We start from the raw sequence: 72,089 nt of genomic DNA on the forward strand, positions 1-72,089 counted from the left end.
CATCATCTGCTGAGTGACTTCTGTATGCCAGAATTGTGCCAGATATGGAAAATACAAAGACAAATAAGCCCCAGTTCCTGCCATCCAGAGGCCTCCAATAAAGTATGAAATTCAATAAAGTATGAAAAATTATCCTAGAAGGAAAATCCATAGATGTACAGTGGAACAAAAAGGATGAAATAATTGATTCTTTTCAGAAGAAAGAGTCAAAATATTTCATTGATAGATGATACTTGAAAAATAAATAATTATTTCTCAGGTTGGATGTGGGAGAACTGAAGGGAAGAAGATTACTTTTAGATAAGAGGAGTTAGTGAACTGTTAGTGCAGTTAGTGCACATGGTTGTGAGACTGTCATGAGAAATGTAGTCAACAGCATAGATAGAGTCCTCGATATCAATGCAAAACACTTTTGAGAGCCTACTGTATGGTCTACGTACACTGTACAATATGGTAGTCAGTGGGCATTTGTGGCTATGGCACACTTGAAATGTGACTTTTGGATAAGTAACTGAATTTTTAATTTTATTTAAATTTCTTTTTTTAAATGTGTTTATTACTTTACTTATAATAACCATAATAAACCCATTATATATTCACAAACTACATATCTGTTATAAAAATAGCAGTATTTTCCAAACTACTTTGGGATATCCCACCCTGAGATCATTTTTACTATGCTAGTAGACCCATTTCCTGGTTGAAAAAAAAAAAAAAAGTGGAGGGCATCTGATGGTGGGCCTGAAGTCATTTCAGTTCAACAAGGATGGTAGTTAGAAAGAAAACTGGACACATAGCTTAGAAAATTTAGGACACCTGGAACACATGATGACAATTAAACCTGACAAAGACAAACTACATACCGTAACTATCTCTCACCATATCTAATCCCAAGCTGAAGGAGGAGCTCCAGCGCATCCTCGTCGAAGAGATGAACCAGCCTTTGTGAGTTTCAGTAGCACATGGAACCTTGCACCTACCTGGAGAGACATGATCAGCCAATTTCTTTTTTTAATTTATGAAATATCTATTAATAGGTACAGAATTGATAGGCCATAAGGCAAAAACATTTTAGACTTTGCAGGTCATGTGGTTTGTAGTCACCTAGCTCTGTCATTGTAGCATGAAAATAGCAGAAGACAATATATAAACAAGTGTGTCTGGGTTCTAATACAACTTTATTTACCAAAACAGTTGGCATACTGAATCTGGCCTGTGGGCCACAATATGCCAACCATGCTTTGGAGTATAATCATAACTATTTTACATTCATATTCCAAATCCCACACAGATTCATCTAGTGGTCAGCACTAAACTTAAAACATACAGAGAAAAGATGTCTAGGATATAGAGTTCCACATTAGGTATGTTGACAGTACAAAATCACCAACCCATGTTCTCAAACTGTCTGCAATTATCCTGAGTTACTCATATAATTGGGGGGGGGGGACCAATAACTCATCAACACTATAAAAATATACCTGTGGTATATAGATAGACACTATTCATGTCTTTACGGCCCAGGGGAGTTTGGTAAATGCAAAGGAGAGGGCATGTGCCTGGCAGCATCACGGAACTTTTCATAAGGAATGTCATAAGAGTGATGAACTCTTCAAAGGACTCTGCCTTTCACAGGATAATTCCCATTGGGATAAATAATTCAAATGGGAATCCTTAACTCAAAGGTTTTTGGAGAATGATATTTTACCTCATTCTGTCCCATATAATGTGTATAGTTCAGTGTTTTTAAAAAATAATTTTTTAGTAGCACAACACTTTCTTCAGATGAAATCTTAATCAGAGGTGGGAATTAATAAAACATAAAGGGGGGCTTCTATGGGGAACTATAAAGAAATAAAGAGATTAAAGTTGAACACCACCAGTTGAAACCATGCTAGAGATGGGGGAGTATTTGCATTACAAAGGTGGCTATTCACTACAGGCCTTACCGATTTTCTTTTTTATATAAGTAGAATTTTAATACATTAAGGTACATCTATGTGTTATTATGAGCACTCCTCTCAGCCTATCCTGTATACTGGCTGTATACTTGTATATGTGAAGCTCAAACTCATGACCCTGAGATCAAGAGCCACACACTCTTCCAAATGAGTCCGCCAGGTGCCCCCATAGTTATTCTTAACCCTAATATTATCCTTTGGTCTGATAACTCAGGCTACCTTAATATCCTGGGACATCAAGATAAAGATATTCCCACAGCCAGATTTTCATTAATACTCTCCAAAATGGGGACAATTTTAATGATATGTCTAAAAACTATTATTTCCTATAATCTCTGGGCATGAGGGGTACATCAACAACACTGCTGAAGGAAGAACCATCCTTAAAAAACAAATTCAGATATTGCTACAGAACACAGATCACCTTCTGAAAAAGCACCTAAAGATCTGAAAATTCTCTCTCTGTATCCTCTAAACACCCAGTAGATCTGCAAGACAATTTGTTTGATTGACAAGAGAGAACTATTTCAAATGCCAGTGGGTAGCCTTCCAGCAAACAAGACTACAACAAGAATGTTTTCCCCCTACTGCTAATGGCTAATCCTGGCACTGAGCCTTTGGCTGCTGCTTCCCAACATGGGTATCCTTTTAGTAAATGTGCCTGCCACAGCTTGCCTCAAACAGATATGGCGTCAAAATGCAGAGAAAAGAAATGAGTTTAAGAAAGAGAAAACTGGGGGCGCCTGGGTGGCTCAGTGGGTTAAAGCCTCTGCCTTCGGCTCAGGTCATGATCCCAGGGTCCTGGGATCGAGCCCCACATCGGGCTCTCTGCTCAGCAGAGAGCCTGCTTCCTCCTCTCTCTCTCTCTCTCTCTGCCTGCCTCTCTGCCTACTTGTGATCTCTGTCTGTCAAATAAATAAATAAAATCTTTAAAAAAAAAAAAAAAAAGAAAGAGAAAACTGGTCTCTATTAGCCTCATATCCATTAGGGTGCAGGGTAGAGTCAGCTGGAAGGGCAAACAGGCATTTGCCCAGACAGAAAGTCCGTTTGTTCACTATGATAACATACAAGCTTCTGAAGACGAGATACCCTAATGCTCTAAGCCCCATCCATGTTTAAGTATAGAGTGCAATTCTCTTTTATTAGTACTTTTTTCTTTGTGGGCTTTTGATCTTAAGAATGGAAATACTCAGAAATCAAGGGCAACAAAAGAGCCTAACCAACATGGAGCCTATATAGCAGTCCATACCCTAAGATGAGAGCACAGTTGACAACAGAGATCCACATGAGTAAGCAGAGCTTGGAGAAAAATGCCCTGCATCGTGATTCCACAGCATTTGGACAAAGATTGCCTTTGGTCTCATGATCATAGCTGCTATTTGAAAACCCTGGTGCAGTTCTTGACTGTGCCTTTTAAGCTTAGAGTCATCTCAAAGCCTTTCCTCAAAGATAAATATAAAGCGTTATTAACCACCATCCAGAATGATAGTGTAAGGCAACCAAAAACATGATAAGGACTACCTAAGTCCCCGGTCTCAAAAGGCCAGTGTTCTAAAAGAGGCTTTGCAATATTTTCTGCATAAATTAGTGACACAATGAGTATAAGATTAAAATTGGGTCAAATCTAACCAATACTAATCAGGTAAAACTAATACATGGTCATAAAAATTGGAAAAATAAATATGCTTCTTTATGATTTCAAATGTCTGCAAGAAATGGTTAAATGATCTCGGGAAGGAATATTAACTTTTAAAAATAATATATGTCAGATGTTTTCAAAGGTTAGAAAATTGGTACTTGTCATACCAGAACAGGTAGGAAAATCAGAAATATGCACACCATCCAAAAGCACTATATTATGTGACTCTGGCATTCTTCCACCTAATGTATAATTAAATTACATTAGGCATTTATTGAAGCCCACTATGTACCCAGCATTGAACTAGATGCTAGAAATAGAAATACAAGTGACATTTATTTCTTGCTTTCAAAGTGGAGCTCATAATTTAATGGAGGAGATAGAACTCATTGAAGATTGAATACAAAGATGAAATTCCTGTTCGGTTGGGCTCACTTGACCCTACTATGGAAAACCCATCTTCCTTATTAGGCCACTTTGGTACTAAAGTGTTAAAAACATCATGTGATGAGTTATAAACAAAACAGTATGAACCAAATACTCTGGAAATGTTCCAAATGACATGGAAAGGTTTCACCAAGGTCAGAACAACTGAGCAGGGCCTCAGTCAGTGAAGAGCATTTACTCGGCTAAGAAGGAAAAAAGGAAAGGGGAGATTGGGTCAGCATGATCTATGGAGATTTGAGAGTATGTCACATCTGAAGAAAGATAGCCCATTGTGAACAACAGCTGGGGATATATAATAGGGATGGGGAAGTGGGAAGTAAATAAAGAATTGCAATTAGAGAATAAAGTAGCTAAATAATCTTTGGCCTAATAGGTTTCAGTGATATAATAAATCTATCTTCTGAACTTTATGTTTTTAAATTTGACAATGACAGAGCTCTTGGTTTTATTTAGAGTCCTTGTTTTCCTAAATGCCTCCATGTTATATCCATTTCACAATAAAACAAACCATAAAGGATAAATTCATAGCTACTCATCCTGACCAATGCATCAATAATTCTTTAACATAGAGTTCAGTAATTATATGTTTAAAAAAAAATAGTAAGAATTTGAAGATAAAAGTTCATGGACCTTTGCAGTGTATTTCTATCTGGAAGGTTAAAACAAGGCAAGTGTTAGGTGGAAGGGACTTAGAGTAAGAGAACGATAGTGAGGGGTGCCTGGGTGGCTCAGGTGGTTGAGCTGCTGACTCGTGATTTCAGATCACGTCAAGATCTCTGGGTCCTGGGATGTAGCCCCATGCCTGGCTCCATGCTCTGCTCTCTCTCTTTTTGTCCCTCTCCCTGCTCACTCACACACACTCTCTCTCTAATAATAAATAAATAAATAAATCTTTAAAAAAAATACTGAAAATGGAGAAAAAGAGATGACTCAGAGCGGTGCTTTAAAGTAAGAATCAAAATTAGTATAAAGAGAAGTAGATGCCCTACACTACAAATTCTGGGAGAACAGAACTCCCTCCTGCTACTGGGCAAGGTAAGACAAAGTGAGACAGTCGTTTGCATGAGCAGTCCTCACCTCCTTTGCCACCCTTCTGTGTTTGACTCTGTTGGCACATGACAACCTCTCTCTGGCTGGCTTCTTGTTAGATTCTGACACTCTGAGGTACTGGTGGATATTGGAAGATGAAAAAGAGGGGAAATAAATCTTTTTTTTCTTTCAAGCCTTCCTTTCAAGAGCAACTTCTGGCACCCACAGAGTAGAGTCTCTTCCTCGGTCCTGGTTCCAGTGTTCACATCCTCTCAGCAGTCCTAAAACCTGGCTGCCCAGAACACCCTTAGCATCACTGGTCCTGGCTTCTCAACAATTGCTCCATGGTTCAAGCACTGACTAGGTTCAAGCACTTTCTTGGGTGCCAGGCCTGTTTCATACACCAAGTCATAAGGTAGAGAAGTGTCCCTGACCTCTAAGAACATACCCCTTCTTCTCCTTTGTTTCCCAGACTTAAGGACATAAGCTTCATTCTGCATTCATCTCTGGATTACATCAGCTTCCGTTTTTTGTTCTCTTAACTCCTCAACACATTTGTAACCAGTCACCTAAGTCACCTCTGTTTGAAAAACAAAGCACTTTACTGACTAGACCCTAAATTATTCAATCCTTGTTAGCAAAAGTCAGCCCACAAAACAGATTCACCAAGATTAAATTCTTAGAGTGAGTTCCTGAGCTTTGTGACTTTAAATGCAGAGATGTCATAAATCCCACAGGAAAACAGGATACTTATAATCTATGGCATGCTTTGGATTCATGATTTCTTAAATTAACAACTGAGATTATTTGAGATCAATTGCCTATAGAAGGCAATAATTTGGGAGAACAGTTGGGTGTTACATTGAGTGCTTATGGTAGAAATGATTTTACGTACTATGGGGTGAAGTGTCTGCTTTTGGAGAGTTTACAGAAATAAAATCATAATCACAGGGCTTTAAACTCCTAGAACAAGACATCATCAAAAAGTATCCCTGAAAAAAATCACTTATTTTTTTCAGTGCCAGGCAGATATTGGATTATTTATTATTATTATTATTATTATTATTATTATTATTAAAACCACTAATCTCTTGCTGAAGATAGGGTAACAAATTTACCCAGGCAGTTGCCTTGTAAGAGGGTAACTGTTCTCCTTAAGATAAGGAGAACACCCATCATTATATCCCTAACTGGAATCTTTTTGCATATACCCCAATGGGAGCAAATACAAAACCTAACCCAGGAAAAAAGAAACACCAAAATAGTTACAACATTTCTCTAATTCTTATCAGCAGATACCTGGAGAATATGGAGGAAATAAATTCCAAGGGTGGTAAGCCAAGGAGAATAGAATATAATAATGCATGGAACCAGATTTTTTACTCTGGATACACTTATCTGAGATACTGAAATTAATGGGTTAACTTGAACAACTAGAAATGTTCTGATAGTTGGCTTTGTTAGTTTACTAAACCAGGACTCAGTGGGTAACCTGTATTCAATATTTAGATGAAAAAATTTCCCTAGCATAGAGAAAAGAATCCATAAACCTAGACAGATGGAAATGTTAGCATGGATTTACTATATATGATCCATCACATTTCCTCCCTATTTCTCAAGGGGTCCCAAAAGACATTCATTTTCCTAAGCATTAAAAAAAATGCTTTATTTTGGAGAGAACCAAATCATGTAAAAGCTCTGTGTGTCTGTCCTCTGAAGACTAAAGATGATAATGTTGAGAGATACCCCACTGACCCAAGTTTCCTGATTTCAATGGGAAACAAGAACTAAAGAGACAGAGGCCAAATAACAGAGAAAAGATGAGTTTACTTTAATGAAACGGGCAGAAGGAAACAATGACAATCAGACAGAAATCCCTGTTTGGATAGAAATATTTGATGGTAGTTAAAGAACTATGGTGTTCTTAGGAATGAAATAAGTAGATTTATTAACTAATCTATATATCTAAAAACAACTCTAGGAATCCAAAATGCCACTGTGGTACCATTTGTCAAAGTAGGAATTTATGAAGCTAGATAATATACAGAATTTGGACCTAGATTTGCGTTATAATATGTTCAGATACTCATGGTTATTTCTTCAGCTCTAGAATATATAACTGAAATAGATCAGTAGAATTTTCACATTGACTCCCTGACCCCTGGAGCGAGACACCCCAGAATATTAAAACAAAAGCAATACCTTATATTCATGGAAATTGACAAAATTATTGTTATCATTGAAACCTTAAAAACATTTTTTTCCTTTTTTCCTCCGTCCTGCTGTGTGTGGCTGACTGTTTCTGGCCATGTCTTCTCACAAGACTTTCAGAATCAAGTGATTCCTGGCCAAGAAACAAAAGCAGAATCATCCCATTCCCCAGTGGATCTGGATGAAAACTGGTAGTAAAATCAGGTACAACTCCAAGAGGAGGCACTGGAGAAGAACGAAGCAGGGCCTATAAGGCATCACATGTCATGAAATGACATACCTAACTGGCATCACGTATTTAATTAAACTGTGTGAAGATCATGGGTTCTATTCTATCACTCTGTAAATATCCTTCCTACCTGGCCAACAGACATGTTTTATTAGGGAAATGATTTTTCTGCTACTATGCCTTTGCACCAATAGGTTGGTTTGGTATTAAATTTGAGAAATTTTAGTGCTAAAAAAACAAACAAACAAAACGAACAAAATAAAAAACCTTGAAAAATATTACAGTGAGGGACGCCTGGGTGGCTCAGTTGGTTAAGCAGCTGCCTTCAGCTCAGGTCACGATCCCAGCATCCTGGGATCGAGTCTCACATCGGACTCCTTGCTCGGCGGGGAGCCCGCTTCTCCCTCTGCCTCCATCTGCCAGTGCGCTCTCTCTTTCTCTCTCTCTCTGACAAATAAATAAATAAATAAATAAAATCTTTAAAAAAAAAATATTACAGTGATGATATCTACCAACTCCCAGTATTCACATATGTACAAGAGACAGGTGGATGTTGAAGAATAACTATAGATTATGATAGATTTGATTATGTGCTGGTTCTAAGTGCATCTGATGATCTATATGTAGGATCTTCAGATATGGTCTAGATGTGAAGCAAATCAATTCAGAAATTAACTGTGTTATTTCCTCTATACCAATTATAAAGAATTGGAATATAAAGAACCAGAGCAATTTTCTATTACCAGGAAGGGTCAGCAACATACCTTCATTTTGGAGTTATATCAACTCTCTTGCTCTTTGTAAGCTAGTCTTCAAAGACCTTGATCATCTTGACATCCCACAGATATGTTAGTGAACTAAATGATATCTAAATAACTTTTATTTTTTAATTTCTTTAAAGATCTTATTTATTTATTTGAGAGAGAGCATGTGTGCATGCAGGAGCGAGGCTGGGGGAAGCAAAGGGGCAGGGAGAATGACAGACAGACTCTGTGCTGAGCTCAGAGCCTGACGTGGGGCTAGATCCCAGGATCCTGAGATCAAGACCTGAATCTGGAGCTTAAACAACTGAGCCACCCAGGTGAACCTCTGACTAACTTTTAAAATGCAATTGCACATATATTGTATTCTTTGGAGCTGTTGAAATAGCATTCATAATCTATTCTTCAAAGGTATGGTAGAAAGAAAAGCTACACAAGGTAATAAACTGACAACGTTCACTATTTCCTCCATGAAAATTAATCTAATTTTTTATATCTCTTTACTGGTTACTTTTTGTAAATTATACTTTCTTATAAAATTATTATTTCATCCATTTGTATCTTTTTCTTTTTTAACCACTAGCATGGACTAAGAGGTAAGTTTAGCCATCTATTACATGTTTATTTCTCTATCTTATAGTTTTTGTTTTATGAAGTTGAGACATTTGGCTCATAGATATTCAACACTATTATATTTTCATTGTGAATGACTCTTTTTAACATTACAGAGTGTTCTTTGTCACAGCTAATGCTTTTTGGCCAGAATTCTGCCTTGACTAATATCTTATGACTCCAGCTTTGCTTTTGTCTTGTATAATTTGCTTTCCTTTTATTTTCAGTCCTTCTAAATTACTTCTTTTAGTTATTTATCATGTATACTATGATACTGTGATTTATAAGAAATATATATTTGGTCTTGGTCCACGGTTTCCGGTATCTGACTCAAAGCTCTTAAAAGGCCTAGAATTTCCTGTGATAAGAGCAATAAAGGTGTCTTTTGTTTTGTTAATGAGGTGACTTGGAAAGCCCTTAGGTAACTTAAGAATGGGGAGCTGGCTGCCAGGAGAATCATTCATGTGATCAGAGGGTTGGAACTTTCAGTACCACCGCCCACCCCCCCCACACACATCTCTGGGGAGGAGAGAGGGGCTGGAGATTGAGTTCATTCACCAATGGCCAATGACTTAATCAATCATGCCTATGTTATGAAGCCTCAGTAAAAAATCAGAAGGAGAGCATTCAGAGAGCTTCCAGGTTGGTAAACACATGGAGATCTGGGAAGAGTGGCACACCTGGAGAGGGCATAGAAACTCTGAATTCTTTTTCCATATCTTGCCTTTGCAACTCTTTCATCTGCCTATTCCTGGGTTATATCCTTTTATAATAAACCAGTGATCTAGTAAACAAAATGTTTCTCTTTATTTTGTGCGTTGCTCTAGCAAAGTAATCAAACCCAAGGAGGGGGTTCTTTAAAACCTTCAATCTGTAGCTAATTGGTCAGAAACACAGGTGGCAACCTGGACTTGCAATTGGCATCTGGCAGGGGTGGATGGGGCAGCCTTGTAGGATGACCCCTTAACCTTTGGGATCTAATGCTATCTTTGAGTAGATAGTGTTGAAATTGAGTTAAATTGTATGACACTCAGCTGGCATTGGAAAATTGCTTGTTCGTGTGGGGAAAGTACACACACACACACACCCCTATACAAACACACATGTTGGAATTGGTGACCAGAATCTTTAATGTATAGAGAGTGTGTGTTTATATATATTTGTATAAAGTATTCTGCTTTCTTGAAAAATTTTTCTGAAACTATGTGAGTTATGTTCATTTATATTTATTGATAGTTCTGATCTTATTTCTATTATATAATTTAATGTTGTTGATCTTTTATAGATTTTTAAATACACTTAATATCCTGGTCTCCTTTCTTATTTTTTATGTGTAGTTCTTCTGGTAGTGAAGGAGGTTTGCCCTTTCGTTTTAATCATTGTTTCATAATTATGACTTTATATCATGTCATTACTTATCTATGTCTTTTGACATAATTATCCCTACTTTGAATAATGATAAAATAGTGTTCCATTTTATTTCTTCTTCTCTACTTCCTAATTTAAGTTGATAATATTAACTGTAACAATATTTATGTTTATATTTTTAAATACGTCTATAATTACATTACTGGTTTTTCAGCTCTGAAGGATTTAACTCCTATCTAACAGAGCACCTTTGTTTTTTGTTTTGTTTTTAAAGATTTTATTTATTTAACAGACAGAGATCACAGGTAGGCAGAGAGGCAGGCAGAGAGAGAAGAGGAAGCAGGCTCCCTGCGGAGCAGAGAGCCCAATGCGGGGCTTGATCCCAGGACCCTGGGATCACGACCTGAGCCGAAGGCAGAGGCTTTAACCCACTGAGCCACCCAGGTGCCCCTAACAGAGCACCTTTGTAATCAGTGATCTTATCTTTCATGTTGTTTCCTCCTCCTTTCCAATTTTAGTTAGCTGTCTCATTTCTACATATATAGGCATATAACTTTCACATTCTGTTCTGTCACCATAAGCCCCACATTTGTTTGAGTCCTGGTTTTATAGTTACATATGTTCAATACTCAACAAAATAATGTCATGAATTCTTTTGCCACAATTTCCCCAGCTCATCTCTTGGTTTAAATTAATTTTCCAGTGGTTGTTCTCAAGAAAGGCTCATGGGAAAATATTCCTTGGTTTTTTACATATTCAAACTTGTTTATCTGAGGTCTTTATACTTGAAGAACATCTTGGTTGAATAAAAAAAAATCCTTGGCTCACGATTTCTTCCCCTGAGTATTTTGTAGCTCTTCCCCTCTGTCTGTTGCTGTGGAGAAATCTATGGATGGCTAGATTCTTTTCCCCCTTACAAGTCTCTTGTTCTTTTTATACCACTACCCAAAAGATTCCTTCCTTATCTTTAGAGTCCAAGTAATTTACTTAGCCATGTCCTAATATTGAGTTTTCTGGTCAGGGTTTTTTTCCCCATAAAATATGCCTTTGCAATGTACAGATTCCAGTGTTGCTTCATCTTGTTTTTTAAATCTCAAGAAAGCTTTTTTGAATAATATCTTGAACTTAATTTCTGTTCCTTTGTTTTGACTTTATTTTTCAGATACTGCAGCTATGCATCATTTAAATATCTATTTCTTGCCTTCTAGAATGTCTTTGGTCCTCTTTGCTCAGTAATTTTGAGAAGATTTTATGTGTATTTTCATGTTTATGAATTATATGTGTCCCCTAATTTTAATGAAGATAGAGAATGTGGGTCTTTTTTTTTTCCATTTAAAAAAATTGCTGTTAATTTTGAGCAATTTCCAAAGAGAGATGGTGTCTTATGAAACCACGTTTATAAAAGAAGGCCCTCCAAGTATTTAAATTAAAATCAGTAACAATCTATAACCACTGCTATTTAAAGTTTTACCTGCAGATCCCGGTACACAGTAAGGAATAAGAAAAAATGTCACAAAGATTGAAAAGGAAAAAATAAATGGTCATTACTCACAAATGTATGACTTTTTACATAGAAAACACAAGATAATTTGCTTATAAATTATTAAAATTAATAAAAGTTTAAAGGGAGCTAGAGAAAATACAAATAAATATTCAATTTCATGTCTGTGCCACAAAAACAAACAGTACAAAAATGCAATTCAAAAAATTTACAATAGCAACAAAATATGTAAGGTACCTACAAACAAGTCTTAAAAAATGTAAAGAAGGCAAAGACCTATATGGAGAAAATTACAAAACTCTATAGAACAACAGTAAAGAGACCTAAGTAAAAGAGAGTCATCTAATCTTAATGGTTAAGACTACTCAATATAAAGAGGTCAAACCTGCCCACATTGAGCCAAAGATTTAATAATTTTAAAATCATAGGCATGGCTGGATCTTATAAGGAGATCAATAAATTAATACTAAAATGCATATGGAGTTCTAAAGAAGAAGAAAAAGTGGAAGAGCCTCGCCCTACAAATTATCAAGACATTAGGAATTTACAGTAACAGTACAGTATGATATTGGCATAGGGATAGACAAATATCCAACAGAGAGCCTGGAAACATGCCTATGTATGTAAATTTGTTATATGACAGAGGTTGCATTGCAAAGCTGTGAGAAAATGAGGAACTGTTTAATGAATGGTGCTGATATAATTAATTGCCCATATGGAAAACAAGTCTATTGTACTCCGACTTCAATTCCAGAGAGATTAAGATTTACATGTGAAAGTACACCTCTTTCAAAACTCAAAAGATAATATAGAAGATTATCTATATGACTTTAGAATAAGGAATGATGTCCTAAATAAGACACCAAAACTATTAACTGGAAAAGAAAAGATAATAAATATAACCACATTATAATTTCAAAACCCCCATTCATCAAATGACATCATTCAAAGAGCAAAACAATAAGCCACAAAACAGGAGAAGATACTACAACACATTTAGCCAATAAGGGAGTTTTTCCATTAAATTGATAGAAAGAAAAATCCATGTAACAACATGGAAAAAACAAATCACAGAAGACTACACACAGTGTATAAGCATTTTTGATAAAGCTCTAAAACAAGCAAAAGAAAACAAATCCTGTTTAAGGTTACATAGGTTTGGGATGCAACTTTTTTTTTTTTTCAAGAAAAGGAAAATAAATAAAAAATGCAAATCAGTATATCAGTTACCTCTAAGATGAGGAGATAGAAATGGATAAAAGTGGAAGCATATAGATAATAAATTCAATGGTATTGATCATTTTTAAGTTCTTTATTTGGATAATGCTTCCTGGTACTTCTAAGTATTTAAAGAAATCCCTAAAGATTTTTTTGTATGTTTTATATCTTAAATATATATTACTTATATTCTTCTTAAAATCAAATATATTTTTGAATTATAATATATGCACAGAAATATGCATAAATCATTAAGTATATAGGTCATTTATCACATTTATCACAAATTGGTCGCATCCATGTAACTACCACCTAGATTAAGAAATAGCACCTTATTATCACAAACCAAAAGCCTCTCCCTTCTCATTACCTTTAACTTCCTCCCGCAATAACCAATCTCAAATATTCTTTTGTTTGTATGTAAATGTATATAAAAATATCATGAAGAATGTTAAGCAAGGAGAGCATGTTTCTGCTGAAATCAATTATTTCCAGGAAAATTTTCATTTTCAACCAGGCAATAAATTTTATATAAAAAAGAAGGAAGAGGACACCTACCCTGCACACAGATCAAATTACTATACCCTATTAGTCAAAGGGATGATAAAAGATAATAGTTAAAGCCCCCTAATACTTCCTGAGAAACTACTATCATAGTTTGGTCTCAATTAAATTCTGAGATTAGGTCTAAAGCCTTTCTGCTTGAGAGCTCATCAATGTTTGAACACAACTATACTATGTCTCCAAATCTTTTCTTTTCTGAGAAATCTATGCTCTAGTTTCTTTAGCCAGTCTTTATGCAAGTTCCATTTTTATAGAACCTTACCATATGGGTGTTTTCCTTTGGGCATATGGCAATTTGAAAATGCCTGTCTTAAAAACATGATGCCAAGAACTAAATCCAATATATCAGCTGTGCCTATTGCAGAATCCACTGGGACTAATACCTTCTTGGTATTACATAGTATTAATTAAACTTATATTAACCATATTTTTTATACCAGCCTTTCTTATATCCATGCTTGGTCTTGTCTTGTCCATCTTTGATTGTCATGTCCTAGTGTTATTGTTTAGGAGACTAACTGACATTGAATCCTAAATATATATGGTGACCACATTCCAATTATAAAAAAAAACACACATATTATTTTGTTTTCACAAAGTCACCTGAGAAAGGATGAGGACTATTATTTCCTTTCAAAAATTAGAGAAACTAAAAATCAGAAACATAGAAACAATTTGCCCCAAATGAGTTTTATTAAGTGGTAGATCCCACTCTTGAGCCAACATATTTTGGCTAGGGTTCTTTTCTAGGGTTCTTTTCATGAAAGACACCATCTTTCTTATGCTAGATTGTTTTAGACTAATAAACTTATCTTTTAGAAACCCATTAACTATAAAAGACCTAGAGTGGAAAAATGTGTCCAGAGAAGAATACCAAGATCAATCACTTTCATAAGTAAGTGCTAACAATATTAGTAATCCCCAGAACCACGCAGAAAGAATTACAATAGACATTTTGATAGCATAAGTCACATAACACACATGTTATGGCAAATAATTAGATCATCTTGGCTTCAATTTAGGAAATTGTCAAAGTTTTCACAACCCTCTTAACTTGTAGTGCAACTCACATGTTGATGTTTCTGTCCATTGCAAGAAATACAGCAGGCTGAGATTGGGCAATCTAGGTCAGATTTACTGGCAGAAAGCCTGAAAAGTCATGCAACAGATTCCTCAGAGGCAGTTTTACAAGGAAATTCGGGACGGAAGCAGCGCTCTGAAGCATGTGTAAAGGGCAAGTCTGTGTACATGAAATGTAACAAAGTAGATGTTTCATATATCTCGACTTGGCACCTTTCCCATAGATATACAATGAAAGATGGCAATGATCTGTGTGACTTTACCAGTCATCATGGAACTCAAAGTGATTGGTGGTTCTTCAAATTAAAGGAATTTAACTTGAAAGCTAAATATACTAATTGAAAAGAAGAATCAAGAGCTAGGATGAAACAAACCGCAAGTGACTCTTAATCTCATAAAACAAACTAAGGGTTGCTGGGGGGAGGGGGGTTGGGAGAAGGGGGGTGGGGTTATGGACATTGGGGAGGGTATGTGCTATGGTGTGCTGTGAAGTGTGTAAACCTGGCAATTTACAGACCTGTACCCCTGGGGATAAAAATATATTATATGTTTATAAAAAATAAAATAAAAAAATAAAATAAATTATTAAAAAAAAAAAGCTAGGATGAAAAATGAACAGAAACTAGTGTGTGCCCTTGGTGAAGTCATTTCCCTATTCTAGAACTTTATTTAGCATCTGTAAATTAAAGTATAAAAAAACTCAGCAGAACTTTTTTCAAAGTAAAACCTCAAAGAATGTGCCAATATACCAGATAAAACTGATGTAAAGAGAGAATGGAAAACCAATGGAATCCTAAGGTCCAGGAAACAAACAAACAAACAAACAAACAAAAAAACGAAAATACACTGGAATAGTTCCATATAGAGCTAAGCTCTAAGTTCCAGTAGCACTAATACATCACACTGTCCTCATGAATTGAAAATGAGTCTGCATAGTCAATACTATAGGCATGATATAATTGGGCAAGAAATGGCATAAATAGTCATGGGTAATATCAGATTTGTACTGAGAAGTGACTTCTGGCCACTGTATATGGTGAAAGAACAAACAACTGGAGACCATTTGCAAAATTCAATCTCAGCGAGATTGACCAGAACCTGACCAGCTAAGTAGCCCATCCTGGGAGACCGTCTTCCTTTCCCAGTAGAACTCGTATTTTGCAAAAAAAAAAAAAAAAAAAAAAAAGAACTCGTATTTTGCAATTCTCGTCTTCCAATTTTTTTTCCTAGTATTATCAGCAAGTCTATAAGCCAGATTTACAAGTTCATAATTCTTTTCTAAAAACCTCAAAAAAGCTAAATAGAGATAAAAACCTACTAGAGGGAGGACAGTCAAGATAGTGGAGGAGTAACAGACCGAGATGACCTCAGGTCGAAGGAGGTCAGTTAGTTAGGAAAACATTCCAAACACTGACAAACCCAAAAGGAGATTGAAGAGAAGAGCAGCAATTCTAGAAATAGAAAATCGACCACTTTCTGAAAGGTAAAACATGTGGAGAAGTGAATCCGAAACAAGGGGAAGATAGAACGCTGGGAGAGGGTCCAGCTCCTGGCAAGCAGTGGAGGCAACGGAGCACAAAATCCAATATTTCAGAAGTCTGCTCCACTGAGGAACATTTCTCTCTATATATATATATTAGACTAGTGAATAGAACAGAGCCACCCACCTGATTTGGGGTATATTTTGGTCTCTTAGAAGAAACTACCCCCCAAAATTTTAAAGGCAGAAAAACTTTTATATATACACAAAGAAAGGAAGAAAAACTTTTATATATACACAAAAATAAGGTAAACACAGTAAAGGGATGGAATATGACTGTAAATTTGAAAATTTAAAAAAGCATTTCTTGAAAAGGAATTGATAAGATAAGTTAGTTGGAAAATGAAAGAAAAAGACCATGGAGAGAATTTGCTCTGGCTGGACACTAGAACAAAGCCCTGTGCTACATTTAGGGTGTATTTTGATCTATGGAAGATATTAAAGAAACCCTGTCTGGAGAAATAAAAGCTCTTTCTGAGATATAAAAAAAACTAAAATCTAACCAAGCTGAAATTAAAAAAAGTTACTAAAGAGGTGCAATTAAAAATGGAGGCTCTTAGTGCTAAAATAAATGAGGCAGAAGAGAGTTAGTGATATAGAAGACCAAATGATGCAGAATAAAGACGCTAAAAAGAAGAGAAACAAATGATTACTCGACCACAGGTGGAGAATTTGAGAGATAAGTGATACCATAAGATGAAAAAATATTAGAATAATTGAGATTCCAGAAGAAGAAGGCAGAGAGAGGGGAGCAGAAGGTATATTGGAGTGAATTATGGTAAAGAATTCCCCAAATATGGCAAAGGGAACAAGCATTAAAATCCAGGAAGCACAGAGAACCCACCTCAAAATCAATAAAAATAGGTCCACATCTTGTCATCTAATAGTAAGACAAAGTGAAACTTTGTCTTAGTGACAAAGAGAAAATCCTGAAAGCAGCTCAGGACAAGAAGTCTGTAACATACAAACCAGGACTACAGGAAATATTGAAAGGGGTCCTCTAAGCAAAGAAAGAGCCTAAAAGTAGTAGATGAGAAAGGAACAGAGACAATATACAGTAAGAGGCACCTTACAGGCAATATAATGGTACTTAATTCATATCTTTCAATAGTTACCCTAAATGTAAATGGGCTAAATGCCCCAATCAAAAAAACGCAGGGTATCAGAATGGATTAAAAAAAAAAATCAATATGCTGTCTACAAGAAACTCATTTTAGTCCCAAAGACACCTCCAGATTTAAAGTGAGGGGGTGGAAAACAATTTACCATGCTAATGGACATCAAAAGAAAACTGGAGTGGCAATCCTTATATCAGATAAATTAGATTTTAAGCAAAAGACTACAATAAGAGATGAGAAAGGACACTATATCATACTCAAAGGGTCTCTCCAACAAGAAGATCTAACAATTTTAAGTATCTATGCCCCTAACATGGGAGCAGCTAACTATACAAACCAATTAAAAACAAAATCAAAGAAACACATCAACAATAATAGAATAATAGTAGGAGACTTTAACACCTCACTCTCTGAAATGGACAAATCATCCAAACAAAAGATCAACAAGGATATAAAGGCCTTAAATGACACAATGGACCAGATGGACATCATAGATAGAGTCACAAAATTCCATCCCAGAGCAACAGAATGCACATTCTTCTGTAACGCACATGGAACATTCTCCAGAATAGATCACATCATGAGTCTTAAATCAGGTCTCAACTGGTACCAAAAGTTTAAGGCCATTCCCTGCATATTTTCAGACCAACAATGCTCTGAAGCTAGAATTCAATCACAAGAGGAAAGTTGGAAAGAACCGAAATACATGGAGGCTAAAGAGCATCCTACGAAAGAATGAATGAGTCAAACAGGAAATTAAAGAAGAATTGAAAAAAATTCATGGAAACAAATGATAATGAAAACACAACTGTTCAAAATCTGTGGGACACAGCAAAGGCAGTTCTGAGAGGAAAATATATAGCGATACAAAACTTTCTCAAAAAATAAGAAAGGTCCCAAATACCTCAACCTAACCCTACACCTAAAGGAGCTGGAGAAAGAACAACAAAGAAAGCCTAAATCCAGCAGGAGGAGAGAAATCATAAATGTCAGAGCAGAAATCAATGAAATAGAAACAAACAAACAAACAAAAAATCCAAAAAACAGTAGAACAAATCATCAAAACTGGGAACTTGTTCTTTGGAAGAATTAATAAGATTGATAAACCCATGGCCAGACTTATAAAAAAGAAAAGAGAAAAGGCCCAAATAAATAAAACCATGAATGAAAGAGAAGAGATCAAAACCAACACCAAAGAAATACAAACAATAACAAGAACATGTTAGGAGCAACCAAATGCCAGCAAATTTGACAATCTGAAAGAAATAGATGCATTCCTGGAGACATATGAACTACCACAACTGAACCAGGAAGAAATAGAAAACCTGAACAGACCCATAACCAGTAAGGAGATTGAAACAGTCATCAAAAATCTCCCAACAAACAAGAGCCCAGGGCCAGACGGTTTTCCAGGGGAATGGTACCAAATATTTAAAGAAGAATACCTATTCTCCTGAAACTGCTTCAAAAAATAGAAATGGAAGGAAAACTTCCACACTCATTTTATGAGGCCAGCATTAGCTGGATCCCAAAACCAGCCAAAGACCCTATCAAAAAAGAGAATTACAGACCAATATCCCTCATGAACACAGATGTGAAAATTCACACCAAAATACTAGCCATTAGGATCCAACAGTACATTAAAAGGATTATTCACCACAACCAAGTGGGATTTATTCCAGGGCTGCAAGTTTGGTTCAACATCTGCAAATGAATCAACGTGATACAATGCATTCATAAAAGAAAGAACAAGAACCATATGATACTCTTAATACATGCTAAAAAAGCATTTCATAAAGTTCAGCATCCTTTCTTGATCAAAACTCTTCAAAGTGTAGGGATAGAGAGAACATACCTCAATATCATCAAAGCCATCTATGAAAAGCCCACAGCAAATATCACTCTCAATGGAAAAAAACTGAGAGAGCTTTTCCGCTAAGGTCAGGAACATGGCAGGGCTGTCCATTGTCTCCACTGCTATTCGACATAGTACTAGAAGTCCTAGACTCAGAAATCAAACAAAAAGAAATTAAAGGCATCCAAATTGGCAAAGAAGAAGTCAAACTCTTATGCTTTGCGGATGATATGATACTTTATGTGAAAAACCCGAAAGACTCCACTCCAAATCTGCTAGAATCAAGAGATGAAAGGAATTCAGTAAAGTGTCAGGATATAAAATCAATGCACAGAAATCAGTTGCATTTCTTTACACCAACAGCAAGACAGAAAAAAGAGAAATTAAGGAGTCGATCCCATTTACAGCAGCACCCAAAACCATAAGATACCTAGGAATAAACCTAACCAAGGAGGCAAAGAATCTATACTCAGAAAACTATAAAGTACTCATGAAAGAAATTGAGAAAAACACAATAAAATGAAAAAATGTTCCATGCTCATGGATTGGAAGAACAAATATGGTGAAATGTCTATGCTACCTAAAGCAATCAACACATTTAGTGCAATCCCTATCAAAATGCCATCCATTTTTTTTCAAAGAAATGGAACCAGTAATCCTAAAATTTATGTGGAACCAGAAAAGACCTCAAATAGCCAGAGGAATGTTGAAAAAGAAAGCCAAAGTTGGTGACCTCACAATTCCAGACTTCAAGCTCTATTACAAAGCTGTCATCATCAAGACAATGTGGTACTGCACAGAAACAGACATATGGATCAGTGGAACAGACTAGAGAGTCCAGAAATAGACCCTCACCTCTATGGTCAACTAATCTTTGACAAAGCAGGAAAGAATGTCCAATGGAAAAAAGACAGTCTCTTCAACAAATGGTGCTGGGAAAATTAGACAGCCACATGCAGAGCAATGAAACTGGACCATTTACTTACACCACACACAAAAATAGACTCAAAATGGATGAAGGACCTCAATCTGAGAAAGGAATCCATCAAAATCCTTGAGGAGAAAACAGGCAGCAACCTCTTCGACCACAGCCACAGCCACTCCTTTCTAGAAACATAACCAAAGACAAGGGAAGCAAGGGCAAAAATGAACTATTGGGACTTCATCAAGATCAAAAGCTTTTGCACAGCAAAGGAAACAGTCAACAAAAACAAAAGACAACTGATAGAATGGGAGAAGATATTTACAAATGACACATCAGATAAAGGGTTAATATCCAAATTCTATAAAAAAAACTTCTCAAACTCAGCACCCAAAGAACAAAGAATCCAATCAAGAAATGGGCAAAGGACATGAACAGACATTTCTGCAAAAAAGACATCCAGATGGCTAACAGACACTTGAAAAAGTGCTCCACATCACTCGGCATCAGGGAAATACAAATCAAAACCACAATGAGAAACCACCTCACACCAGTCAGAATGGCTAAAATTAACAAGTCTGGAAACCACAGATGCTGATAAGGATGTGGAGAAAGGGGAACCCTCCTATACTGTTGGTGGGGATGCAAGCTGGTGTAGCCACTCTGGAAAACAGCATGGAGGTTCCTCAAAAAGTTAAAAATAGAGTCACCCAATGACCCAGCAATCACACTACTGGGTATTTACCCTAAAGATAGAAATATAGTGATCTGAAGGGGCACATGCACCCGAATGTTTATAGCAGCAATGTCCACAATAGCCAAACTATGAATGGAACCTAAGTGGCCATCAAGAGATGAAAGGATAAAGAAGTGGTATATATATATACACACACATATACACACACACACAATGGAATACTATGCAGCCATCAAAAGAAATGAAATCTTGCCATTGCAATGACAGGGATGGAAGTAGAGGGTCTTATGCTGGGCAAAATAAGTCAATCAGAGAAAGGCAATTATCATATGATCTCCCTGATATGAGGAATTTGAGAGGCAATGTGGGGTCCTGCGGGATAGGGAAGGAAACAATGAAAGAAAATGGGATCAGGAGGGAGACAAACCATAAGAGACTCTTAATCTTACAAAACAAACTAGGGGTAGTGGGGTGGGGGGTAGAGGGTGGTTGAGTTATGGACATTGGGGAGGTATGTGTGATGGTGAGTGCTGTGACGATTCACAGACCTGTATCCCTGGGGCAAATAATACATTATGTGTTCATTTTTTAAAAATAAGTAAAAAAACTATGTTATCTTAACCCGAACCTCCTCCAGTAAACACAATTGCTAAATAAAAAATTAGACTTCAGACTCAATCAACTCTAACTTCAGCAAACATATCTGACATTTTGCTCCTCAGAAAATAGATTATTTCATTTTTATTTTACATTTTTAAAATTATCATAAAAATGCAGAACCAGAAATACTTTGACTAGCTCCCTGAAAACCAGAATTTTCAGTTAATGAAAATATTCTCATTCTAATGGCTAGAAAGAGTGATAAAAGAGAGAGAGAGAACACAAGTTTGGATGTGCCAGCTCCATTCACTTTGAGTGTCCTACTTGGTTTGAAACATGAATACACTCCAACTTATTAACTCAAACCCTCCCTGTATGTGCTTTCCTATGCCTAGAGGAAGCAAGCAGAGCCAGGATTCAGCCAGGACTTACATCTGTGAGGTCTAACCAATTCACGTACACCAAGCATTCAGAAAAGGCCGGGGGATCTGTTTCCCCATCAATGCCAGGGGTATTGGCAGATTCTGCTTAGCACAGGTAGGACCACCCAGACCCCTGAGAAGTCCCACTTAATTAAAACATTAGGTCCTAACAAACCGAAGAAAGCATCCTGAATTCGTATGTGTTGAAAGTGAAATGAGGATTTCCTCCTGGAGACTGCTGAAATCCCCTTTCAACTCCCTTTTGTGTATAGCAACCTGCACTGCGTCAAATGTCAGCCCAGTCTCGCTAACTCAGTTAGAGGGAGGGCCAATAACAACACTCAGCTGATTATAAAAGAAAGGGAAAAGACTGAACGATTATAGAATTCTTATAATGTGCATAGTGTTATTATGGCACTCTGCCCAGGGCTCATCAAAGATAAATGAGGTTTGAAGAGTGGGTTTTTTTATGTTAAACTTAATAGACGTTCCCTTTTCTTTCTTTCTTTCTTTCTTTCTTTCTTTTTTTTTAAACTGGCAGGGGAATGGAAAAGACATCAAAGCAGTTTTCCTATAAATCTATACGAAAATGAATTTCAGAGTCAACTTTTCTGCTTTTATTACTTATGGTGTTTTTATTTTTTTGGAAGCTGAAAGGGAACATAATTCAGTGCTTTTCAAATTGCTTTGGAGAAATATAATAAATCCAATATATATGGAAAAGTTTCTAGGGTTGAGTTTTTATTTTTTTGCTAAATATATACAACTCTGAGATCTTTCTCTGATATTAAGATTGTTTCAAAAAATTTTTCTTCTGAGTTTTTTCATATATATTTCACTAGATTTCCTAGACGTTTAGTCATTTATAATTCTGAAGCCCAATGACAGGAGACAAGGTTTAATATTTTGACTACGTGAAGCTGTTGTCTTTTCTAAGCTGCTACTCCTAAAATCCTCATCCAGCCTTCAAAATACAATAGCAATCTCTCATTTTAGTCTCTATGGCTAAGAATTTTGATGGAAATAGGAAGGGGGAGAGTGTCCATTAATATTGCAGCATCAGCCTCTGAATGTGCTCCTTGTGTGTGAAATTATATTTTTATGACACTTCTCTGGTTTTGTTTGAATCAGCTCGATTGAAAATCATCTTGAACCCAATTTTTATCCAGTAACTGCCTCTCAATACACATTACTCTTGTAACTGTTAAAGATTTGTTGGTTCAGCTTTTTAGGCAAGGCTATTTGAATGCACAAGGGGTTGCTAGAGTGTTCTTACTGCTATGTCAAAGTTAAACAAATCCAAAGTCACAGAGTTAGATCAGTGGCAAAATCTCCATTACAAAACCAGTACTTTAAGAGGAAGTTCAAAGTTCACCATCCAAAAAAGGAACTTAACACTTGTAACATAGTGTTAAATTCAAATTAATAAATTGTAGTGCCCCTGAATTTGAAGAAAAGTTTCCTTGAGTGGAGGGTAGCTTCAGAGCCTAGATAAATCCTTCTGAATCCCAGGTTAGGATCCTAATTTTTCCTCTTACTGTCTGAACACTGGGTTCATCATTTTATAAGTGGCCCACCATGTATAAAAATAAATACCAATTACCAGACACATACAATTAATACCAGAAACCATCAGCTTTCCTTTATCTAGTGGACCCAAGAAGATGTTGTCTGTACTGCTTGGAAGAACTATGGGTCAGAGATAAACATTTCCCCAAGTCATCTTCATTCACCTAAATTGCACTTGCCTTTTGAGCAGGAGGTAGGACTTAATAGATACGGGTAAGAACATGGTAAAGAACTCCAGTGCTTTCTATCAGACTCCAAATCATTAGCACAGCAAAGAAAACTTTAAATAGATGTTAAAGGATGGAAAAACATTTACTCTTTTGAAAGTCTACCTTTCTTAAGTGTGCAGAACAAAGTTGGCAGCCATTCAGCGTGCTAATGGTCGTGCAACTCTCCCAGATTCAGAACAGTGCTGCGCAGGTGGCTCACAGGATCCTTCCTAGGGGACCCGACCAGAGTTTCTCAACACTGCCTAAACATTACTATGGCCTAGGGACCCTGTAACTCAAAGCGTTCAGACTTGGAGAGGGGTGTGTTTTTAAAACTCTCATGTATGAAGAACCAAACAGATTGCAGATAGTGGAGAAGAATTTCAAACTTTCGTCATTCAGAATAAAATGTATGCAGGTTCCCACCATCCCACCACACAGAATAACATCCCTCTCAATGAAGGACTAGCTTTCCAAAATGCATGGAAAGAAAATGATTGCAGTCATATTCTGGTAAAGAATAGGAGAATTTCTCCTTTTCATTTAATCTCCACTGCATATAGCACTGTTATAAAATTTATTATACTGTGTTAGATATGCACAGAAGATATATTGCCTTGATTGTGTTTATAGCTCCCTTCAGGACAACATCCTCTGGTTAATAGGCAAAACTATGTATTTAGTAGAAGTTTAGGCTTAGTTTGATTCAGTAATCAAAGAAGTCCTGTCAGATAGTATTGTCTTTCTTGAACAAAAACAAAAGAAAAAAGCTTAATGTCACAGGTGACCTCCTCATTCCCTACTTCCTTTCCCAAGATGATAGCAGAACATATCTGGTGTCAGCTGGTATCTTACGGACATGAGACAAAGGTGGAGGGAAACTCTAGTATCACACAGGTCCCAAAAGTACATGGATAGCATCATCAGGCCTCTGGCAGGATGGCTCAGGTCTATTGTTCATTAGATTCCATACTTGCCTTGTGCTCACCGCTGAGAGTGAACAGTTCGATGGGTTTTGGTCAACTCCCTCAGGCTGACTTGGCTTTTTTCCATCCTTGACTTCTGCAGGTTCTTGGGCGTCTGCAGCATGACCCATCCAACCTTCCAACTTCATAATCCAACCCTATCCTCTCCTGCAGTTTCAACTCTCCCTGCCTTACTTGTTAGAAGGCGGCATCGCTTCCATCTCTTCATTTTCTCCCTGGAAATTATGATGATTTGATATTAAAGAGATGTTGGAATAAAACAGAATAACATTCAAATATACTTGACACTTGGAAGACTCCAATTTCATTACTTCAAACTTCCGTCACTCATTGCTCATGCTTTCCTGTCTTACCTTTTTTTTTTTTTTTTTTTTTAAGTGCTATTCTTTCTTTTCTTTTCCTGGAAATTTGAGGATATAAAACCTATTATTACCTATTGTTTAGGTAAAGAGGCAAAAACAGATTGCATCAGTTCTTGTTTTCCCTGCTTCTAGGGTCAAATCACCATGTCAGGATAAACCCAAAAGAGATTTGCCTGCTTGAGTTCTCAGTCTACAATAAGAGGAGAGAGAGCTTTTTGAAGGAAAGTGTATGAAGATAGAGATACAGAAGTTTACCATGTAGTTGACACATGTGGATATTTAAAATTATCTATTTAGACATGGGGTCGGGGTTGATACTTATTTTCTAAAAATACTATTTTGGAGGGAAGCAGAATTTGTAAAATTGCAACCTAAAATCAAATGGCTATTAGAATTTTAAAGGCTATATTTCCTAAATGCTAAAGAGCAGGGGAAAAAAAAAAACCTATATTCCTATGATTATTTATTTATATAATTTAAAATTTAATATTTATAATTAATATAATTAGTATTTATAGTTTAAAATTGCAGTTTCCTAAAAATATCATAATCTTTCATAGAATATAACACTTTTGGCAGAAATGCATTTAAAAATTTTAGTAAGATAAGTGTATAATTGTGTGTGTGTGTATGTATGTGTGTGTGGTGTTTGTAAAGAAAGAGAAGGAATTAATCCTGGCTGAAAATAAGGAAGTTAGACTACAAAATCACTCAATGAGTCAACATCACCATGCAAATGAAAACTCTTTGCGTATTTGCTTATTTAAAATCACCCCAGGGTGCAGACTCAAGCAGTAAGAATTAATTAGACTACACAAAATAGAACACCAATGACCAAGAACAATTCAAATCAACTAAAGATGAATTTTTAAATATCTCTTACTTGTTATCCTAAAATTTTGTATACAATACATATATCCGACCAGCAAAAGCAACTAATGTCTTTCATTATACAAGTTCTATAGCCCATTTTTTGTGGCTCTGGTCTATACTTCAATTTCCCCAACTATAATTTAGAAATCTTAAGAAATCCTTTCTCCCTCGCTCCCTCATTGAACCCACAGTATGGAATTATAAAGATAAGGTTAATATATAATTTGCCTTTGCTCTTTTGCTGATTATATATAGGAGTGCCTAGGTGGCTCAATTGGTTAAATGTCTGCCTTCAGCTCGGGTCATGATCCCAGAGTCCTGAGGTTGGGCTCTCTATCAGTGAAAAGTCTGCTTCTCTGTCTCCTTCTGCTGCTCCTCCTGCTTATTCTCTATCAAATTGATAAATAAAATTTTTAAAAAATCATTTTATATAAAAGCATTACATAATCATTATATATGATATATAGAATGTTTTATATATGTTCTATATATGTCTTATATTTATTTATATACATTATATATATATAATTTATGTATATTTTATATATACAATGTCCACATATTTTTTAATGGCCTGAGTTTGTGAACCTCTTTTTTTTTTTAAGATTTTTTATTTTATTTATTTGACAGAGAGCGACCACAAGTAGTTAGAGAGGCAGACAGAGAGAGAGAGGAGGAAGCAGGCTCCCTGCCAAGCAGAGAGCCCAATGTGGAACTCAATTCCAAGACCCTGAGATCATGACCTGAGCCGAAGGCAGAGGCTTAACCCACTGAGCCACCCAGGCACCCGTTTGTGAACCTCTTAAAGTGGTTCCTAAGTGCCAAAAGTTTGCTTAGCTACATGACATTCTGGTTTAGGTATAGTTCTATGCTAAAAATATATTTTTAAAAATACATAACTGGCTAAAAAAATCTCATGAAGCTACCAAATGTCTCTGTTTATCACTGATAGTGACTTGTATGAAGAATAAGTTGTATTCATTGTAAGACTGTCTTTTGATGTATCCAGCTTCTCTATCATTCACCAGAAACCAACCTTAAGGAAAAGGAGTCTGAGGAAAAAAACAAACAAAAAAACAAGAACACACAACTGCAAGATGTACTATTTCCAAATGAGTCCATGGAGTTTCTGGATCATGCCGCCATTTGCCATGTTCTCTGAATAAGTCACAGAATTATCTATCATCTGCCACCAAAAAGGAGATTTAGGTTCAACTTTGTGATAAATGATTCAATCACCAAGTTGATAAATCTGAGGAGGACTTGAGGGGGGAACGGAAGCAGCTTCTCCAGCCTAAGTGATTAAGTCTGCTCAAGAACATTGAAAGAATGGATTTGGGGATTTGGATAGGTCAGATGTTCCCACTCAGCAGGAGGGAGTGTAAAGACAAGGCCCTGAGGTCCTTTCAACAACTATTTCCCACGATTTTTATTATCTCATTAATTCTGCCAATTTCCTTATGAGGCTGGTATGTGGTATTATTAGATCTATTTTACTGAAGGAAAAACCCCAGGAAAGATGAAGTGGAATTATGTGTTTACAGTCATATGAGTCATCAGCCAGGCCTGGAATGAGCCACTTATACACCTTTCACATTAATTTTAGTATGTGTGATCTCTCTGATAATAGAAGTTGCAGGGTGATTGAACTCCAGACCCAGTTTTCTCCAAGTTGATCTACTTTTTTTCAAAAATACTAATGTATTAGAAATTAGTCGCAAATGAGCAAACATCATGCATGGCTCCCTAAACCAATTAACATGTCAGATCTAATTTACTGTTAGACAAATAATTTGAAATATTTGCAAAAGAGCAGTATGAGAATTTATTCTCTGCAATTAGGCAGAGATTTCAGTAAATTCTTGATATTCCTTGAGGGAGCTCACAACCAAGAAAGAACCACCCTGTTTTTTTGCCTCAGGTTGTGTGAGGAGAGGGACAATGCTGGGAAGCTTCACAGATTCCAAGTCTTAGTATTAGGAAACAAACATGTCATTGGGTTGATAAGCAAACTTAGCCAATCAAGAGAAGTATCTAATGTGGTCATAAAGCTCATCAGAGAGAGAAGTTAAAAATCCTTTAAATGTAGGTTCTAGAGATGGCATAATGTTTTCCTTGGGTCTTAAATTAAGTTTCTTCTACTACAGGTACAGCCTATTTCTTTGAATCTTATGAAATGGAATGCCTAGGGAATCTACAATTTCAGATTCAGTTCCTAAAAATATTAACGAAATTTCTCCCAGCATAAATAATACCAAACTCCTTTTACTTCCTTCACCAATGATATTTACCAATGATTGGTATTTACTAATTATTTTATCATTTTGATGATAAAAGTTCTGGAGATACATTGTAGTCTGTATCTGTATGATTATAAGCTATAGTCTTTCTGCTGTTGACCTACATGTTTTCCTGGTCTGAACAGGTGGTCACCTAAAGGTCAAGTTTAAAAGGAACTGAAAGAACCATCATATACATAGATCTCCTTCTCACTATTCTCTTATAGTCTAAAATAGCCATTCTATTTATTTTAGGTAAGGTGTAAGAGTATCTTGTTAAAATGAAATTACTATCTAGAATGAGTTAAAAGCTCAGATATTACCCAGAAACTATTATTTTGTTAATTAAAGACTTATTATGATTTAGAGATTTTTTTTTACAATATTTAATTAACTCTCATCACATTTTTGGCTCTGAAAGTCTGGGACACTGAACAAGTGTATTTTAAGAGAGGTCAGAGAAGACACAACATGCCCACATGGAAAATTCCTAGGAGTTTGGAATGAGTGTACCTGTACCTACTAGGTGCACTAATAGGACTGACCCAAACGGAGACTAAAGACCAATGAAAAAGGAATGGTAAGTTTTTAAAAATAATCTCACTTACTTTATACTTTTGCCTACAGTTGGTCATTGGTGTTACATATCCTTAACTGAAAGAGCAAATTACACATTATACACAGTGAAGATGGAATTAATTGTTCTCTGTGGTTTTCTTCACTTTAGTTCCAAGGTTTTGAAAATTGTACAGGTAAAGCAGAGGGAGCTTGATGCTTTCCCCATTTATTTCTCTCTTCATCCATTTCCATCCCAAAGATTTCCTGTCGTCTCCACTTCCAAGTCCACAATTCCCCTTACCAAACACACATGCTTTTTATAACTTTGTTTTCTCTGAAACATGTTAATCTAGGAGATTCACATTTATTGTCAGAAAAATAGAATTTACCAACTCCAAAACCTGAAGCTCAAGAACCCACACTGAAGAAAAAGAAACATACTTTAAAAAGAAAAAAAAAAAAAAGGACCCAGAACAGTATAAATTGGCATCACTCTAGTTTAAACTTCATCCTTTATGTTCCTACTCCTTTCTCTCCTTATTGACAGCCATAAATAGTCACAGAGAGCAGGGTTTTTAGAATGATCTGGACCATAAAACCAGCAGTTTCAAAGGTAAAGGAAGGAACATTTCAAAGCAAACATAGTAAGCTCCCTGTTTCCTATTCTTCAGTCATTTAAGACAATTAGACCCAGGAATCTAAGCCCCAGCCACATGCTTAACCCAAGGTTCAATTATTGTGTACTGAGCAGGGCCACTCATTAACTCGCCTTCCGCTGACCCCTATGGGGAGGGCTGTGAGGCTGACACTTCGCAGTTCCTTGTTCCCTGATAAAAGTTCACCTCATGCATTTCGTTAACTACTCCAAAGAATAACACATGAAACAATGATCAGATATACTCAGAATAAAAGCCAAATATGATGAGTTCTTTTTTCTTTTTTAAGATTTTATTTATTTATTTGGCAGACAGAGATCACAAGTAGGCAGAACAGCAGGCAGAGAGAGAGGGGGGAAGCCGGCTCCCCGCTGAGCAGAGAGCCCAATGTGGGCCCAATCCCAGGACTCTGGGATCACGACCCCAGCCGAAGGCAGAGGCTTAACCCACTGAGTCACCCCTGAGCCCCCGAGTTCCAAATAATGTTGGACTATTAATGTCAACAGTACCCTGAACTTGCTGAGCTCACAGTGAGTGCTTGTGATACTTTCTCCATTGTCTTCTTTGCATTATTTACACTTTATCAAGCATCAAGGCAGTGCTAGCTATGAGTAGACCTTTACATGGAACTGAGTGGCAACCATATAAGAAACTGACATTATTTTAGCATGAAAAATATTTAATAACTAGTTAATGGCCAATTAAGGAAAACATAGAACAAATAAATCATATTACATCGAAAGATGCACTTTTAAACAATCATTTCTCATTGGTTTTCTTTCACAAATTTAATCTGGAGGGAGAAAAAAAAAAAAGAAGCCTCAGTGACCATCACCAATTTAGTGGATGTCTTAATAAAGAGAAAAAATTATCTGAAGCAGTAGGCCTCTGTTCCTTCCCCTGCATTTAAGTGTTGAGGGGTTTTAGTTTTACTAGACTGAAAGTTTAAGTATGGACATTCCACACTCTCATTTGTTCTGCCAACAACATAGAGTCATTTTTTAACTTTTTCTCTCAGGCCAGATCCAGTTCATCAAGAGAGTCTGTTGGCTCCATCTTTAGAATATACCCATAATGTGGATATAATATGGATATATTGTGGATATAAATGTGTTATATCCATGTATGGTTATACATGGATATGCATGAATATAATGTAGATATATTCTGAACCTGGATTTCTATTTTAATATAGTTGGCTGCCTTTGTAAAAACATTATTCAGAGGAATAGTCCACAGGCTTCACCAGACGGCCCAAGAGATTGACAGCACAAAACATTTTAAGATCCTCTGATTTAGAAGATCTGCATTTTTGATTGCACCTCATTAATAGCTTTTTTGATTTCAACTTGGTTAGATTTTAGTTCTTTTATTTCTCCAGAAAGGGCTTTTATATCTCTCGAGAGGGTTTCTCTAATATCTTCCATGCCTTTTTCGAGCCCGGCTAGAACCTTGAGAATTGTCATTCTGAACTCTAGATCTGACATATTACCAATGTCTGTATTGATTAGGTCCCTAGCCTTCGGTACTGCCTCTTGTTCTTTTTTTTGTGTTGAATTTTTCCGTCTTGTCATTTTGTCCAGATAAGAGTATATGAAGGGGCAAGTAAAATACTAAAAGAGTGGCAACAACCCCAGGAAAAAATACTTTAACCAAATTAGAAGAGATCCAAAATCGTGAGGGGGGAGAAAGGGGATAAAAAGAGGTTCAAAAAGGAAGAAAGAAAAAAGAAAAAAAAAAGAAAAGAAAAGAATTTAAAAAAAAAAAGAAAACACCTAAGAAAAATGTAAAAAAGAAAAAATATATATATATTAGATAAACTTGTAAAAAATCGTTAAAAAAGAAAAAGGTAACAGTTAAAAAAAAAATTAAAAAAAAATTTTACCCGAAGGCAAGAAAAAAAAAACAAAAAATGAAAAAGAAAAAAATATTAAATTAACTGCAAGACTAAAAATGTTGAAAATAGAACTGCCCTATGACCCAGCAATTGCACTATTGGGTATTTACCCTAAGGATACAAACGTAGTGATCCAAAGGGGCACATGCACCCGAATGTTTATAGCAGCAATGTCCACAATAGCCAAACTATGGAAAGAACCTAGATGTCCATCAACAGATGAATGGATCAAGAAGATGTGGTATATATACACAATGGAATACTATGCAGCCATCAAAAGAAATGAAATCTTGCCATTTGCGACAACATGGATGGAACTAGAGCGTATCATGCTTAGCGAAATAAGTCAAGCAGAGAAAGACAACTATCATATGATCTCCCTGATATGAAGAAGTGGTGATGCAACATGGGGGCTTAAGTGGGTAGAAGAATAAATGAAACAAGATGGGATTGGGAGGGAGACAAACCATAAGTGACTCTTAATCTCACAAAACAAACTGAGGGTTGCTGGGGGGAGGGGGTTTGGGAGAAGGGGGTGGGATTATGGACATTGGGGAGGGTATGTGCTTTGGTGAGTGCTGTGAAGTGTGTAAACCTGGTGATTCACAGACCTGTACTCCTGGGGATAAAAATATATGTTTATAAAAAATAAAAAATTAATTTAGAAGATCTGGAGTCAGTTTCTACGTTGGACCCTACAGAAAGCTAATGTTCAGACAATAATGTTCACCACCTCAGCTATGAAGGAAGACCTTTGTTTTATTAGGATATGAGTCCTACATTTTAATTCAAACAATCTCAACCTATTTCACCACTTCCCTAAGACATTCTTTCTCTGTTCTACATTCTTAAATATCCTTAAAATCATTTCTCATTCTGAAAGTTTCCTGGAGGATTATTCATTCTTAATATAGTTAAGACCCTAATCTCAGAACATACGCAAGAACCCAGAACCAACCTTGAATCCAATGCAACTACTTAAATAAAAGGAAAGTAGACATACAATCCCAAGCAAGGAAACTACCCAAAGGTCCCTAATGCTCATAGCTTCAAAGTTGGAAAGAAAATTAAGGTGATTTTGTATATCTTTTGCAGGGGGCCAATCACCAGATTTACTGTGTGTGTATGTGAGAGAGAGAGAGAGAGAGAGAGAGAAAACTTTCTATAAGGGGTGTCTGACCACTCACTGTAGCTACAGAGAAGACTTGTTAGCATTCCTTACCAGATATGAACTTCCTATGGCCCATCAATATTCAAAGAAACCTTAAATTTCCTTCAGAAATTTTTGTAAAGCTACTAAAACCATGGCCTGTTTTCTGTGTGTGTATGTGTGTGTGTGTATTTGTGTGTGTGTGTGTTGTGTTAACCGTTTTCAGTCCTAGCTTGTTTTCCCACAGCTTACTTCTCTCATCCCTGTCCTCCTTTTTAATTCTGGTGGTATGCTTTTTGCAGCCTGCTTCCTCACAACTGCTTAAGGGGTCTATTAGTTCAATCTCTTCAGTTTAACTTCTACTTGTAACATGTATTTTCTACATTTAACTCTTTCCCAAATTTTTTTTAAGATTTTATTTGTTTATTTGACAGAGAAATCACAAGTAGGCAGAGAGGCAGTCAGAGAGAGAGAGGAGGAAGCAGGCTCCCCACCAAGCAGAGAGCCCAATGCAGGGCTCAATTCCAGGACCCTGAGATCATGACCTGAGCCACAGGCAGAGGTTTGACCCACTGAGCCATCCAGGCGCCCCTCCCATATTTTTTGAGCAGCATTCAGCAGGTTGTATGTTTACATGTGTACATTTATATGTTTGAGCTTTAAGGGACTAAGATCTCTGAATAACCTAGGAATTATACATAGTTTAGATGCTACAATTGGAAAATCATTTCTTGGCCCCCTACAGTGTGAGCAGGAAGACGGCTGCTTTATCTTTTCCATCATGTGGTTTAATCATATGAAAAGTTTCAGTACTATTAGGTAGCTTGATTTTAAGTAGCTCCAATTTAGGCATGCATAGATATGACATATTTTAAATGGAAAATTTAAGTAGAGACTTTGGCCACATCTATGATGAAGATGGCTAAAATTTTTCATTCTAACCTTTTGTGTTCAGTTAATGACAAACTCTATAAAGAGCTCTAAATTGAAGAAAGATCTTCCTTGTCCTTTTCTTGGCTAAGGATGATGACATTTTGAGTTCTTCCTGGGTGTATTTTGTTCTCTTTGTTAGAGAACACTACTTCCCAGAGATACAGGGAAATTAAAACTTATATATATATATATGAATAAGGAGAAAAGGACTACATTGAAGCTTACATCTCTATATATCTTTATACAGATATAGATATAAAGAAAAAGGAAAAAGAAAAAAGTATATGTGTGAAAAATTTCAAGTTAAAAAGTTACTATGGAATATGTTGTACTAAGAATCTAGTTGAAATGGTAAGTGTGTAAAAAGAAAAAAAAATGTTGAGAAAGAATTTTTAAAAAAGAAAAGAAAAGTCAAATCTAAGAAATAAACAGGCCATGAGGCAATACCAGGAACTTAATATACTATTTTCCCCTGGTATTGGGGTTGTACAGTTTTATGACGACCCTTGGGTTGTTGTCCTCTTGTTCTTCCAGCTTGTCTTCCAGGGAGAGGGGCCTGATGTATTGTTTCTGAAAAATTTGATAAAAATTTTGAAAATTTTGATAAAAATTAATTCAGCAAATCTTACAACTGAAGAGAAGCAAAAGCCCATCTTCTGATAGTAAACTCAAGAGCCAGTCAAATGTCAACTGATCCAAACTGCTAAAAATCAAATGTCAGAATTGGTAGCCATTACTGAAAACATGGCACTTTAACTAGCTGTTTCTGACTCTTAGCAGTGACTGCAGACTTCTGGGTACAGGAAAGCACACTCCAGAAATCAGAGAAGTAGATGTATGTTTCTCCTTCTGCAAAGGACAGACTTGCTCAAAAACCACATACCTCTGGGCTTTTTGGTTTCCTCCTTAGAATGGACCATTTTCAGGGCCCATAAACATGGCGGGCTCCCTGTCATCAAGAGTGTGTGCAGCAAACTCTGAAACCTGACACCAGTACCAAACACACACACACACACACACACACACACACACACACACACACACACACACACATACACACACGCCCCCAGTCAACATATGCTCTTGTTACTAACTAGATGCAATTTGTTAACTTGTCCTGGACTGTTTTTCTTATTTTTCTCTGAGGACAGTTAGTGTTTTCGGCTTTTGTATAGTTCAAGTTCAGACTTTCCTTGCTAGAGCCCAAACCCATTTGTTAATTTCAAGCAAAACAGCTCTCTCTGTGGGTCCCCAAAGTCAACTCTGCTTTTCTCTCTCTCAATTCTTGATTCCCTTGATTCTCCCCAAACCAATTTTAATCCAGTTTCCCTGCTCTAATTTTTTTAAATAGTATCTCAAATAGCAACACTCTGTGGCAAATCTGGCAGAGTAATCTAGTTTGTCCTTGGATGATTCTTTGCTCTTCTTATTTCTACCTTAAAACAAAACAAAACAAAACTCACGTGAAAATAAATTGGTTCTGAAAAGGATATTGATCTCTTTCTTCTAGAGCCAGTCACATTTTCATTTTCCCTATATCTTACTTTGGTTTTATAGTTTTTTTTTTTTTAAAGATTTTATTTTTATTTATTTGACAGAGGGAGATCACAAGTAGACAGAGAGGCAGGCAGAGAGAGAGAGAGAGGGAAGCAGGCCCTCTGCTGAGCAGAGAGCCCGATGCGGGACTCGATCCCAGGACCCCGAGATCATGACCTGAGCCGAAGGCAGCGGCTTAACCCACTGAGCCACCCAGGCGCCCCGGTTTTATAGTTTTTGTAAAAAAAGACCAAATACAGATTTTTCACCTTCATTGTCTCTAAAGCCCAATTAAATCACTGCTATTTTTCTTATACCCAAAGAGTGTTACTTTAATTCACCTAGAATAAGGGCCAATATGTTCATCAGGCTGCACTACATATGTTCTTAGAAGCTGAAAATTGAGGGTGCCCAGGTGGCTCAGTCACTTAAACATCTGCCTTTGGCTCAGGTCATGATTCTGGGGTCCTGGGATCAAGTCCTGCATCAGGCTTTCTGTTCAGCCAGAGGTCTGTTTCTCCTTCCCCTACTCCTCTTTCTCTCACATGCACTCTGTCTTTGTCTCTTTCAAATAAATAAAATCTTTTTTAAAAAGTTGAAAATGCACTTATAGTTTTGAAAACTAGTCACAGTGCACTTAAAAAACTCATCAAAGCTGCTTTAAATTTGAATTTTACCACAATTTATCTTCACTGTGAATATTAATATTAATACACTTGATTATTATAAAGCAAGGCCCAGCTGTACTTAATTTATAAGGACTTTGAGATGCTAAAGATAAAGGCATCACTTCCTACCTTGACTCTGCTCTGCTCACTTTGTAAGCTAAGGATTCCCAAATGTTTTGGTCTCTGGATTCCCTAAAATTCTTAAAAATTATGGAGGATCCTAAAGACCTTTTCTTAAAACTCAAAAAATCTAAAAGCATGTATTTACAAATAGCCTAAAATAATAATAAACCTACCACATGTTAATACAAACATATTTTATGAAATATCACTATATTTTCCAAAATACTACTTAAAAATTAATAAGAAGATAGGCACTGTTTTACATTTTTGCAAATTTCTTAATCTCTTTAATGTCTGTTAATAAAAGATAGCTGGAATCTAATATCTGCTTCTAATCTTTTAAATTAATAAATTAATTAAAATTATCAATGAACTCATTAAAATCAATTTAAAAAATCTATGGAACACTTCATATTGCTTTTGGAAAACTCTACTGCACATATATAAGAGGATAAGAGTAGAAAAGACAAATAACATTACAAAATCATAGGTCTGACCATGAGGACCTCCTGACAAGGTCTTGGGGCTCTTCCAAGAGCCCCCACATAACACTTCGAAAACTGCTATTTGTTCTAACTAGAAGTAAAGTCTAAATAGAATGGGGGAGAGTAGTGCAAACTATCATTACAGAACAGCTTACTGTAGCTAACTGAGAGATGACAAAATTATATTAAGGATGGAACAAATTTGGTGGCAATTAACTGGCAGAGTCATGCTGAGATATTTTTCTTGGGCTCAGTTATAAACAGGGTTGGAAGACCTATTCAATGTAAGGGATGGCTGGTATGGGGTGGTGGGACGCCCTAGGAAGTTGAAGTCTGTCCTTTCTTGTTTCTCTGCATTTCTGTGAGGAAAGATCACCACCTTCTACTGACCAAGGCTATCCTGTCTGAAAGAGTTCCATTTTACCAGATTATAGTACTAGATTATTTTCTTAAGGATAGGATGTTCCTTTTTTTTTCTTAAGGATATGATCATACTTGTCATCACCAAGCACTACTCTGCCCTTTGTTCCAGACCATGGTGGGAAAAAATACTTCTCTTGCACAGTAAACACAAAAACCAAAGTAACAACACGAAGTGAAGCAAGCAAGGCAATACACTAACACAAAAAGCCCCTTTATAACCTTCTTGTAGAAGAGAAAACTCGGGAGCATCATTAAGTTTCATTAATTTCCATTCAACAAATTCCAGCTTGACATCATAATTTTCTATTGCCTTATTTCTCCAGTTGCTGCTTTGTTTTTCACTATGGAAACAGAGAACACCTAAATAAACCTAAGTGCAACAGAAATCAGATGTTTTCCTGCAACGATGTACCATGGCCTTTCTCTCACCCTTTGATCTTTCTCTTTGTAGGCTTCTGATTTCACAGAGGACAACACCAGTGGGGAGAGTGAAACTTTCCAAATTTGGAGATGAAGGGAGGGCCTCAATTATAGAGCAGGTCCTGCTTGGGTCAAATGGGCACACCTCCCTTTCCACAGCTACTCAAGTCACAGGAAACATACGACATGCCCTACAAAGTCCCCTCGGTGGGCCTGGTTTTTTAATAATGTATTTAGAAATGAGTTTCTCCACTGACAGGATTACACAGAGGCATTTTTTCCCTACAGTCCTCATAAAGTGAGGAGCAGTAGTTACTTAAAATGTTTAATCATTAAAATCGTGTATGCATGTGTGTGTGGTGTGTGAAAAAGAAAGAGACAATGAGAAAGAGAAGAAAGAAGGATGATTTTGTTGCCAGGATTAAGAAGCTATGTTGAAAAAGATTGACTGGACTAACTTGCCAATGCCATTTATGGCTTGGGCTAAGAAAAGCCAATCTTTTGTTGAATCGCCTAATGTAATAAATTGCATTTGGAGGGCTACAGACTTCTGTACAAACTTTTCAACGAGATCTAATTGGAAATGCTACTCACATAGCCAGGAGCATTCTGAAAAAACAGCGCAGTAGATTAACACCATTTTTAAAAGTCAGGAAGTCCTTTCTTCCCACGAAGGAGGGTTTTCCAGACATTATCTTCAACTTTCAAATATTATAAAGAAGGTCTCCAGCTCTCTCTTTCTCCCTTAAGCCTATAGTCTTCCTCCCTCCTCTCTTCTTCCCCTCTCCTTCTTTCTCTCCATCCCTGCCAGTCCTCCACCCCACTCAAGCCATGAGTGAGTGCTGTATGGGAAGCAAGACTTATATAGTAAGTGACTTATCAATCAGCTGTGTCCTAGATATTGTTGATGAAAAAAGCAGGATTTCCTTCAACTGGTTTCTTATTCAATTGATTCCCAGTTGAATAACAAATGTTCAAACATGTGTCTGAAGCTTTTGTTAAACTAGATAGTTAGAGGCAAGGATTACTGTATATACGACTAAAAAAACATCTTTTCATCCTTTCTCCTAACCTACGAAATTTCCTTATGTAGCAACATTCAATTTGCCAGTCTATATGCCTCATCTGAATAATAGCAAGTAGACATAGCCAAACTCAAAATGACCACCTTAGAAAGAGAGATTTAAATGAAGGAGAGCAAAAACTTCTCCAAACTTTCTTCTTATTCTCCCTCATTCCCACCCACCACTACATCCTCGCCAGATACTGGAGTGGATCCAACAAGTGTCTTATGATAATAAGAGCCAGGGTAAGACATCAGCAGTTTCAAGTTAACAAAGTAAAGTTTTGAAAATGAGAAGTAATACATAAAAGCAAAAGTCTGTCTTCCAGCATTTGTGTTTTCTCTTCATGATATTTGCATCATGTGCAGAGGATTTACAACATAGAAACCTGAATATTTTGATTAATCACAGAAAATATAAGAGATGGCAGAGCTTGCCAGAGGAAAACTGAATACATGAAACATTCAAAATGTGTGACCCAAAACCCCAAATATTGATGTATCCTCAATATTCTTAGCACGTATAGATTTTGAATGAACATTTTATTTTCTTGTCAGTGATTCAGAATTTCCACTGCTTCTGTTGAGCAATGAGGGAAAATCATGCCAACTGGGAGAAAGCTTTATTTTAAGGTCGAAGGCATGAAATAAGCACTAAGAAGACAATTGTACACCTGTTTTCAAGAGTAAAAAGGCATCTCAAATCTGCTTTGCTTTTGAAAATTTGGCCAAGGAGTGTATTTCAAAGGCCCAATAGCCCATAACATTATTCCCAGGGCTCTGTGCTCTCTGCCTAATTGGGAGTCTACACATTTGCATAAGCATGATACTTCATGATTAATGCATAAGACCCAGCACGGAGCCCAGTATCAATCCGTCTGTGGAGGCTTTTCCCCACACTGAAAACAATCATTGTTCCCAAAATATAATCCATCAAATGTGCAGGTATGACTACTCTGTAGAATATCAGCCTACTTAAATGCCATGACAAAACCTTTAGAGAATTGTAAACTTCTTCTACGTAAGAAAGATGTTTTATTTTAAGATGCCCATGCCACTGCTGCCTTGGGACCATCATCATTGCCAGGAAAGGTGTATTTGCAAAACCAAGTGTCAGGCCTACAGATTGTTTCCTGTTTGGCCTAGGCAATAAATATAAAGGGAAGACTATTAAAATGAACACCGTATGATCACTTTCGGATTATGAAATAAACGATAGCTCTTCCCTTTGGTATCTTCAAACACCAACCAACAGCAGTGATGACTTCTAGTGTGAGGACTCCACAATGGTGAGGGGAAATTTAGTCAACAATGCTAGAAGGCGAAGGGGTTGCACTTCAAAAATGAAGTCAATTCTCTATTTGATGGACGACCTCCCAGTTAAGGAATGGAACTCCTGGGATACATCTAGGTGTTCCAAATGGTGTTGCCAATACCTTCCCTGCAGGCTGGGTCACTTAATTAAGCAGGAACCCATTCCCATGGGAGGAAGTGGAAATGTGAAGTCCGCCAACAGATCCCAATATGCTCTGGGAATCAATGTAAATGAACTTTTGAGAGACTTCTTTCTAAAAACATCTGAGATGGAGTTTTTTAATTATTAAAAATTAATATATGATTATGAGAAGAAATAAGCCATTTAGAATTCTATGAAATTAAGAGTAATAGTCTGACATCTCCTTCTTTTCCCATGCAGCTTCCCAGTGATGATCTCTTGAGTGAATTATGTATTCTTCTAGATGTTTTATTTTATAGGCACATGAGTGTGTGTGTGTGTGTGTGTGTATCTTGACAAACTTTGGGTAACACTATATTATGCATACTTAATGTGAGTTGTTTTTCCACTTCACGATTGTTCATGAACTTTCCCAAAAGTACATTCATGTTTATCTCATTCTCTTTAATAATTTCATGGTATCATGTTGTATGGATTACAAACACACAAAAATTCTCCTAACATCAAGTTTGTTTGTTTGTTTGTTTGAAATCACTACAAGCAATGTTACATTTTGGCTAGCAGATAACTTAAGGACAAAGACTTTCTTGATCACTGCTGTATCCCTGGTAGTGAACACAGAGAACAGCACATAGTAAGTGTTCAATAGATTATGTGTTTAATATATAAATGAAATACACAGGGAAATCTCCATTGTTCCTTTATGGGATATATGAATTTAAGGTGTGTATCAAAACTGCCTATTTACCTCCAAAAACATTGTACCATTTTATACTTACACCAAGTGTATTAGTCACTGTATTCTATTTACCAACAATGGGATTATAGACTTGTTTCATTTTCCCTAGTGTGATTAATGATTAAGTGTGTTTCATTGTTTCCAATTGAATTTCATTAATTTTTTTAGATTATTTATTTATTTATTTGACAGACAGAGATCACAAGTAGGCAGAGAGGCAGGCAGAGAGAGAGGAGGAAGCAGGCTCCCTGCTGAGCAGAGAGCCCAATGCGGGGCTCGATCCCAGGACCCTGAGATCATGACCTGAGCCGAAGGCAGAGGCTTTAACCCACTGAGTCACCCAGGCGCCCCTGCATTTCATTAATTTTGAATAATTAATTAACTTTAGGACTATTTTAACTTTAGTACTATTCCTAAAGTTATTAACCATTTATATTTTTCCCTTTGACTATTCATATCCTTTGACCATTTTTCTGTTAGATTGTCAGTTAATCTTTTTCATATTGATTTTAATGAGCTTTTGTCTGTTGAAAGATTCAATCCTTCTGCTTGATAAATTTTATAACTATTTTTAATAGTTATTTATATTTAGTTGTTTTTTTACATATAATATTTATTTAGTTATTATATATAATATATTAAATATATAATATAAGTTATTATTTATAATATTATTTAGTTATATATAGTTATTTTAACTATAACTATTTTTTAATCTGTGAAATAAATTTGTCATTTGACTCTATTCATCCATCCATCCATCCATTAATCTTACTTAACAGAAAAATTTTTTAATACTTATGCTCAAAATATATCAGTTATTTTTCTTTATAGTTGCTGGGTTTATTCTTAAAAGAGCTTTCTCTTCATTCAACGTATAAAAACAAACTTACTCATATGCCCTTCTAATATTTGTAATTTTCACTTACACATTACTTTTTTTTAAACTAATTTGGAATTTATTTTGATATAATGAGAGAAGAGGGAATCAGGACTCATTTAAATTTGTGTCATTCAAGTGAGCTAATTATCCTATTAGTATATATTAAGAAGTGCATACTTTCAAAGATTTGAAAAGTCATCTGTATCATAGGCTGACACTCCTAGGTACATGAGTTTATTTTGAACTTCCTGCTCTGGTTCATGGCCATCAGCTTTATTCCTGCATCAATGCCATACTGTTTTAATTACTGTTGCATTCATGGTACATTTTATTCTTGGATACCATTAGACCCCCCCCCATTTCTTTTTTGTTCTCAGTATTCACCCAAATTTATATTCACCCAAATTTGTATTTTAGAATTATTTTGTCAAAATCAAAAAGTTAAAAAATTAAAATTAAACATTCCAGTATTTTGATGAGAATGTATATATGGTTTTAGCAGATTATTTTACAAAGGATTGCTATCTCTGCAACGTGAAGCTTACTAACCAAAATATAAGATGCCTCTTTTCATGTCTTCAGTCTGCTTTTTTTTTTGTTTGTTTGTTTTCTTTATTTATTTGAGAGACAGAGAGACAGAGAGACAGAGAGGGAACACAAGTAGAGGGAGTAGCAGAGGGAGAGGGAGAAGCAGGGTCCCCACTGAGCAGGTACCCACCCCTCCGCCCCCACCCCGAGGCAGGGCTCCATCCCAGGAACCCTGGAATCATGACCCAAGGGAGTAGAAGGCAGATGCTTAATGACTGAGCGACCCAGACGCCCCTTCAGTCCTCTTTCTACGCCCTGGTCAGCGTTCTAAAGTTCTCTTCATGCAGGTTTGCACATTTTCAAAAGCTTTTCTCTGGCTTTATTTTTTTCCTTGCTTTTGTAACGAAGATATTTTCTTTCGTATCAGTTATTGTTTTTAAAACCAAAAGCTAATTATTTTAAAGATTAATTTTGTAACCAGGCACTTTATTAAATATTCATATTGTGTCTAATAGCTTTTCAGCTGATTCTTTGGGGCTATATAAGTACATTACCATGAAAAACAAATTTGTCTCCCTCTTTGGAAAATTTACACCTGTTATTTCATTCCCTTGTCCTCTTTCGACATATTGATATGACAAATGACTTTGAGATGAGCCCCAGTTATTCATGATTTATTACTTATAGAAGTATTCATTAAACTCTGTTTTTATTTTAATATTTTATATAACATTTTATTTAGAAGTTTTGCACTGACATTCATTAATAAGATCAGTTTGACATTTCCTTTTTATGCTGTGTTTGTCAGATTATGGGATCAATTTGAGCAGCTTTATAAAAACAACTCAAATGCTTACCTTCTGTATCCGTCAGATTCCAGTAAGAAGCACGGGAAGCATTCAGGATATTTCCAGCAGAGAGGGAGTTGAAATAGAAGTCCAGTCTCAAGATGTTTGGTAGGGCTGGAAGAGCAAGATCTCACCCTGAGATCAGGACCTACAAGAAGCAGCGGCAGGTTGGAAAAAGTAACCACGTAGTCGTTGTGGCCACTGCTGCCTGTGGACCACTACCACCCCCTTCACAGCTACTCAGGAGCCCGCTCACACCAGCCCTGGACAGGCCACCACTGCCAGAAGGAGAACTTGGCTTCCCCATTCTTCCCCCTTCCTAATCTTACATTAGTGCCTCCAGCTGGCAGAATTAACCAGAACCCTGCTAGCAAGAGCCCTGCTTCCAGATCCTCGAAATACAGAAGAGAATACAGATGGTCAGATAAGAGGCTGGATACCAATAAATAATAGCTAGCATACCCTTTTCTCAATTTTCTCGGACCTTGTAGATGACATTGGATATCATCTATTTCGTGAAGTTTTGAAAAAATCAACTGTGAAACATTTGGACTGGTGCTTTTGTAGGAAATTTGATAGTCTTAGTTCCCTCCCATGGAGAGATTTTTGCCTGCCTCTTTTCATGACAAATTTAGTAAATTATGTTTTCTTACAAAATTGTCCATTTCGGTAGGTTTTCACACTTATTTGCATAGATCCGTGCTTTATATGTTGTGTTTTTCTGCATCAGGGGTTATTTCTCTTTCCTTATTTTTTTTATAGTACGCAGATGAATGCTCAGTCTCTCTGACCCCTTGCCCATCGCCCATGCCCTAACCCCCCGAATTTTTTAATACGTTATGGTACTTGCAGATAGGATAAGGCTATAGACCTTGAGAAGGGAAGAATTTCTTGGATTATCCTGGGGGACACAATCAGAGCACAGAAACCCTTAAAAGCGACTGGAGTCAGAAAATATGGTAGAATGAATGTGGCATGAAGAACATGGGCAAGATTAGAAGTATGAGAAGGATTTGAACACAGCGGCTGGTTTGAAGGAGCTGAGAGAGGCTCCTCACTGGAAGCCAGCAAGGAAACAGTAACCTCAGCCCTACAACCACAAGGAAGTGAACTTTGCCAGTGCTTAAATTAACTACGAAAGCAGACTCTTCCCCAGCACCTCAGAATGAGAGCTCAGGTTGACACCTTCATTTCATCCCTTTCATCCCTGGGCCAGAGGAACCTGATGATCATCTAAGCCCACCTACACTTCTGACCTACAGAATTGTGAGATAATAAGTTTGTGTTGTTTTAAGCCACTTTGTGGTAATTTGGGACACCTGGGTGGCTCAGCTGATTAAACAGCTGCCTTCAACTCAGGTGATGATCCCAAGGTCCTGGGATCCAGTCCTGCAACAGACTCCTTGCTCAGTGGGGAGTCTGCTTTTCCCTCTCCCTCTGCTGCTTCTGTCAAATAAAGAAATAAATCTTTAAAAAAAGAGAGAGAGAGAGAGAAAACAAACAAAAAAACCTGTGGTAATTTGGAAAAGCAGCAACCAAAAACGGATATATTTTTAATTGTATATATATTTGTGTTTCTTCTGTTTTGTTTTTTGATTACTTTAGACAGCTTTATCTAGTTTATGGTTTGGTTTTGATTTTTCAAAGATGCAACTCCTATATTTATTCATTGATTCTGCCACTATTTTTTCCAGCTCAGTAATTTCGGAGAAATTGATTCAACCTTTGCTTTGCATACAAATAGAATCATATCCTATGTATCCTGCCATGATTTGCTTTGTTCCCCTCAAAATTATGTTCCTGAGATTTTTTTCCATGTTCTTATAGTAGAGGCAGTTTCTTCCTTTACACAGGTTTCTAGCATTCATGGAATGCATCCACAAAGAATTCATCCATTATCTACCTGAGCGGTATTTGGTATTTCCAGTGTCTGTGTGTCCATTTGCTTTAACTTCTAGAAAATGTGTTGCTGCAAACATTCTTATATCATGTCCTGGGGCTGAGGTACATCATTTTCTCTAGGGCGTATCAAGGAAGCAGGGTAGTTGAAATTATTTATGAGATAATACAAACTGTTTTCCAAGATGGCTGTACAAATTTATATTTCCACCAGCAATGCCGAAGAGTTCTGATTACTGTAAACCTTTGCCAACACCATCTTTAAGGCGTCTTTTGATAAACAGCAGTCCCTGGTTTTACATGAGTCAAATTTATCCAAGTTTTTCCCTGTATGTTGTACTCTCTTTTTATGTCTTAAGAACTCCTTCTTTACCTAAGATATTGTAATTTTTTCTCATTTCTTTTTTCTTTTTAAGATTTTATTGGGCAGAGAGAGAAAGAGAGACAGCGAGAGAGGGAACCCATGTCTAACCAATCATCCTAGCACAGTTCAGAAGTCCATCTTAGCATAGACTGAAAAGTCCATTCCTCATCACTGACCTGCAGTCCAACTCTGTCATAAATCAAGTTTCATTATATAAGTTGCTATGTTTAGGGATCATCTACTATGTTATACTTATATATCTCTTCCTCCTGTGCCAGTGTCATATGGTCACAATTATTCTAGATAACTGTAGCTCTGGAAGTCAAGTCTCTTCCATCTTGTTCTTCTTCAGGAGGGTTTGGTTATTATTTACCCTTTGTGCTTTGGTATGAATTTTAAATTCCTTGTCAAGTTCCATGTAAAAATCAGCGTGTACACACATACGTGTGCACAAACCCATTCAGGCAAACTTCAGACTTTTGGTAGAATAACCTTAAATCTATGGGTCAGATTGATTATTTATCCTTGAGGGAGATTTCCATTTTCTGAATTTAAAACAAAGGCTTTTTTTTTTTTTTTTTTTTTTTGTAGGGGACGGGGTCTGATATCTAATTATCTTTCCCAGGATGTGTGTTTACGTGTTTTTTGACAACAGTTTTTCCTGGTACAGAGGGACACATTTTTGATGTATAGGATCATATTTTCTTTCATTTCAGGGGAGTTTTCTATTACATCTTTGAAAATAGACCATTTTCTTCCTATATTATTCTCTACTTCAGGAAACACCAATTATCAACACATATAATCTCCAATTTCTGGCTTCATATATATTACAGCCTCTTTTGACATCATTTCTTCATCTTCTCTGCTCTATTTTGCTCATTTTCCTAAGAATCTCCCCATGTTACTGATTTGATTGGTACCCATGTTGATTCTCTACTGCTCTATTTCTAATTTATAGGCACATGAAAATAGACCATTTTCTTCCTATATTATTCTCTACTTCAGGAAACACCAATTATCAACACATATAATCTCCAATTTCTGGCTTCATATATATTACAGCCTCTTTTGACATCATTTCTTCATCTTCTCTGCTCTATTTTGCTCATTTTCCTAAGAATCTCCCCATGTTACTGATTTGATTGGTACCCATGTTGATTCTCTACTGCTCTATTTCTAATTTATAAATTAATCCCGTAATGTAGCTATTTTTACTGAAGGTCTTTTTTTAAATTGGCTTAGCAATATCCTCTTTTAATTTACACTATATTTTTATTCTTTTCCTTTGTGTATTTAATCACCTTAAATCTGACAGTTCCCAGCATTTCCTGTAGAAAATGTTCTTCTTTTTTATAACACATGTTCTTCTGGAATGGTCCTTTACCTGCAATAATTATATATTTTCTCTTTTTTCTAGGCTTTTTTCTTTAAAGACCTTATTTATTTATTTATTTGAGAGAAAAAGCACAAGGTGGGAGGAGAGGGGGTGGGGCAGAGGAAGCAACAGAAGAAGCAGGCTCCCCGCTGAGTGGGGAGCCCAGCATGGGACTGATCGCAGGACCGTGGAGATCATGACCTGAGCCCTGAGCAGCAGGCAGACACTCAACCAACTGAGCCACCCAGGTGCCCCAGCCTTTTTTTTTTTTTTTTTTTTAAATAGCTGCATGTTTCTTTCACCGTGCACATATTTATTCAAAACTTCCATAGCAGCTGTTGACTATGCTTCCCCAACACCTCCTACCCTGCTGTTGGGATGTGTAGTGCTCTGCTCTACGAGGGGGCTGTGGTTGTTTTAGACCAATTAGAACCTTCCTATGTCATCTGTCGGAGTTATTGGTCACAGCTATATGTCCGGTAATTGACACTGAACCCAATCTGTGCCAGTTTGTTCTGAGAAAAATGTTTCCTGGAGGTTTTATCTCTAGAACGTTTCTCACAATTCTGAGAAAACTACTAGTCCACAGCCATATCCTTTCTTTTAAAGAATTGTGCGTATGTGAAGTCTGGAATTACTGAAGCCATTTTGCTTCTCTGAGGGAAGATTTACAGCTGACACTCCAAAAGTGAAACTGTCTTTGATGACAGAGTTGAACCCCAAAAACAAATCCAGAAACCTAGCCCCATCATCTATGGATTTTACAGCTAATAAGCCAATAAATTATTTTGGTTGTTTCAGGCTGTTAGAAATAGGGTTTCTGTCATTTACAACACAAAGTGCCCAAACTGATGTAATTGTTCCTTATAGAGATGTGGGTAAATTGTCCTCACAGCAATCCCCACCTTCTCTTGTTCCTGTCTATATGCTGCTTTTATCAGGGGCTCTAAATGAAGGATTATGTCCTATACACCACTTCGTATTATGTTTTTTAAAATACCAGACCTGGGGCGCCTGGGTGGCTCAGTGGGTTAAGCCGCTGCCTTCGGCTCAGGTCATGATCTCAGGATCATGGGATCGAGTCCCGCATCAGGCTCTCTGCTCAGCAGGGAGCCTGCTTCCTCCTCTCTCTCTCTGCCTGCCTCTCTGCCTACTTGTGATCTCTGTCAAATAAATAAATAAAATCTTTAAAAATAATAATAATAAAATAAAATACCAGACCTGGGGGCGCCTGGGTGGCTCAGTGGCTTGAGCCTCTGCCTTCAGCTTGGGTCATGATCCCGGGGTCCTGGGATCGAGCCCAGCATCCGGCTCTCTGCTCAGTGGGGAGCCTGCTTCCCTTCCTCTCTCTCTGCATGCCTCTCTGCCTACTTGTGATCTCTCTCTGTGTCAAATAAATAAATAAAAATCTTTTTAAAAAAAATACTGAACCTGTTTTTTGTGTATATGTGCATACATGCTTTTACTGAATATTATCTATCCTGTATGAAAATGTGTACAGTCTTAAGATAGTATCCTCTGTCATCTTCCCCACTCAGTGAGAGAAAAAAAAAAAAATGCCTTCATCTAATCCACAACTAAGCTGAGCTGAGACTGAATTTCAATCTTAGTAAGCTTCAATTTACTCTCTTCCCTCTGCCCCCACTGTTCTGGAGTATAGCCTCCGAGAGATCCTGACTGAAAGCCTGGGATTAGGGCCCTTCTTCCACATATCCTAAACCCTATTTTCTTCCTTCTCCTTGAGGCTATGAAGATGCCAACAACTCCACATTAGCTGTCAGTACATTTTTGCTTTATTTCTTAAGTTCTAAGAACTTAAGAATTTAGCAAGTTCCTGGGGCACCTGGGTGGCTCAGTCAGTTAAGCATCCAACACTTGATTTTGGCTCAGGTCATGATCTCAGGGTCAGGAGATCTAGCTCTAAGTCAGGCTTCACACTTAGTGGGGAGTCTGCTTGAGATTCTCTCTCTCCCTCTACCGCTGCCTGTCCCCCTGCTTTCTTTCTCTCAAATAAATAAATCTTTCACTCGCGCACACGTGTGTGTGTGTGTGTGTGTGTGTGTGTGTGTGTTTCTTTTTGAGATTTTAACATGTTCCAAAAACAAACAACAAAAAACTGAGAGTCAGGCTTACTTCTCTGTGCTTTTCTTTACTTCAGGAACTTGGACCTTCCAGTCCTGGCTGTTCTAACAGCCCTGAAATCTGAGCTTTGCCTCTCCAGCCCCACATGATTGCCAAAGCTTTGCCAGCTCCTGTGTCTCTTAGTAAGAGCTGCCCCAGATTCTCAAGCACAGAACTCACAGCAACAATCAGCTGATCTCCAGAAGGGACAAATGAAGTATAAGATGCTATTCCCTTCTCTCCCTAATCATGTCCCTCAAATACCAGCTGGTTCTCACCGCCTCCTTCAAACAATTATTTATTGTATTGTATCTGATTTTCTAGTTATTCTCAGTGGGAATGTTTGGTTGATGCCAGCAGCCCTGTCACACCTGGAAGTACAAGACCCAACTCTAAACTTCTCAGAACCTCTATTTTTTTTGCCTCATTTACTTTTCTAGACTTATCTCTCACTACTCTTGGCTTCAGCAGCACACCTAAAAATTGTAGAACACATAATCATACAAGTTTAGAACTAAAAGAAAATGATTACCTGACTCAAGTGTCTTATTTTCCAAATGAGAAAGCTTGAGGCCCCAAAAGATTGTGTGTCTTATCTTAGACCACATCGTACAACTGAACTCAAGCCCAGGTACCCTTGGCCCTATACAGGAGCTAGCAGAGCAAGGTAAAGAGCGAAGCAGAATTGAGAATGGCAATTCTCAACGGCTTCACATCAAGAAGAAATATTTCAATTCTGTTTCCCCAGCGAGTCAGATCTGCTGCTTTCTAACACACACCTCTACTGACAACACACTTGTCTTCTAGCATAAACTATGATTTTTCCCCAGTTATTAATTATAACTGTCATTCCTGAGCACAGAGCCAGAGGTAATCATCATACTGAAAAGTAAGCTTCTTACACCAAGAATGAGGGAAACTTGGAAGACATCTATAAACCAACTTCCAACCGATTTTAGTCAAAGAAATCTGTATCTCTCATATTTGATAGCCAAGCTTGTAGGGGGTCAAGATGGTCATACCAATTTATTGTCTAAATGGGACAGTTTTTGAGAATGATAGTAGATGATATTAATAATTACAGCAGGACAACAAGCATATACCTATCAAGACCTGGGTACCCCCCTCATCACCAGATAATTTATCCCTGACTTACAAAACCAGTTCTTTTTCTTTTTTTAAGATTTTATTTATTTAGTTTAGAGAGGAAGAAAGAGAGAGAAAGTGGTGGAGGGGGGCAGCACAGGGAGATGGTGAAGAGAATCTCAAGCAGATTCCCCGCTGAGCATGCAGTCCAACATGGGGCTCAATCTCATGACCCTAAGATCATGACTTGAGCTGAAATCAAGAGTTGGATGCTTCACCCACCGACCTGTCCAAGTGCCCCAAAACCATATCTTTTCTAATACTTCCTTCAGGGTTCTAATCACTTTCATATGAGGAAAAGAAGTATTCATTGTCAGAGAATGCATTCCTTTACTTTATTTTTTTTAGAGAAGTTTTATGTTACAGAAAAAAAATGAGCAGAAAGTGCACAGAGTTCCAGTATACTCCCTGATCCTCCAATTTGTTTTCCCCTATTGTTAACATCATGCATCAGTGTGGTGCATTTGTTATCATTGTTGAACCAATAAGGATACATTTTTAATTAAAGTCCGTAGTTGACATTGTAATTTACTGCTTGTGTTTGTATGTTCTATGAGTTTTGATAAATGTATAATGTCATTCATCAAGCATTGCAGTACCACACAAGAGTTTCACTGACCTAAAAATCCCGTGTTCCCTCTATTCATCCTCCCTCCCTCCCGCTAAGCCCCTGGCAACCCCTAATGTTTTTACTGTCTCCATAGTTTTGCTTTTTCCAGAATGTCATATAGTTGGAATTATATAGTATGTAGCCTTTTCAAATTGGCTTCTTTCCAGTCATTTGTTTTTAAAATTTTAAATCTTTGGTGTTAAGTGGAATCTCATCATAATGAAAAAAGTAGAGGCCATTTCAAATGAGATCATAGGATTTAAAGTTTTCTGTGCAAAAACTTAGGGAGTAGAAGTATTTTCTAAACAAAGAATAAAAATGTGTAAGACAAAAATAAATGAAATAAAAAGACAAACCACAAATTAGAAGGTATTTATAATCCTTACTGCTAAAAACAGATTAGAATTCAGAATATATAAAACTACCATGAATCAATAAGGAAAAGACAAGTAACACAGTAGAAACAAAGTATCAGAAAGGGCAAAGATATCAGGAAACACAAGCAAAAGAAGCATGACTTGTTGATAAAATACTTGAAATTTTTCAACTTCACTAAAAGCAAGGACATAAATGTTCAACAATGAAAACACTATTTCATACCCATTTGGTTGACAAAATGAATAGCCTAGTAATACTATGAAAATAAGCACACTGGAATATGGAAATTTTGGTAAGAGTGCAAATTGGTACCACCATGTTGGTAAACAATTAGGAATTCCTTGGAAGGGTATTGGTGCACATACCTTAAAACCCAGAACTTACTCTTCTTACATACCTACCTTAAAGTCTCTCAAGTGTATGGAAAAGGAGACATACTAAGGGTATTTACTGTAGCAATGTTTGTGACAGAAAAAAGCACAAACACCCAAGCTGTCTCAATTAGGAAATGTGATGTGGCTTATTCATGCAATGAAATATTGAACAAGAGTGTAATGAATGAATTAAATCCTCACACCATGATGTCAAAATGAAGAAAAAACAAGTTGCCAATGAAAACATATGGCATAATGCTCCCGCCCTCAACACACAGACTTATATACATAAGTTTTTAAACCCAAATAATATAGTTATTATGAAAGACATTAAAAGATATAAAGCAACTGGAAATAATCTATTACACTTTAGAATAATTAAGGAATAAGAAGAAAAAAGGAATGAAACCAAAAACCTTAGATATTAATATTCTATAGTATTAACAGATGTATTTAATGACGGAAAAGTGAAGTGAATTTTGCAAAATATTAATAATTTACTTAAATTGACAGTTGATATATTGATGTCTATTATTTTCTGTACATTATTTCTTGTTAATTTGGTATGTCTCATATTTAAAGGATTTTGAAAGGTCTAACCTCTCTTCCCCTTATAGCCCCTGCTAGAACTGCATTGTAATGCATTGTATAATTGGATACACAAAGATAACAGAATATTATTCAAGAAAAAAAAAAAAAGAAACAGTTGTGAGATCTCAAGTCCTAGCTCTTATACTTGTTGGACAGAAAGCCCTTGAGCCAGTCACTCCACAGTTAACTTCCTCATCTATAAAATGGGGACATAATACTACTAATAATATTAATATCTACTTTAAGAATGTTGGCAGAATCAAGTAAAAAGATAAATGTGGGGGCGCCTGGGTGGCTCAGTGGGTTAAAGCCTCTGCCTTCGGCTCAGGTCATGATCTCAGGGTCCTGGGATCGAGCCCCGCATCGGGCTCTCTGCTCAGCAGGGAGCCTGCTTCCTCCTCTCTCTCTGCCTGCCTCTCTACTTGTGATCTCTGCCTATCAAATAAATAAATAAAATCTTAAAAAAAAATGTGAAAACATTTAGTAAGCTAAAAGTCAGACATAAACACTGATTTTTGTTATTGCTCTTGTAAGACAGAATTAAATTGCTTGGCTGCACCTTTTTATTTCTTCTGCCTGCATTCTGGTGGAAATGTTTATGATTGAAGAAGTGACAAAAATAAATAACAGAATAAAGAAAAATTAAATTAAAAAGCGATATGTAATTTATAAACTATAACTATAACATGATTCTATGTTACATTTGTTATACATAATATCTAATATGACATATGTAATATAATAGGTATATATATAATATAAAGAAAAATTATCAAGGGCCTATTTATTTTTAAAATTTCAGACAGGTTTAAGATTCTCTAACATATACCTTGCAAAAATTGCCAACTATTGTTACTATGTAACATACAAATCTTTGAAAAATAAACAGAAAACATTTTCTGCATTTAACTTGGTTCTTTTTATTTTTTAATTTAAAATAATATTGCAAAGACTTTATTTCTGAAATTTTTCAGCTATGATTAGATTTTCTTTGTTTATACCTCACAATGCATGCCATGCTGTAACATTTTGAAAAAACACATAAATACAAATAAAAAAGTATAATAACCTAAAATTATAATTATGCCTTGTAGTACGTCAGATATAAGTTATGGACCAAAATAAGAGTTGTGGTAGAAATTTAAAAACCTGAAAACTCAGTTGATTCAACAAGGATTGTTGAAAGAGCAAGGTATTAGCACCACATTCACTTGCTTTACCTCATGTATTTTTCTTCAGATCTCCACTTCCACTGCTTCCTTTTGGCACCGTCTAGGGCAACAACGTCAAAAGGTAGGCATGGAGACTCCAGGGATTCCTATGATGATTCCCTGGGCTGTGGGAAGAAAACACTAGATTGTCCTATTTTTTTACCCAAAGCTAGAGAAAAGACTGAGCTTTACTTTTATATAATATACAAATTTATTCTGTACCCTTTCTTGGTCTGCATATCAGATGTTCACACATCATGTCAGATTGGCAAAGAAATCTTGCAGAAAGAGTGAGCGTTCTACAACACGGAAGGGTTGGCATTGTGATACGAACATTTTTATTTGCTTTCAACTTACCCAAGCATCATAGTACTCAAGTGGATTTCCATATCATATTATCTCATTTTAACAAAAGCAGGTCTCACTGCATGACACGGGGCTTAAAAGGATTACTGCAGAAAACAAGAACGTACAAAAATTTAAAGTAATCCAAAAACACAAGCACAAACAAACCTCAAGCAAATGGAAACATGAAACCTTCCCTATTTCTAGAACAAGGTCTTTGTTAGCAGCATGAGGAGGTATAAACAATGGACATCTAGCAACATCTGACAAAAATTCAGAAAGTTTCAAGATTATAAAGACTCTCTGAAATAAGGATTTATACCCCTATCTTCCCAAGGTATGTATTATGCTTTGAGATCCTGGTTAGTTATTATAGAAGAGAGCATGACAGAAAAACATTGTGAGCTGGGTTTGCTTTTTTGTTTTTGTTTTTGTGTTTTTTTCCCCATTTTCATGGCATCCTTTCTTATTTCTGTTTCTGTGTGTTTTATGATGCATATAGTATATGAATCCATGAATCCAAAAATGTGGCAATCAATGCCACATTTATGACATAAGTCACAAACTTACATATTGGGTGGGGGTGGGTGTAAAGTCAAGAGTTTTATTCTGTATGATCAAAGTTTTTCAAGACAATTACACTTAACCACTCCCCTCGACTTACCTCTTTCCAACTTATCCTGCACACGTCAAAGAGGGTGCTTTTTAAAATCAAAATAAATGAATTATATGTTGAGTGCCCATCATATGCCAGATGCTGTGGTGATGGGTAGTGAACATTTACTGCCGGGAGGAATAAATGAATTGGCAGGGAGGAAGTGTGAGAGGTGAAGAGATAGATGAGTTCTGGAGTCTCAGTAATTTGCATCTTGGTTCTAGCAATAAGCAAAAAGTGGTCTCAATAACATCAGCATAGCAAAAATTAAATAAATGTTTATTTTTAATCCATTTTAAATTGGGGCATTATTTGGGTTAGACTTGCTGATTTTGGAGTGGAAAATGGGAAATCAATAGAGCAGTCAGTAAACATTTATTGGGAAGCCACTGTACAGAAGTGGACCCAAAGCACAAGAAGAGTCAGATTTTAAAATATAGATTTAAGGGTACCTGGGTGGCTCAGTTGGTTAAGCAACTGCCATCGGCTCAGATCTCGATCCTGGAGTGCTGGAATCAAGTCCCACATCAGAGTCCCTGCTTCCTCCCGACCCACAACCCTCACCTCTCTCATGCTCTCTCTCATTCTCTGTCTCTCAAATAAATAAATAAAATCTTTTTTAAAGTAAAGTAAAATACAGATTTAAAGTAATATCTTTTTCTTTCTATGTTGCCCTATTCTTTTCTTCCTATTCACCAGATAAATTGGCTGGTCTGACTCTTAAAACAATAATGCAGTACTTCCTACTTATCCCCTAGTTCACTTTGTTTCTCTTGGTTTGGCCTGCCAACTCATTTATTATTCATTCAATAGTGGTTTAAGAAAGAAGAAAACAAACAGTATCTTCCTGTTACTGAGCTTAAAATCCTGTCATTTAGATGATAGTCATTAGAGATAATAAAATTATAACCCAGTCTTATAACTGTCTTGATCTGAAAAGGGGATCTTCCTTAAGTATTCGGAACCATGTCAATCGAAACTTTATTCAGCAATTATGTATTATTTCCTTTAATCTGTTGGTGTTCACTTAACCATTGTCTCAACAAATACAGACTGAGCACTTGTTATATGTCTAAAGTGCTTAGACATTAGAGACAAAGCAATGAGCTGAAGAAAGCCTCAACCTCATGGTCCCTACCTTCTGGTAGGGAAGCAGACAAATTTTGTCAGGAGATGTAATTCAGAGGTAAGTACTCTTACCATAATTCTCTAAGTTTATTTTCTTCCTTATTTTTAATTGATCTATCTTCCAACCATATTCTGCTCCATGTTTTTCCCATTTTCTATCAATTAACTATTAAAAGATTAGATAAGAGTTGTAACTATTCCTAATATTATTTGATTTTTATAAACCCTCTTATGCAATAAAAATGACAAAAGGCAGAAATTTCAGGCACTACTGTCTGTCCCGAGGGATACTAGAATGTATTCGATTCTTTAAGAGCTGTTTTCCCAGAGCCCTGCAATTCCCAAAAGGTTGGTTGCAGACAGGCCAGTTATTTTAAGAGAATAACCATCGCATGATGGAGTTTGGGTTCCTTGGTCAACAGCTCATAAAGTCTTGCAGGTTATCATGGAATCTTTTAAATATGGACGACTACACATTTACCTGGTTCTCATTTTTTTATTTTAGCCAATTACAGGAAAATCACTCAGTGTTACTCAAATATTCAGTGTCCAAATCCAGCTGAAAACATAGCATACACTTTTGACTGTTCTTTCTCTTTCATCTGATGTATTTAGGGTTTTACATCAGATCCAACACCTCAACACATCTACTATATTTGACACAAAAACAGAAAACTGGAAGCTAGCACAGTTTCTACATTGCTCTGAAAAGGTTTATTTATCAGGTGCACCTGGGTGGCTCCATCAGTTAAGTGGCTGCTTTCGGCCACTGTCATGATCTCAGGGTCCTGGGATTGAGTGCCATGTCGGGCTCCCTACTCAGTGGGGAGTCTGCTTCTGCCTCTTCCCTCTGCTCATGCACTCTCTCTCTCAAATAAATAAATAAAATTTTTTTAAAAAAGGTTTTTCATCAGAGAAGCCATTAAATCTTAGTATTACAAAAAACACTATTCAATCTTGCTATCCTTCTTATTGCTTAGGTTGAAATCCCAGCCGCATAGCTTACTAGCAGCATGACTTGGGCACATCACTTCCCTCAGCTTCCTCATCTGCACTATGAGGCAAATAATAGTATCCACCTGTAAGTACTGAATAAACCATTGCATGTAAAGGGCTATGAAAAGTGCCTGCTCTCAGTATTGTAGTGCATACATTACCTCATTGGCCAGGATGCACGAGCCATTGAGGGCAAAGGTTTTTATTTGTACTTCTTTCACAGATGTATCTCTAATACTACAACAGGGCCTGGCACAGCATAGAAGTTTCATAAATATCTTTAATAAATGAATGGCAAAACATAATGCAATTAGACATGTGGGCAGGTTTATCTAACGTGTGGAGCTGTAAAATGAATTGTGGTTGTGTCTCTCAGATATAACAAGGGCTGCTCAGTGTGACAGAATGGCACCTGCTTCAGTGTGACAGCTGAGCTCCCAAGGCAGAGAGGAAAACAGCAGAAAGGAACGTGTAAAGGCTAAAGAGAAACAGCAGTCTCTCTCCCCAGTTCTTTTAGAACAGTAAAGTAAGTGCCTTGGAATACAGGAAGTAGAGAGACCAGGAGAACCGAATCTAACTCCCCCCTCTCCACTATAGCAAGCCTATGCCTATTCTTGCCAGAGCCCAGAAAATTGGTGATGACCTAAACTGATTTCAGTTTCCTGCAAGATAAAAAGTGTGTCAAGAGAAGTCTTGATGGCAGATCTAGCCCAAGAAAATCATATTGATAGACATCAGCACTTTGGTGATGTCCTACCTCCCCTTTGAACACCAAGCTTCTCCACCCACCAGTACCTGTGCTCCTCAGCACCCATCTAGGGTTCTTTACTCAAGACTCTCCTGAGATCTACCACTTGACACAGTGAAAATCCACCTGCCCTGCATCTTACTAGATTGAATTTTCCTCAGCTTTCTGATCCATTCAGAGAATTTCACAAACTACCAGAATAAAGTAGACATGAGTGATAACAAGCTTCTGTTGATTGCAAAGGACTCAGTCACTGATGACTTGGCTCACATCAATGATGAAAGGCTGGGAGTGAGGTCTAACCACACAGGAGGTCCTCTGTGTTAAGGGAGTCCTTCCTGGACTCTCAAAGCATGCGCACTGCCAATAATCTGGCCTTCTTAAATCATACCACCCTGCTTCTGAATATAATCAAATCAGGAGAAAAGGAAAAAGATGAACCTTACAGTCGGGATATGACCTGGGATAGTTCCGATGAGGTCTGCTGAAGAGCAAAGAGTACAGCACACGAGTTTCAAGTGGACATGTTAGAAACAATGGTGTACCATCTGAGCAAGTTTGTCCTCCTGTGAAGGGGAAAATGTACCACCACATCAGTTATCTGAGAATTTATATGGAATCTGGTGATGAGGAGTTTAGTTCTCTCAGTTGCAAATTATATTGGTGATAGAAAATACAACCAAATTATTTGCTGCAACTCCTAATCCTAAGGGGAAATACTTTTGCTGAGACATTCATACCCAGATCCAGAATGGATTAGGCATATGTGCCTGGAAATACGAACTCTCTCAGCCTAAGACACAATTCTGGCTCAAAGACAGAAAGGCCCAGTAGATGGGAGAATCACCACAACCACTTACTAAAAAGGTCAGACTTGCTGGAAACCATTTGTAATCCTCAGAAGAGCCTTGTTAAGTATTTTCATCCCCATTTTCCAGAGGAAGAAATGGTGGCTCCAAAAGTTAATTTACTGCCAACTGAACCCACATCTTACTAGCTTAGTGTAAAGTCACATCATAAACACCCCTCCCACCTAATTCAGATGATATGAGGATAAAGCAAGATAACACCAGTAAAAACACTTGGAAAATTAAACTGCTATATACCCATGAGAAGCATTATTATGTACAAACTTTTCTTGGATGGGAATAGACATTAAAATCTTGGCCATGTGCAAAATTGTTCTTAATTTAGGAAGTTGTTCAACCCTGTTTTTAGCCCCAGGATTCTATGCTTCTATGTATGAGGAGGAAAATGAAATATAGTCATGCAAGAGGCTATTTCTTTAATTTTCTGGATTGTCACATTCATTCAGCATGAAATTTTCTACAGAAAGTCAATTTTGGAAAGTTCCAAACTTAATTAGATCTTGCAGTTGTGATCTTCATTATAATTATCAAATACTGAAGAGCTAATAAAGGATCAACCTCTGGGCTGCAGAATAACCTAATCTATTCATACCTCAGTGACGTCCTGAATTAGAACTGGGGGCTGATGAACTCCAGTGCGCCAGCCAACCAACCATAGTTAGCAAATTGCAATACACAACTGAGCCTTGATCAGACCAAGATGAATACATGATATGTAAAATAATCCAATAAAGTTTATCAATAATACATGGGCAATTCAGATGAGACATACAGTGGTGTAGCAAGTCTAATTAGGAGCATTTCTATGATAAACTGAAGCCCTATCTCCTGCTATCATGCAATTATTCATTTGAGTCTATTGTTACTAGAACAATGAGCAGTGAGCATTTCCTTATTAGTGATCCTTCTTCCTGATACTGGCAATTTAACCAAATAATACATAGCACCCTTTTAATATTCCAAAGGGTATTTCAATGCCCAGACATTTTCCTTAATGTAGATTCTGTCGGAGACAGAGTGGTAAATTCCGGATCATTTGTTTTGGTTTTTGTTCTATTTTACATATATATATATATATATATATATATATATATATATATACACACACACATACATACATACATATATTTTGAAGATTATTGCAGATACTTCTCAGAAGCATTCTGTAACTTTTCTTGGCTAACAACATCTTAATAATAAATTTTACCACAACAGAGCCGTGATTCTTGCCGAGATTCTACCACAAACTTCATTAACTCCTTCAGGTCCTTAGCACCTTGATTTAGTATTACCTCTGAAGTTATCTCCCAGACTTTTTTTTACCCCCAATTCTTAATGTTTAAAAGCCAAGGAAGAAACCCCAAAATTGCACAGTAAACATTGTAACTGGACTAAATCTAAGAATGTATATTAGTGGAAACTTGGATTCCAATTTGGGGGGAAACTTTGAAGATTGGAAAAGGGCTGGGTTAAAAAAAAAACACAATTATTTTAAAATTTATCTTTTCTCCTTTAGAGGTATAAACTTCACATCTGGAAAAACTAAGTCCTTTGAATAAGCCATTGCATTGTGTTTGTACTAAGTGTTTTTCTAACTGTAAAACAAGTAAACTGAATTATCTCTAATATAGGCAGACTTAAATGGTCAAGCCAGGAGCAACTCCTAAATACTTTATCCTTCTGAGAGGTGAGTAGGAAGAAGAGGTTAGAAATTCTTAGGGGAAAGGTCATGGCGCTTTCTTTGCACATGGATAGAAAAAAATACTGTGTCTGAATTGTTGTTTGCTCCTATGCCACACATATGGTTTGTTTTGTGTTGCTTGCATTTGTCTGTTTGTTTGTTAGAAGTATACATTTTTTGGCGGGGGGGGTCATTGAAAAGTTGCTTGCAGGAGCTAGAGAAAGAAGAAAATACTAAAAAGTCTTTGTGAAAAAATGTTCAGATGTTCAACAACAGTATTACTTTGGTTCCAAGAAAAAAAGCATGCCTCAGATCCAGATGGAAGACTATTCTCCCATCACCATACAAAATTCAGTATATATACTACCCTGAGGAGCCGAGCTTTGAAAGAAAGGAATAAAGCATCCTTGGCATGGACACTGGCCATCTCCTGAAAGTTGTATCAGAAATGGCAATATAAATAAATAAATAAATAAATAAATAAATAAATAAATAAATCTGCTTCTGCTACTTTTGAGATAGGATGACCTTGGCCAAGGGCAGATTTAGTAGCAGTGGAAGAACATGACAGATCCCTAAGGTTGCAGTCAGCCACGATGGCTTAAAACCAAACATGAAGGGCAATATGGGAACTTATCTAAATGAAAAGGTGAGATTTTGTTCATAGGAGATACTAGAATCAGGCAATACATCTACTTGGGTTTTGAAGTAACTGTAACTTGGCCCTGAAAGCTAGTTGTAATGTTAATGAGTAATCATAGGCAGGTTTCATCAATGATTCCAAAGCAGATTTTCTAGCCAATCTTTATGTGTATTTACTTGAGTAAATTCCAAAAGATGGCTGATCTGTTAAGCCAAAATATTTTTTATCTAGCATCAATTTCTCCCAAAGTGTGAATTTCAAACTATAGTTTAAGTGCTTCTCAGAGAATGTCCCTTTCATTAATTTAAAGGTGTTTTACTTTTCTTATAAATAGGCCATGAAAACAATTACTTTGTTCTATTCAGTCAAACTGATCTGCTTGCAATTTCCTGAACCGAAATAACATTTTTTACTCTTGCTGGAAAGAATGTTTTTCCTTTTCTTCCTTGTATATCCAAGCCTGTTATGTCTACTTTAAAATTTGACCTATTCAATAAAAAACCCAGTACCAACTCATGATAAATTCCTTCTGTCTCCTCATAACTCATTCCTTTATTCATTCGGTATTTATTTTAATGAGGATGACAATGTGCCAAATGTTCATTAGGCACTCACTGATACTTTTGGATTGTCAGTTATCTTGTTATATGTCTGACTTTTGTTCCTTTCAGCTAGATTATAACCTGTGTTTCACCTATCTTTGCTCATTGTTTTAGTACCTAACTTCTCAGATACAGGAATACTTCAACAAAGTTATGATGGATTTGACTCCGATTTTAGTCTCCAGGTAAAAGAAAATGAGAACTTAACTACTTTTCTTTAACAAGGGTTAGAAGACAATACTTACCATTGATTGAATACTTCTTGTGTATCAAGGACTTTTCATAAGTGATCTCTAATCCTTGTGGCAGTCCACCAACATAAAAGTTTGCTAGCCCCAATGTGTCTAGGAGGGAAGAGATTCTAGAAGAAAATATATTACCTTGGGTTTCACTTTTGGCCCACTAGAGAATTGGCTCTGGAAGAGGCCAAGAGGCCAAGAGGATTCTCAACTATGGAGATATTCTGTCCCTGCAGTTGTCACTATGACAGTTTCATATAGATGAACCAAGGGAAATACATCTTAATGTCATTTGGAAAATGTCAAATTTGTCCAGTTCTTTCTGTTCTTTTAACTTTTTATATTTCCTTAGCTAAGATTCCAATGAGATGTATCTTTTTTAGAAAACTGAAAGCCACAAAACAATAAGTATAACTCTCAGGCTGTAAAATAAAACCACTGAATAAAAGAAAAAAATCTTAATAAAAAAAAGAGAAAACTTTCTTTAATCAGTGAATACATGCTAAATAATGGAGTGTTTTCTATATTGCTTGCTGTAAATTTATTCAAGACAATCATACACATCAAAATATTGTTTCTAGGTTATAATGACTGGATTTGTTATAATTGTTTTGCAACTGCAAAAACATAGGAAATCATTTTATATAATCAAGATGTATACATTGAAATGAAGTGAGATGCTAAATTGATTTTCAAAGTAGCTGCTGCTCTTCATATATAATAAAGTAATAAGATGAAGATTAACAATTAAGTAAGAATTTTACCCATATAAAATAATTCTTAATTATTTGTGGTGGAGCATTTGTAACTACAGATCATTGTTTTTAATGAGTTCCTTTATAAATGTAAAGTTTTCAAATGATTTCTATAACTGTTGCCAATATCTGCAGAAAGTTGACCATAAGGACTTCAATGTTTCAAAAGATACAAGAAGAATGACATAAATGATAAAAGGTTAGTATCCAAAATCTAAAAAGAATTTATCAAACTCAACATCTGAAAAATAAATAATCCAGTTAAGAAATGGGCAGAAGACACAAATAGACATTATTCCAAAGACATACAGATGATGAACAGACACATGAAAAGATGATCAACATATCAAGGTAATACAAATCAAAACCATGAGATAACACCTCACACCTGTCAGAATGGCTAAATTTAACAACATAGAAAACAGTAGATATGGATGAAGGTGCAGAAAAAGGGGAATCCTCTTACGCTATTGGTGGGGATGCAAACTGATGCAGCCATTCTGGAAAAGAGTATGGAGTTTCCTCAAAAAGTTGAAGATAAACAACCCTATGACCCAGCAATTGCAGTACTAGGTATTTACCCAAAGGATATAAAAATACTGATTCAAAAGGGCACATGCACCCTGAAGTTTGTAGCAGCATTATCAACAATAGCTAAACTGTGGAAAGAATCCAAACATCCACCAACTGGGGAATGGATAAAGAAGTGGCATATTACTCAGCCATCAAAAATGATGAAATCTTGCCACCTGCAATGATATAGATGGAGCTAGAATGTATTATGCTAAGCAAATTAACCCAGTCAGAGAAAGTCAAATACCATATGATTTCACTTGGGGGTATAGCTCAGGGTTAGAACATTTGACTACATATAATTTCACTCATATGTGGAATTTAAGAAACAAAACAGAGGAACATAAGGGAAGGGGGTGGGAGAGAGCGAGAGATGGAGGAAGGCCATAGAAGACTCTTAAATATAGAGAACAAGCTGAGGGTTGCTGGAGGGGAGGTGAGTTGGGGAATGGGCTAAATGGGTGATGAGTATTAAGGAGGGCATTTGTGATGAGCACTAGATGTTATATGTAAGTGACAAATCACTAAATTGTACTCCTGAAACCAATAGGAAACCAATATTATGCTATATGTCAACTAACTAGAATTTAAATAAAAACTTGAAACAAACACACACCAAATCCAAGAGGAGATGGATTCTATCAGGTGTACGCTTGGTGAGGGGAAAAGGGAAATGATCTGCAGTTCCCCATCACAGCATCTAGAGAGGCACAGAGAACTTGGCTCTATCTGAATAATTCAGGTTTTCTACTGAAGGACTCTGACTCAGTGGGTAAAATTAGGAAATAAGTACCTCAAGGTCAATGATCCCAAAATGAAAGAAGTCAGTAGCATATTAGAATTAACTGGGGAGACTGGGGGCATTTTACTAAGCTATTCTTTGTTCTCCAGAGATTTTGACACTCCTACTTCCCTGCCAGTAGCTATTCATCCGTAGCTATCTATTGTCATAGTGATTCACTATTCTTAATATTCTGGTATATTACAGATGAAAAAGTTATAGCTGGTAATTACTAGTCTAGTCACTAAGTAAATGTGTAGCCAAATGAGTGCCATGGGTAATAGTATCCAGGTTGCAGAAAATGATGCTGATTTAAGGTAGGACTATAACCTTAGTGCATCCCCTCTGAAGGAGGAATTGACAAAAGTAACAGGACACCAGACCCAGAATGAGAGGACTTGGGCAAGTATCAATTCCCAACAGTTTGTGTCTCAGGAAACAAAGGTTTTAGAAGAAAGACAGAGGATCAGAGGCTTTCATACAGACTCAGGACAACATGTAATTCCCAATTCACCAAATGCTGGAAACATGCCCTATATTTCTGAAATTGTTTGTAGAGAATTAAATATAACTGATTCTGTAAATTGGGATAGTTGAGAAGGGTTGGGGGAGGGAGAACTTAAAGATAAACAACATAAAGTCTTGATCATGATCATTACTATGACAACACAAAATCTCTGGGGAGCAAAATATTTTTGTAAAAATGTATGAGAGTCAAGAAAATAATGTTTGCTGTCACTATTTCTATAGTCCCAGGCACTGAAGAAAGATAAGGTAAAATGGAAATAATTATCAGGATTCAAAGGAAAAACAAAATTATTCTCTACAAGCAGTAGGATTTTCTATATAGCAAATCAGAGAGACTCTGGAGATAAATAGTGAGAAGTATTAAGAGAATTCAACAATGCTACTAGATATAAGATAAACACACAAAGAACAGCTACATTCCTGAATACTTGCAACAACTAATAAGAAATATTCCACTCATTAAAGAAAGAATTACCATTAGGTATATAAAGGAAAAAATAAGCAAAAAAATGTGGAAAACATGTATGGAGGAAATTAGTTCAAGAAGATAGGTCTAAATAAATGAAGCTATTTATCTATGCTATCATAAACAGGCCAACTCTTCCCAAATTAATCTGAAAATTCAACCAAAAATTTCAAAAAGGGGTATCATAGATTTTTAAGAACACAGAAAAGCCAAGAAATGTTTGAAGAATAATATTAGAGACAGCTGAGGACTCATTCTACCTTATGTAAAGACTTACCATTAAGCCACAATAATTTGGTAAGGTAGTTTGGGCACAGATGTAGATTAAATAAACCAACAACATAGAAATTGCAGCAAAACAAACTACACAGAGTTGAACAGTGCTCCCCTATGAACTTCAGAATATAAACTTATTGGAAATAGCCAGCAGATGTAAATAGTCAAAATGAGGGCACACTGGACTGGGCTGGGACCTAAGCCAATGACCAGTGTTTCTACCAGAAGGTCATGTGAGGACAGGAGACAGTCAGGAGAGAATACCACGTGATGATGGAGGCAGAAATTGCAATGATGCATCTACACAAAATGCCAAGACTGCTGGCATACACCAAAAGTTAGGAAGAAACGAGGAAGTATCCTCCTCCAGAACCTTAGAGATAAAATGGCCCTACCAACACCTTGATTTAGGTGTTTAGGTCACCCCTACAACTGAGATAATATATTTCTTTGTTTTAAGCCATGTAGTTTGTGATAATTTGTTTTGGCAACCCTGGGAAACTAATACACAAGCAATCATATATATCAGATATTTATACAGGGCTGTCACATTCCATAGCTCCAAGGGACAGCATTTACATTATATTCTATGTGCTCTAAGGCTGTGCCATTCACATAGCATATGTTATGAATGGTGCCCCCTGGAGTTGTGCAGAGCAACAGCTCTCTTTATGTAGGACAGAGGAGGCAGTATAAATTATTGTGGAAAAGACCAACATCTGAATGATATGTGCCAGAATGAGGGCTAGACATGTGGAAAAAAATAAAGTCAGAACCTGGTCTCACTTTATATAAAACAAACAAAAAAGCCAAAAACAATTCTAGACAGAGTGATGGTCTCTCTAAACTTTATCCTTGGTAAGGTTTGAAAAAATGTAAATTTTAAAAGAAAATATTAACCTCATACCATTGGGATTGAAAAAAAATTTTTTTAAGATTTTATTTATCCATTTGACAGACAGAGACAGAGATCACAAGTAGGCAGAGAGGCAGCCAGGGGGTGGGGAGAGCAGGCTCCCTGTTGAGCAGAGCCCGATGTGGGGCTCAATCCCAGGACCCTGAGATCATGACCTGAGCCGAAGGCAAAGGCTTAAACAACTGAGCAACCCAGGTGCCCCTGAAAATTATTTCTTAAACAAAACACAAGAAAACCCAAAACGCTGTTTTGATAAGTTTGAGTATATTGAAATTAAAATTTTCTGTATGACAAATAACATCATGAACAAAGTGAAAATACAAGCAGCAAAACAGAAGACATTTGCATTATGTATTCTTTATCAAAGAGTATATACAAAATAGTTAAAGAACCATAAATAAGTAAGAAAAGGTAAATAAGCCAAAAGAAAAAAAATTAGCAAAATGTATGAGCAGGTAAGTGGAGAAAAGACACCATGTTTATGAAAAAATGTTAAGTATTTTTTATGTTCAATAAAACTACTCTACGATCCAGTAATCCCACTACTGGCTACTTATCCAAAAAATACAAAAACATTAATTCAAAGGGATACATGCACCCTTATGTTTATTGCAACAATATCTACAATAGCCAATTAAAGAACAGCCCAAGTGTCCATCGATAGATGAATGGGTGAAGAAGATGTGATATAATATACACATTATTATATATTATATAATAAATGTGATATATCACATTAATTATATATAAGTATATATACTTATATATAAATATATAATAATAATAATATAATAATTAATAAATAATAATATAATTTATATAATAATTAATAGCAATTAATTAATATATAATAATATAATATATAATAGAATATATAATAAAATATTACTCAACAATAAAAAAGAATGAAATCTTGCCATTTGCAAAAACATAGATGGAGCCAGAAAGTGTACTGCTAAACAAAATAAGTCAGAGAAAGACAAACACCCTATGATTTCACTTATATGTGGAATTTAAGAAACACAACAAAAGAGCAAAGGTTAAAGAGAGAGAGAGAGAAAGACCAACTAAAAAAACAAACTCTTAAGTCTAAAGAAAAAACTGATGGTTACCAGAGGGAAACTTACATAGTTTCTGGATAAATACATTATGTTTTAACAATATAAAAATGGACTGGAAGGATTCATACTAACTTTAGGATAATATTCATCTATAAGAAAGATGAACAAGGAATGAGATGAGGTGCCTTTAATTAGATATGTAATATTTTGATTATTTTTTAAAATCTAAAGTAAATATAAAAAATATTAACATTTATAAACTCTGGCATTAGGCAGTACATGGATATCTGATATATCATTTTCTAATATTTTAGTGTGGTTGAAATATTTGGTAAACAAAATAGAGACAAAGAAAGAAAGGAAAAGGAGAAAGAGAGGAGGCAAGAGGAAAAGGAGGGAGGAAAGTGGATATGGTCTTTGGACACAGACAGCTCTGCAAGCTAATTGTGGCAGTGTGGTTTAGTAGAAGGACCTTGGCTGTGGGCTCAAATAGACTTAATTCTAGGTCTTTCAACTTTCAATTATCCTAGGACTCCATTTACCCACCTCTAAGATGGACAGATAGAATGTAACTAACCATGTTCTGTGAAGACTGTTGGGGAGTTATGTAAGATGCCCTATACAGTGTCCACCAAGCACACAGAGTGCTCCCTGAATAATGCAGCCTCCTCTCTCTTCTTTTTAGCAGTGGGAAACAATAAAGTCTGCAGAAAGTATACCACCTTAATTCATTGGATGGAACTGAATTCCTCCTTCTGATGCAGTCTTTTTTTTTTTTTCATCTCAGTAAAAGTAATTTTGAAAAGAGATTAAATGCCTTTGGCATGAACAAAGATGCAGACTATAGAGAAAATTGTAGGGCTTCAGCTTCCTCCAAAGTATCCATTATAAAGGTAGGTGAGAAGTTCCTATGGCTCCGCATTTCAGCTCAAGTCACTTATTTAAGGAGATCATGGCACCGGCCCTTCACCCTTGGCTGTTAACGACCTTACTTTGAAGTACTGAATGGAACACCCAGTAGGGTCAATTGCAGACTCAATGACAAGAATTAAAGCACAAAGCTCCCTAATGAGATCTGTGCTTATTCCTTGTGGTTCAAGGAACACGGTGGTTAATAGTTTACAGCCTACAGGGTCAAACCCCTTGCAGAAGCAGAGTTAACTTAGGCATTCCCTGGGCTGTATAAACAACACTGTCTGTAGTAGAAAGCTTGACCCTCCTTTTATCATGCCAGGAAATTCTTGGAATGTAGCCACTGTCTGATATTTATGGTTCCAGAAGCATTTGACTCTGAAAAGTCTCTAATTCTGGAAAATGGCTGCTTGTCAGTTGTGAATACACAAGCAGTGGGGGGAAAAGTCACCTCTTAGAAGGAGAGCAAGGACAAAAGGAACAGCTTGTGAGGTCAGAAGTGTGGCAAGAATGATGTCTACCTATAGAGGAAGTGTATCTGCATGTTTAATAACATACATACCAAAGTCCTATACGTGTATTTCCACAAAGAGAAACTAAAATAGTAAAACGTGCTTAAACACATAATTTTGTTTAATTTACCTTTTGTCTATATAAATAAATTGTGGCTTATAGTATTTAGCAAAATAGTAGAATAAAACAGTCTAAACTTACATAGGCTTCAGTCACTGTGTAAACTTATTTTTTTTGAGCTCTTAGAACTGAAAGGAACCTTGAGAGGTCCTTTCATCTATTTCTTTCTTCTTTGCACTAACAGGGATATTCAGGGCAACCCAAGCAATTGTTCACCTTATTGTTTAAAAAAAAAGAAAGAAAGAAAGATTTTTAAAACTTCCTTGGATATACGTATCTCCATCTCTAAAAAAAAGAAAAAGAAAAAAATCCTCCATTCTGAAATTCATTACCAATCCTTTCTAAAGGATTTATAAATTAAGCATAGAGAATCCCATAAGATACCTAATAACTGAATCAGAGGTAGTGGTTTCATACATTTTCCAAACATCTTGTCTCCAAGGTAACCTGTTCCTTCCTGACAGGCTGGAGGGCTAGAGAGAAGTGAGAAGATGGAAACATGATGAAGTCACATCCAAGGATGAGGTGGCCACTGGCTGATGGATCGATTCCGACAAGAATAAAACAATTCATAGAAATCAATGTCACCGGTCCACAGGTGCATCTCACAACTGCTGCCGCGCTGGAGATGAGTTGCAAACCCTGCATTCTTTTCTCAGTAACACTAGCGTCCAATAGTCAGATACAACCTTTAAGCCTGACCTCCATAAAGGGAAAGGGGGGGATGCCCCTGAACTCCATAGTAAGAAGTCACCCAGAGATCTTCAGCAGGTTATTCTGATCTACAAAATCCAGGCAGGTGATGAAGAAATCAGAGGTACCTTGGTAGAAATTGAGTAAGGGACAGACTGGGCTGGAAAGAGAGAGGTAGATAGTGAGCCCTGTGATCAGGATCACAGAAATCTCAAAAATGTGGAGGTGCTGGGAAACAAGAGATAAGGGAGAAAACCTGAGCATCCTGCTCTGCCCCTGCAGGGTTGGTGTCTTTTTTTATGATAATCACTTGTGACCAACAAAGAATAACCAGACCCTAAAATGGAAGTAAGCCATAGAAGGTGTGATCACTAGTCCCTGTTCAATGGTGTTACCAATAGAAATGCTAAAAGAATTTAAGTTCCCAGGTTAGCTTTCTATTGAAGACCGACTTTAAATGCCCTCAGTGGCGACCCTGTAGGGTCCAGTGTTTTCTGTATCCTTATTTAAACTTTTGTCTCTTTACTAACTGTCCTTTGTCCACGATATTCATTCTTCGACTCCTTAAGACAAGAACCTACCTCTCCCACTTCAAAAATAACTGGTATTTTGCTAGGAGTTTCTGGTATTATTTAAGGAAATGTGAAATCTCCTTTCCAAGAGTATTTGAAAATATCCAGCTACACAGAAATGCTGTCACCTGGGAAGTGGTCCAAGTTTGAACAGTGGAGATTCGTTATTACAGATCTGTTCAAGGTGGAACCCCCCCAAACCTGGCCCGGTGTCACACATTCTGCACTTTTGGCGGGTTAAAAGACCCAAGCAGGGTTTGTAAGAAAAGGAAACTTAGTTCTCTCCACCCAGTGGGACCCAGCAATTAATGAATTTACACATGGTGGTCCTTTCCTGCTTCAAGTCAGTTTCCACTACTACCCCTGTGTCTGCTTCCTAACATCCTAGTCCTATCTATACTACCATCAGCACAACAGTCTGAGGGGAGTTAGGGCATCCTGGAGCCAACTGGCCTGAAGAGACAGAATACTCAGTAATACCAGTTTCTGTTTCCTGAGCAGCCAATACATCCCTAATACTGGGCATTAGGCTGCATGCCAGTATTTGAAGAAGATCCTAATAAGGAAGTATTAACATTATACTTAAAAAAAAAAAAAAGATTTTATTTATTTATTTGAGAGAGAGAGAGAGAGCAAGCAAGCACGAGGAGTAGCAAAAGGAGAGAGAACAAGCTGACTTTGAGCTGAATGTGGAGCCGGATTCAGGGCTCGATCCCACAACCCTGGTATCATGACCTGAGCTGCAATCAACAGTCAGTTGCTTAACTGACTGAGTCACCCAGGCTCCCCTAGCATTATTTTCATTTCAAGAAGGAAACTCAGGCTTAGAGAAGCCAATTTATTTAAGGATATGCAGTGAATAAGAAGAGCCGGGAATCCAACCTTGGGGAGTATTACCTTCAAGTTCATATTCTTAATACCATGTTCTACTGCCAATGTTTAATAAGACTGCCACGGACTAGATAGGGAAAGTTGGGCCAAAATCTCTCTGAATCGCGACCTTTTTATGCGTAAAATGTGAATGACTTGATCCGTCTTGCCTATGTCATGAAGCTGCTATTAAATCCCAGGGCAGGGTTCAGAAAGTTTCTGGCTGGTGAGCAGGTGGAGGTACTAGGAGTGTGGCCCACCTAGAGAGGGCGTGAAAACTCTGAGCCCTTCCCCTACACTTTTCCCTGTGCATCTCTCCCATCTGGTTGTTCCTAAGTTATAGGCTTTTACAATAATCCATAAACCAATGTTCTAGTAAGTGAAATGATTATCTGTGTTCTGATAGCTGCTCTGGCAAATTAATCAAATCCAATGTGGGGGCCACTGGAATCTCTGATCTATGGTGGACAGTGAGAGGCACAGATGACAGCCTGGGCTTGCGACTGGCATCTGAAGTGGGGGTGGGGCAGTTTGGAAAGACTGAGCCCTCAACCAGTGGAATCGCTGCTATTTCTGAGTCAGTTGTGTCAGAACTGAGTTGCATTATAGCAAACCCAGCCGGTGTCCACACAGCATCGCTCATTTATTGGTGTGAGGAAGTGCCTCCCAACCACGCTCACAGGTTGGAACTGGGTCCAAGAAGCACAAAAAAAAACTATTCCTGGCAGTGGGGACGCCATATGCAAAAACCCTCAAAATGGGAAGAAGTCAGAGTAGCTGGAACAGAATCTCAAGTAGGACAGTGAGGGGCATTGAGGCTAGAGGGTTCTGGAAGTTATTCTGGGGAGTTTGGATTCAAATCTATCCTATCCTATTAATGCAAAGGATGTTGATCTATTGCCTAAATTTATCAATACAGACAATATTCTCGGAAACAGTAATGAAAAGTGTCTGATATAGAATCCTAGATATGTAGAAATTGAGGGTGAGAGTGGAAATGCTTTGGGAAAGCTAAAGTTTTAAACCAGTTTAGGGGCACCTGTGTGCTCAGTTGGTTAAGTGTCTGCCTATGGCTCATGTCATGATCCCAGGGTTCTGGGATCAAGTCCTGTGTTGGGCTCCCAGGTCAGCGGGGGTCTGCTTCTCCCTCTTCCTCTGTGCTCTCTCTCTCTCTCTCAAGTAAATAAATAAAATTTTAAAAATAATAATAACAAAAAAAATTTAAACTCAGTTTATTGTATTTTTTGGGGAAAGGGGTTTTTGTTTTACTTTGTTTTGTTTTGCTTTTGCTCTTCTCCCTTTCATTGGAGGAAATACACAGACTGAGGTGGCCACCGGTAAGGTACATTATTTCAAGAAGAAGCCCTGAAGGTGTTGTGGCTCTCTAATGCCAGGCTCCTAAAACCTTCATTAATTCATCTGACAAAGTTTTATTAAATGTGTGACAGTCACTGACATCAACTGGCCTTGTGTTCCTCGCTCATGGTACCCTGTTATTTTGTGACTTAGTATTCTCTGCCCCCAACAGCGTGCTCAATTACACAATTCCCCAGCTTCCTTCCCACGTAGGGAAAACTGTATGACCCAGTTCTGGAGAGCAAGATGTAAATGGAAGGTTTCTGGAAAAAAAGACAGCTTACCTAATATTAAAGTGCCTTGCAGACCTCTCACTATAGGGGTCATAACTGACTGAGGCCCCATCTGCTGCACTCTGAAATTTATCTCGATGTTTCCCAGGAGTCCATGCTATCCCTGGCTGCTTCCAGATCACAACCCAATGCGTCAGGGACATTCCTGGGAGACTGGAGACTCTGATGGGTGACTCTAGCCAAGGGCACTCTGAGATTCTTACCAGACTGGATTACACGAGTCTGGTAAGGACACACCCATCCAACTTTCCTTCTGTCTTCTTCACTTCGAATCAGACTTGTACTGTGATCTGACAACTACCGTACACCCTTTTCCCACATTCCTTATAGGCTTTTCATGATGAATACTATCTTGGCATCTACTTCTCACAGGACTCAGACTAACACAGAAAATATGTAATGTATGTTATGTTATAAGAAAATCTCCATGATATATTCAGTGAAAAAAATCAAGGTTCAGAACAGTATGTAAAATGTGCTACCTCCTGTGTTAAAATGAAGGAGAGATAAGAATAATATGAATGTGTATTTGTTTTTGTATGCAAACACAGTGGTTACTTACGATGGTGCGTTAGAGTAGGACCTGGAAAACAGATGGAAAATGGAGAGGAGAGAGAGGGATTCTCTATTTTTATATACATTTTTGGTTTTTAACTAAGTGAAGATATTATGTATACATTTTTTTAAAGATAAAAGAGTCAATGTCTTAAGAAAATAATACAGATTTTCTGGGTTCTGATTGCTCTGGAATGTGTGACACATATTCTTAATAAGGCAATTTAAGAGTTGGAAAAGCTTTTTGTGAGCTATAAGGAGACATCAATTACTCAACGCAGTTGCATGCTAGAGCCCCAAAGCAGCAACACTCCTCGAGAAGCTGAGAAAACTATTTAACACCCTTCTAACAGGATTCTGCCACCACTCCCAGTACACACAGCCACATCAACAGAGCCTCTATTCAGAATCTGAAGCTAACGTCTTCTGAATCGATTCCTGCTTAAGTTTACA

At 36.8% G+C, this 72,089-nt stretch overlaps 1 long non-coding RNA gene and 1 pseudogene across 2 annotated transcripts; one reads left to right on the forward strand and one right to left on the reverse strand.

Annotated features, from left to right (window-relative positions):
* Window positions 1–7,540, forward strand: part of LOC116589992 — a 10,072-nt pseudogene extending 2,532 nt beyond the window's left edge.
* A 26,097-nt stretch (window positions 7,541–33,637) lies between these two features.
* Window positions 33,638–52,979, reverse strand: LOC116589993. Of its 2 annotated transcripts, XR_004285467.1 has the most exons (4): window positions 52,848–52,979; window positions 52,500–52,615; window positions 42,428–42,566; window positions 33,638–33,816 (listed from the first exon to the last, which is right to left on the reverse strand). It is a non-coding gene; the product is annotated as an uncharacterized LOC116589993 (long non-coding RNA). The 2 variants fall into 2 exon arrangements; XR_004285468.1 differs by lacking the exon at window positions 52,500–52,615.
* Between the last annotated feature and the right edge of the window lie 19,110 nt (window positions 52,980–72,089).

This window comes from Mustela erminea, chromosome 5, assembly GCF_009829155.1.
Source record: "Mustela erminea isolate mMusErm1 chromosome 5, mMusErm1.Pri, whole genome shotgun sequence".
Taxonomy (NCBI): Eukaryota; Metazoa; Chordata; class Mammalia; order Carnivora; family Mustelidae; genus Mustela; species Mustela erminea.